This window comes from Melitaea cinxia, chromosome 12, assembly GCF_905220565.1.
Source record: "Melitaea cinxia chromosome 12, ilMelCinx1.1, whole genome shotgun sequence".
NCBI lineage: Eukaryota > Metazoa > Arthropoda > Insecta > Lepidoptera > Nymphalidae > Melitaea > Melitaea cinxia.
In genome coordinates, this window is record NC_059405.1 from 9518424 (window position 1) to 9590512 (window position 72089).

At 32.7% G+C, this 72089-nt stretch overlaps 2 protein-coding genes across 2 annotated transcripts; both read left to right on the forward strand.

Annotated features, from left to right (window-relative positions):
- The first annotated feature begins 24831 nt into the window (after positions 1–24831).
- Positions 24832–30651, forward strand: LOC123658575 (transmembrane protein 127-like). The gene is made up of 4 exons (XM_045593951.1): positions 24832–25089; positions 25648–25887; positions 28884–29183; positions 30245–30651. The coding sequence occupies exons 1-4, from the start codon at positions 25065–25067 to the stop codon at positions 30523–30525; spliced, it is 846 nt and encodes a 281-aa protein (XP_045449907.1). The 5' UTR covers positions 24832–25064; the 3' UTR covers positions 30526–30651.
- Positions 30652–34206: 3555 nt separating this feature from the next.
- On the forward strand, positions 34207–43817 carry LOC123658221 (protein HEADING DATE 3A-like). The gene is made up of 7 exons (XM_045593662.1): positions 34207–34276; positions 34444–34487; positions 35880–35903; positions 40424–40594; positions 42362–42454; positions 43300–43354; positions 43443–43817. Exons 1-7 carry the CDS (start codon positions 34207–34209, stop codon positions 43634–43636), a joined length of 651 nt encoding a protein of 216 aa, XP_045449618.1. The 3' UTR covers positions 43637–43817.
- Positions 43818–72089: the final 28272 nt, after the last annotated feature.

The window sequence follows — 72089 nt, forward strand, 5'->3', positions numbered from 1 at the left end:
TGAGTACATAAAAGATAAAGTATGAAATAACAAATAATAAAATAAATATAAATCAAAGAAAGCGTACATACGCTATTAAAAATGTCATATGTACTTTAAGTAACTTAATTTTCTTAAATTGTCGAAATTTATAATTTTAACATATATTATTAGATTGTAGCTCAATATTTACCGAGAAAATGACGTCCACTCTTTTCTCATAAATGATAAGCCTGTACTTTAGCAATTTTAATTGTTTCTTAAGTTAATACCTAACACCTGTGATAAGCGCTCTGGAGATTCAAACGTTCCATTTCTGACGATCGCGGGTTTCAGTCTGGTTCAGAGAAAAATATACTTTTATATAAATATTTATTTCTGATCAAGATATTAGACCTTATCATACTCGCCATCTCGCATTGCTTATTGTATTGGAGAACATATAAAAATGTCTAAGATTACTCTTGGTTGAGTAATTGTCCGTACATCGAAGTGGAGAAGCACGAAATATTAAGCTCCAACACTTCTCCTATATGGAGAGGTGGTTTTTATCCATACGTAGAGATGTAGTAGTCAGACTGCTTATTTTTAATAATGATCATGTTTAGTACTTGACTTTGATGCTTCATCCAGCTAAAAGAAAAAATGTGTGACCATAATCGTCATAGTGCATTTGAACTGATAAAAATCGCCAAGTTTTGTAGTAAAATATTAATTTGCAAGATATTTTGTAGAAAAATTCAAGAGATTGTTCCTTATAATAGAAAAACTTGGTTGAGTCGTTTTCTTTAAGCATAATAAGGTAGTTCATTCATTCGCTGCGACAGCCGTGAATACCACTGCTCTTGAAAAGTTAAATGGTTTTCTATTGATATAAAAGAGAAAAATGAATGATGCATTTCTTATTCGAATTTTATTATTATAAAATTTATATAGCTTTTTCGGATAAGTCCTTATAAATAAAGTGTTTTTATAAATATTAATTGTAAACCATCAACCAAAGAGTTTATAATGGGAGACAATATTTTAAAAGCATGTACTCGTTGATACAAAAAAGCTAAGCTAAAAAAGTGTATACACTGCCGAGGAAAGGCGGGAAGGGTCTTCGTTTTGGGAAAGAAGTTTGAGATTGATTTGCAATGCTACTCCACTATTAAACCCGACGACACTTTGTGCACATCTCCCATAAGTCCCCTTCCATGCTTTCGAGCCGATGTTAAGCTATTAGCTTCAATTGTTTTCATTGGCAACTAATAATACATAAGCTGTGTAGCTACGGCAGTAAAGAATATAGCCACCCCTTAACTAACAATAAACAATCTCTGAATCAAATTTAACGTTCGTACTGTGTGGCTACGGTGTACTGTGTGGCTACGGTACTAAAGAATATAGCCACCCCCTCTCTTCCCGTGGGTGTCGTAAGAGGCGACTAAGGGATAACCCAGTTCCACTACCACCTTGGAACTTAAAAAGCCGACCGATGGCGGGATTACCATCCAACTGCTGGCTTTGAAATAGCCGCATAGCACAGACCGAAGATGGGTAGCAGCGTCTTCGGGCGACAAAGCCAGCCTTGCGCCAGCGTGGTGACTATGGGAAACACACATGAGTTCACGCCATTTTGGCGCAAACTTGTGGAGGCCTAGGTCCAGCAGTGGACTGCAAGAAGCTGAAGTGATGATGATGATGATGACGATGATGTGATGAATAGTTACTTTTGGTAGTCAATAAATAATCGCTCAACTCATTATAAAGTAGACTTTAATTCACACCTCTATATTTCTTCTTTACATTTATACTAGTACTCAAAAGTATTAATTGATTAAAATAAAAATAATAACTTGATATGCTTTAAGGTTATCTGACTGAGGTAGGGCACAGCAGGCATTTCCTGCTCAAAATATGGAGCAGCCCGACTGGGGTGGTACCTCGACCTTACAGAAGATCACAGCAAAATAATACTGTTTTCAAGCAGTATTGTGTTCCTGTTGGTGAGTAAGGTGACCAGAGCTCCCTGGATTGGGGATTGGGTCGGCAACGCGCTTGCGATGCTTCTGGTGTTGCAGGTGTCTATAAGCTACGGTAATCGCTTACCGTATCGCGAGCCGTACGCTTGTTTGCCGACCTAGTGACATAAAAAAAAATCTTCATGTTCCCTCTGTCACAAATAAGTCATAGAATGTATATAAATGAAATAACTCAGCAATTTGCTTTATAGAGAAATAAAATAAGGTAATTTATAAGCGATTGCAGTTAACGTTCAATTAGATTTTTTTTTACATTGCGTCTTTTTTTAATATAAATATTATGTAAGCACCAGAAAAAAAATCAGCTGATCAGTAACCATTTCTCATGACCTCCTACATGATGTTGATACATGTAGATTGTTGACTGTTTTATAAAACCATAAATTTGGAGGAATAATTTATAAAAATAATCGGCTTCAGAGAAGAAGTTGGACGTCTCGTCAAAATAAAGCTACTCTCGGAAGGTTAACTTGATAGTAATAAATTGTAAAAATGGAGCAAGATCCTCGACTACACTCCTTAAAAACAAAAGTATGTATTATTTCCGAATCTGTATATGACTGCTTTAGTAAAGATTTCGTGGAGACATCAATCACAACTTTCTGACAGATGAACGCTAACGTCGATCTCTCTAGTCCTTATCAACATCATTTCTCTTACTTTAGCTTTATAAGAAGCAGTTGCTTGTGGTAATACTTATTTATAAATAAGAATTCACAATTACTTCGCAAACCCTGCTTAATTTTTAAATTTAGGTTGAATAACATTTTATTTTTATTATTACACAATTTATATAATATAAAAGCTTGTCGCGAGATTTAAGTACACGTACCTATTTACTTAGAGGTAATAAAGTAAGGATGTAATAAAGATTATTGCATGCATACATACAACGCACCCGCGACAAACATAACCCTTTTCGGTAGTCGAGTGAAAGGACATATTTATGCTAGCAATAATTTAATTTACGAAACATTATCACAAAAGGAGGGGGTTCTCAATTCAACAGTATTTTTATGTGTATTGTTTCATAACTTCTCACTTGAGTGTCCCGATTTCGATGATTCTTTATGACTTGCCATTTGGTTCCATTTAAATTTGAACGAGATTTGACGAGTACTTTTTGAGTTATACTAAATAATGCATAGTTAATTGATTATCCATTTTTACGACTACTCGCCTGCTAGTCATACATATAAATTCAAGTGGGTTTTTTTCGTTTGCAAGCATACACACTTTTATATACTGTAGTAATTTTTTTTATGTATTTAATAATCTAAGAAAATCATTTATTTAAAATATGTGCTATACGTGTGGATACGTGTATATGTGTTACCTATGAACGAGAGTTAGTTTTAGGTAGATGGATAACGTATGTAAACTATTTACCGTTAACAAACCCGTTGACGCAGATTTCAGAAAACCTGTTTTCTGCTCCAGGACTCGTTTTTTCGATTCGATTTCTGATTTTGTATGTGTATATGCATATATTTATAGTTATAAGTATTTTATATGTATACTTACTTATTGAATAATTATAAATATTTACAATACATCACTTAAAATAATTGTTAATTGCTTATGTTTTATAGTACGTCCATTATAAAATAAATAGAGTATACAATAAAGTATAAACAAATTACAATAATCTGGCATCATCATCATTTTCGCCGTTTTAAGCCTTTAATTGCGGCATGAGCAATTAAGATAAACTGGAAGAGTTCAGCTAAGTATAAGACGCCTAAAATAAAACCATTGTAGCAAATCAGATGTTCACTCTTTTTACAAACGTACATATACTATTTTCCGTGAACACAACATAGTTATTCTGAAATTAGATAAAAAGAAAGAAAAAGGTACTCTATTGCATTGATGATAAATGTTCTCTTTAAGTAATTAATGGTAATTAACAATTTTAAGCTGTGTGGCTACGGCAGTAAAGACTATAGCTCCCCTCTCTTCCTGTGGCTTTCGTAAGAGGTGACTAAGGGATAACACGGTTCCTATTGGCAGTGATCCTTGGAATTTAAAAAGCTGACCGAGTGTGGGATAGGTGTCGTAAGAAGCGACTTAGGGATAACACAGTTCCACTACGACCTTGGAACTTAACAAGCGGACCGATGGCGGGATAACCATCCAACTGCTGGCTTTGAAATACACAGGTCAAAGACGGGCAACAGCGTCTTCGGTGCGACAAAGGCAGCCCAGCGGTCACCAGCCCGCCTGCCCAGCGTGGTGACTATGGGCAACACACATGAGTTCACGCCATTTTTGGCGCGAACTTGTGGAGGCCTATGTCCAGTAGTGGACTGCGATAGGCTGAAGTGATGATGATGATGAGTGATGAGCAATTTGAAAGGTAAAATATTTACGTTTAATAAAAATACTTTAATGGAATAATAATTCTTCTATTATATAAAATTCTCGTGTCGCGGTGTTTGTAGTTAAACTCCTCCGAAACAGCTTGACCGATTCTCATGAAATTTTGTGTGCATATTGAGTAGGTTTGAGAATCGAACAACATCTATTTTTCATCCCCCTAAATGTTAAGAGTAGTCCACCCCTAATTATTTTTTTAATTTTTACATAAATTATTTATTTTTTATTTTATTATGATTTGGCGTTGAAAAATACATACAATCCTAAATTTTCACCCTTCAACCACCAACCCCTATTTTTAAATAAGGTCTAAGGCAAGACAACGTTTGCCGAGTCAGCTAGTATATTGTATAAATCTTTTATGTTATGCCTAAATTTTTGGGGTTATACTATGTTATTAATAGTAGTCGTCTAAATTTTTTTTTGGGAAACCTTTTTGTGTATTTTATATTCTACACTTCTCATATGTGTGTAAGTTTATTTAGGATTAAGTGAATGAGCTTATTTAAACAAATTTATTGCTTATATAATAAAGAGGACAAATTTCAACTTTCTTTTGATCTATTAAAAGTCTCTTGGATTGTATTTTTTAAGTTGTATTTTGTAAGTCCCAAATATACGGCACGTAGCAAATCAAAATACAAATACGTTCTCTTATTTGAAATACCATAAAAACTCTTTTTATTTTCTTTGATACCATTAGTCTTAATATGTAATATACTATTTTCTTTTAGAAAAGAATCTAGAAGTTCTGTAGCAAGCTTTAGCAGTCTAAGATAATCATTCAGTTTTGGTGCTTTAACGGTCGATTGTGATTGATGAGGTTAAAAATTTAACAAATGTAAGATTATGTTTTTATCCAGTATAACTATTCTCGTTGTTTGTCTTACTTGAAATATTTTATGTAATACTTTGAAAGATATGAATAATTATGTTCAAAGTTTCATAATCTTCGCTTTATCAGTTTATTAGGATGCTCACGTGTCTTAATTTGACAGACAATTCCATAACTTTAGAACCATATAGATAATAAGACATTATAAATAAATAGTACAAGAATTATACGCCTACGCCAAATAAATTTAAATACCTAGGTAGCTACATAAATGAACAATGGAGTAGCGAACAGGAAATTCGAGTCCGTATATAAAAAGCCCGTAGTGCCTTTATGAAGCTGAAAAAGATTTTGTGCTATAAACGCTTTAGCCTAAAACTCCACATGAGACTCGTGCGCTGTTGTGTATTCAGTGTTCTACTTTATGGGGTCGAAAGTTGGACCTTGACCTCGGCATTATGTTCAAAACTGGAGGCTTTTGAAATGTGGATATACAGACGTATGCTCCGAATATCCTGGACCATGAAAATAACAAATGTTGAGGTTCTGCGTCGAATGAATAAAAGGTTGGAGATAATGAGGATTGTGAAGGAAAGGAAGCTGCAGTATTTTGGTCACATAATGAGAGGACACAGATATCGGATTCTTCAGCTTGTGATTGAAGGAAAAATCGAGGGAAAACGCCGACCTGACAGAAGGAAAATATCCTGGCTGAAGAACCTCCGTGAATGGTTTAATCTAAGTACTCGCTCTCTCTTCCGTGCTGCAGCTTCGAAGATTAAGATAGCCATGATGGTCGCCAACCTTCGTAGAGAAGAGGCACCGTAAGAAGAAGAAGAAGAATTACTTACTATTACTATTTATAATATACGGGTAATACTGATTTTTTAATTTATTCATCTTAACCTATGGAGGCTGCACTTACTTGAGTTCGCATTCATTTTACGATTTCGACTTAATATCTATACAATTTATTTATATTTCTTCTCACTAGTTTTACATAAAGAAAATATACTATCTTATTACTATTCCTACTTAATTATAAATACAAGCCGCTTATGCTTTAGTAAATATATTAACACTATATTAAGATAACATAATTTTCTAATTCATATTTTTATTATTTACAACTATTATTATTGTTTTACAAAACTGCAGGAACAGTTCTCTGGTTTTATCACATTTAAGGATTTCACGCAATGTTTCTTTCGTCAATCCTATACCTATTTGACATTTTAGACGCAGTCTCTCATAGGCAAAGGTCGTGTACTCCAGGAGGACGTGGAGGACATATCAGAACACTCAGGATCGCAGACGAACGACGGGCTTTCCTTACACTTGAAGCGGTGCAAGTATTCAGAGAATCCGCCGTGCCCCGTCAACGCCTGGGTGACAAACCTGTCCACCTTTATTTTACTCGTGATCCTGTACGCGGCTATCGCGTCAGGGAAGAACAACCTGGTGACGTCAGCCGTTTCGCCGTCACGATACCGCTGGTTCCATTCATCAAGTGATTGCATACGAATGCTCCGCTTGATGAATGAAACCGGCCAACTGTCGTAGTCAAAGGCGGCCTCCTTAGCCAGATGGTCGGCACGCTCATTCCCCTCTAGTCCTAAGTGGGCTTTGATCCAGTGCAAGCTGACGCGTTTGCCTTGGGGCAATCCCTCTGCAGATGTTCACGCGCCTCAACGGCCAGGGGATGGAGGGCTTTAGGATTTTTTAATGTGAGCAGTGCCGACGAAGAGTCGGAGTAAATTCTAACTGATCCGGCCAAGTGGTCGGCGGCGGCGGGTTTCTTCCACGGCTGGGTCTCAGTACCCGGCCACCCCATCCAGTGAAACTGTCAAGGCTGATAGGGCCAACAGCACGGTCTTTTTTATTATTTATTAATGAGAGATTAGTACGATAATCCCATAACTTTTCATTCGCATCAACGCTGCTGTACCTGTACCGCTGACACTGCTATCGATGTAGGTATACGAATCATGAAGATACACGAATACGATAATCTGTATCTGTGTTGTAAATACATTTAAACGAAAATATTTTGTGCGAAATTATTAAATTCCTACAATTAATTAAATTTTCATTCTTGTATAGAAAATAAGCCTTACAATCTTTCATTAGAGTGATAAATGAAGGAGGGCAAAATTAATTATTGTTTCTTAGATAGAATTATTAGAATTAGAATTTAAGCTATATTCAAATTATATTTTTATTAATAATTAAATTAAATTACTTTATATAAGAATTTAACTTGTAAGTACATTTTTAGGCGTATATTTAACGAAAATCGGTCAAGTAGATTTGACCGATTTTCTTAAGTTGTCAATGACTAATGGTGCCGTGTCAGCGGCGCCTAAACACCGATGATTGCGTTTCGATTCCCGCTCGGAGTGGATATTAAAATATATGTTTGTACAAATATTTATTTCCGGTCGGATCGTAAGTTCTCGTGGTTATCCCCACCGTGTCTCGGAGAGCACGTAAGCTATTGGTCCCGGTTGTTATCATTTACACCTGATAGCGATCGTTACTTATAGTAGAGGAAATATATCCACTAACCCGCACTGGAGCAACATGGTGGATTAAGCTCAGATCCTTCTCCTACATGGGAAAAGAGGCATATGCCCAACAATGGGATACTACAGGCTGAAGCTTTTTAATAATGTAAAGCACAATTTTATTCAAATACTAAAACACCTGTATTCATAAAAATCACATGACGTGCATGATAATGAAATAGACGAAATTATTTGTAACAAAAAATTGTTTTTAAATAAAAACAAAAACATAAAGTAATATTTTAGGTACCGTGCATTTGCACGGCATTTGCATTATATTGCATTTGCATTACATTGTTGAATCTATTATTGTTGAATCAAAAAAAAAATAGCCGTATTAACTGTCCTCAGTATTACTGGGTAAATTGTACTTTAACTGTAAACATTAAAAATTAAATTTAAAATGTAAAACTTTTAAGAACCTTAAAAATTATATTTGACGTATTTATATTTCGCACTTCTGTTGTGCAAAATGAATAATTGTTACTGTGGTTTCTCATAAATTTGCAAAGTACAAATATTAATCAACTTTTATGTATATAGTTGCACTAAAATAATTCTGATCATTTTATTCATCAGTATCGATAATAAAAATATATCAACATCGTCAATCACTTTGATTCGCTCTCGTTAATCAATTCATCGTGTCTTTGACAGTGATGTATTATTTACTAACGATTGTCGTTAAATACTGACTATTATCTTTTAATACATATACATATGTAGATACATAGTCACTTTGATTCATGATATCGATTTGGTTAAAGACTCATTTGTTAAATAGACAAATGGAAGTAGAAAAAGAATTTAGCCTTTTAACAAACAGCATTAGCAAGTAAACGAGATACAAAATGACTGGACCTCGGCCAACGTAGTGTTAACAAATATCTTTGTTCCGAGACTGTTTGAAACTTCTTGAATACTTATAGCCTTTGCTTCCGCAATATATTGAAATCTTAAAGCTGTCAGTAATAATATTTTTAGATTGTTGTAGCATATAACATTTTATGAATCCAGTTTTTAAATAGTTTTATATTACGTTTTTTTTGCGGCACCTTGGTACAGGATCTCATCGCACTGAAGCCGATGAGTATGATATTATGTGCTTTCCTACGTGTGTGTTTACACAGCATTGTATGAAGAAGCAGTGTGTGAATTCCCTCTTTATATAAGAATAAAGTTTAACACTTACCAGATTTCAGAATACTTTTACCTTCATAAGCCTCCAGACGCGACAGTGCGATCATAATTTACCGCGCGCTTGACGGCGGTTATGTTTTTAATTTCATTGACAGCAGTGTAATTTCGAATCAGTAACAATCGTAAAATTCATAAGAATTTTGAATAATCACCCAGTATATTCAAAATTTGCAATATAGTGTTCGACAAAATATTAAAGTAAATACCGACTTTACCTAATTTAATATGGAAACAACAGAGGAAAATTATTATGATACGAACGAAACCGCGAATAACAGAATTTGAAACATGTCTGCTGCTTTGGAAGAAGAACAGAGACGAGAACATTTTGGTCACTCTGGTTCACTCTGATTCTTCATCCACGAAAAACAGCGAAGGTATCATAACACCATACCTTGCAACGAATACGGAGTAGGTACAAACAATTCCAATAATGTTCACGTGAATAGCGAGTTAAAATAAGTTAATAAAGAACCAAGTAAGTTAAAGATATTTCATAAATTAAATAATAATGTTCAATAAATATTAGTTCACAGAATTCGTAATAATAATATTTTTGTCAAATTACAAACAAGCCGCATTTATTAATCATAAGTTAAAAAAAGTTTTCGTAAGTTTATCAGAATAAAAATAAAGACTATACAATTATAGCCTTAATTATAGTAAAAGTTAGTCAAGTCTTACAATTAATACTTTTTCTTAGTTTAACAATTATTAACATAGCCTACTTGCTAATTCTATATTAAATTTACATTCATCATCTTTGAATATTAAATTATTAGGTACTTTGTATAATAACTTTTCCAAGGTCTATGAGGTAAATTTAAGCAAATTAATTTTGATTTTTGAATAATAAAATGAGCCATATAGGTGAAAACTCTGAACCTCATACGAGTATGTGCTGATGAAATTAACGTTATGCTTGTCGACACCCCTCGGGGAATAAAATAAAAAGTGCTATTACCACAGTTTTAATGTTTTTGCATTTTCGGCATCTGTAAGTCGTATATTTTCTGATTTTTTTAAGATTTTTTTTTCTAAAAAACCCGTAATCATATAATATGGAACGAACATCTGTCTCAGCTGGTAAGCCGTTATATCATTTTATGCACGTTAAAAAAATGGATAACTGATTTCCGAAACACACGTTACCGCAAAGCGTTCGTTATCTGTTAATCGGTAAACGTATAGTGTTTCGTTACGTTTTCAAATAATTAGTATCTATATATTAATACGTAAAGCAAAAACTTTGTACGCCTTTTTAGGAAAATTGCGCGGACGGAGGAGTATTTCATTTTATATACTTATAGTTTATATAGCTATGCCCGCAACTTTTTTGAATTTAACAAAAAAGTATTGTTTATTTCGCAGAGTTATAAAATAAATAAATTTCTAAAATAAAATTAGTCTTAAGTTACTCCTTATTATATAAACTATCTGCCCATGAAAGTCCTGTCAAAATCGGTGCAGCCGTTTCAGAGATTAGCCTGAACAAACAGACAGACAGACAGACAAAATTGTAAAAAATGTTATTTTGGTATATGTACCGTGTATACATCCATCATCATTGGCCTTAGTCCGTCTATTGCAGGCGATTTAGACAGCGTCAGACAGACACTGTGTCACCTAGGACATTCTTTAGGAACACGCAGAGTTACCTAAGCTCTGCACCACCCTCTCGACCTCGCTGGCTAAGCCCACAGGAACGACGAGTACGATACGTATGGAGCCAGCTCGACTGCAGGAGTCTTTCGCATTTTAGACTACATTTTATTTTATCATATTATATATATTTAAGACACACACACACATATTATACTATTTTTGTTGATTTGATGTAGTTAAATTGAAAAACTTTAAAAAAGGTTCTTTACGAACATTTTTTTGTTTTTTTTTTAATTTAAATTTTTAATCATGATCGATTTTCGTCCCCTGGGCGATCACTAGTACACTTAAATATAAAAATCAGTATTACACATTTTTGCCAATTTCTTTAAAACCATAGTTACGTGATATTTAATTTAATTTTATAGCTACATGTTACGTGAAAGATACTGAAAATAATGATGTATAATACAATATAATAGCCCGTTTTGGACACGCAATATAACAGAAAAACTGCTCATTGTTCGTCCTGTCAAATTTACTTTTCTCCATAACGATTTTCGTTATATATCTTTGCTACCTTTGATATCGAATCAGAAAAGTTCTTATAATATGATACAAAAAATGTAAAAACATCATGTATACAAACGAAAGCCATATTAAAAGATTAACAGCTTCAATGATGAAATGAATTTAGTATATTAATGCCATTATGATATTTCTATTAAGTACTATTATGATATAATAAAATTATGATAACATAAAATACCATCTGAATTAAGTATATAAAAGTAAATTTTTTGTTATTAAAACCTAAAAGGGTAAAATTAAACTACTAGTGAATTTAATCAAAACGAGAAATAAATATTATGTAATATATATACCTAAAACGGGTAATGTTTTAGTGCTGGCGAAACGTTTTCCTCCCCTTTAATTAAGTGCCGTTTCTACTAGATGACTTAATAATGATCGCTTCCGTAACTGATCAACATATCTGTGAACTGTTTCTCCGTTCTGATCTACAACTCTATAATTGCTTGGACCTAGATTTTTACTCGCCCAGGCACCCATTTTTTCACTTTTTAAATACCGATGGTACCATACATCATTTTCTAATAAGCCCTAAAAGCTCTAATATACCAACTCAGCTGGTGTTAAATTTGTTAATAATTTATACACCTCGTCTCCCATAATCGCTATTAAAGTACGTAATTTTAGTTCATCTTTGATATTATTGGAACGAAGTTCCTTACGGTAGGCTTGATATTTGGCTGGGCGACCGAACCGAAAAAAATGTGATACTAAAACCGTAAGAAAAATATATAACGGAAGTGACGTAATATCCGTCACACGACTGTATAATATGACGTTTGTACAACTGAAATGTTACTAGTAAACTTTTTTGAAATTATTTATGTAATTTTATACTGTCGACAAAAATAAATACAGACACATGTTTTTTTATTCCAATTAAGAGTTCGAATCATTATTATTATTATTATTATTATTTTGTTTGATTTATTTTATTTTACGATATTTGTTATTTTCTAAAATACTAAATTTCCTAAATACTTTTATGTACTTAATTAAAAAACCAATCAACAAAATTTAAAAAAATCAAGAACTAGAAAATATATATAAAAATCAACATTTTTTTTTAAATTGTGTTGCTTCTATACTATCCGAAGGAACTTCGTTCCTACCTGGTGTCCCATGACACCACATATCTTATACCTTAAAATACATTACCAGTCATTCCATGTGTAATGACCATGATCCCCTCTTCACATCATCATTTCCGACAGACATCTAACACGCGTAGATATAATAAATAGTCGTCGCCGCTGTAACGTTTCGAGGAAAATAATACAAATTATTTGATAATAATCGTAAATATTTTATTCAGCCTTAAACCAATTTTTCTCGATCTGTCAATGTCAATCAATATTACTAACCGTTCGAAGCCAACTTGCATAACATGGTAAAATGAGCTGAACCTAGAACATATCAAATTTATGTATTATCGCATTCATATAAACTTAATATTTAGGTTATCTCGATATTACTATAATAAATCCTGAGTTGTAATAAACTTATCTTACCAAACAAATTATCCTTGGAATTTGTTTCTAAGACGTAACAAAACAGACTTATTTTTAAAGGAAGCACAACAGGCGATGAAAAATGGATTGTCTACGATAACATTGTACGAAAACGATCATCGAACAAACAAGGTGAACATAATCAAATGCAAAGCTAATATTCAACAAAAGAGATCTTTCCAGTATATTTAATAGGGCTATCATGGCGTTGTTTATTTTTCGCAGCTCAAAGGAACCCAAAATACTTAGATAAAAGATAAATACATGTGTATTCTGTTATCAACTAAAACAATTGGGAGAGTAAATTAAAAGAAAGCAAAGTGTAGTTATTTTTTTCTAGTATCATTAACAACCACATTAAACTTTTCGTAGAAATAAAATTAGAACTTAAGAGAAAATTGATGCCTCATCCACCATATGCCAATTACTATTTATTCCTTTTTTATGTGCAACTTCGATTATGGCACTAAACGAAACTCTTAGGTAATTTCGAAGTAACATAAGGAATAATTTACAAAAGGTGAATGGAAGAAATAAATTTTCAGACAACCATAAGAAATGTAACTCACTACCTCTTCCATTTAGAATACAAATACTGGGTAATAAATAATACAGAATGTTATAAACAGTTTCATTTATAATGTATCTTCATAGATATATTTAAGAGCAAACCTTTAACAAAATGACGGCGCATACAAAATGTTCAATTGAAAAGTAAAAGCTGGTAAAAGCCGTAGCCGAAGAAATGGTCCAGCAATATTAGGCGTTTAATTTTGGATATAAACTATAAATAAAATTAATAATAATAAATATATAAATAAAGTAGTATAATAAATAATTTAGTTATGAAGTAGATAATTTATTTTATAAAAAATATGTATAATTTTGATGAAAATTTTTATTTATTTCTTTTATTTTCTTCGCACCAACTAAATAAAATGCTTTGGACCATATAAATCAAAATCTATTGTGTCTACTACGTTGACATAAAAACCGTACTTCATTGTTGGAAAAAAACGTTTATCGGAAACTGTGGACGATAAAATTTCTTTGAGGTAATACCCTAAAACGCCGTTTACGAGCACTTGTGAGAGATTAAAATGATTCTGAAGAACATTTCGGATGGGATAACATAAGTTAAAAGAATATACTTTAACGTTTTTTTAACAATCTCCTCCAATTTACCTCCTTTTCTGCTATTTATGTTTTGCGTCAGCCTTCCCACTCATTCCACTATATGTCAAAGTCTATATCTTCCACAAAGAGGAAAGGTTGAAGCTTAGTTATTTCAAGTTAGTTATTTCAAGATTTTTTTACGTATACTAGAAGTTATTACAATTTATTTAATTTAAAAAAAAACAATCCTGTAAAATACTATCATCTGTTTATTAGAAGAAGATTTTCTATACCGGTTTTAAAAAAATGTTACGAAACAAAAGAGCATAACAGTAGCCAATAATTTCAACCAGCTTAAAACTAAATGTGAAATCACAACCAGTAAAAAAGCTTTAAATGAAAACACCTGCGAGATATCAAAAGCTAATAAATAGGTTTAATAATTAATTAATTTACAAAAACAAAAGCAATAATAATTTTTTTAGATGTGGATAACGCTAGAGCAAGCAATTATCTATAAAATGTTGTATAATAATTTATGTGGAGTAATTGTGAGGTTTTTTCTAAAAAGGGACATCCTAACCTTAGCGTATTAATATAACTAACTGTGCCCGCGGCTTCGCCCGCGTTGAAATCAGTGTGTCACAAAGTTTTCCCGGCAAACTTGCCACGATGTCCTTAGATGACGAAGTGACTTCTTCCGGACCGGGAAAGATATATCATAAATAACGTTTCTTTATAATCAGGTTTGTTATTTTTGTTGGCGTCCTGTCGGGTTGGTGCATTGGTGCGTTAGCACGTTGGCGTGTTGGCGTGTTGGCGTATTGGCGTGTTGGCGTATTTGCGTGTTGGCGTGTTGGCGTATTGGCACATTGGCGTGTTGGCGTGTTGGCGAATTGGCGTGTTGGCGTGTTGGCGTGTTGGCGTGTTGGCGTGTTGGCGTGTTGGCGTGTTGGCGCATTGGCGTATTGGCATGTTGGCGTATTGGCGTGTTGGCATGTTGGCGTGTTGGCGTGTTGGCGTATTGGCGTGTTGGCGTATTGGTGTGTTGGCGTATTGGCGTGTTGGCGTGTTGGCGTCTTGGCGTATTGGCACATTGGTATGTTGGCGTGTTGGCGCATTGGCGTATTGGCGTGTTGGCGTGTTGGCGTGTTGGACTGTTGGCGTGTTGGCGTGTTGGCGCATTGACGTATTGGCGCATTGTGGTGTTGGAGTGTTGGCGTGTTAGGGTATTGGCGTATTGGCACATTGGCATGTTGGCGTGTTGGCGCATTGGCGTATTGGCGTGTTGGCGTGTTGGCGTGTTGGACTGTTGGCGTGTTGGCGTGTTGGCGCATTGACGTATTGGCGCATTGGGGTGTTGGAGTGTTGGCGTGTTGGCATGTTGGAGTTTTGGCATGTTGGCGTGTTGGCGTATTGGTGTGTTTAAGTTAAGCGGACAGTAAAAAAAATTTCGATGTTTCCGATTTTAGTAATTTTCCAATATGCAATGAATCAAAACTAATGAATGAAAACTATTGCTAACGGGCGTCAGATGTAGCCCGGACGACGACAACTGACTACTGCGCTCAGTCAGTCAGGCGTTATATACATTATATAATTTATATGTAGATAGCCGGTAGAGATAACTCTAGAAGAAGTCTCTTCCAGCTAATTTGCGGTAGTTGTTTTATTTATTTTTTATTTTTTATTTTGTTACTGGACTTTCATTTGGACAAAATATCTGTGTTGTTACGGCAATAAAATATATAGCCGCCCCCTATCTTCCCGTGGGTGTCGTAAGAGGCGACTAAGAGATAACATAGTTCCACTACCACCTTGGAACTTAAAAAGCCGACCGGTGGCGGGATAACCATCCAACTGCTGTCAAACGCCCTGAGCAGTAGAATATCAAAAAATCCGTTCTTAGCGGACGTTTACTAACTATAATCTACCCCCCTGCTAAATTTTTGTCCATCCTGGATGGATGGACCATCCAGCGGTTTTTGAGTTTTCGTGATGAGTAAGTCAGTGACATTTCTCTTTTATATATATAGATTACGATGCATTATTTGGACTCCTTTCACCATTTATAGAGCATACATTTTAAATTTCGTCTCTTACTTCAAAATCATGGGACTTTCATACAAACTTCCAACCCCGTTTTATCCCCTTAGGGGTTGAATTTCGTAAAATCCGTTCTTAGCGGGTGTCTACGCCCTATAAGAAACCAACCTGCCAAATTTCAAGTTTGTAGGTGTTATAGTTTCGGAGATTTCGTGATGAGTGAGTCAACCTACCATCCCCCGATTCAACCCCAAAAGGGAGTTGATTTCTAAAGATATATTATTTGAACACCTTCTCATCATCTATAGAGCATACATTTTAAATTTCAAGTCTCTTACTTCAAAATCATAGGACGTTCATACGAACTTGCAACCCCCATTTCACCCCCTTAGGGGTCGAGCTTCGTAAAATCCGTTCTTAGCGGATGTCTACTTCCTATAAGGAGCCTACCTGCTAAATTTCAAGTTCGTAGGTGTTATAGTTTCGGAGATTTCGTGATGAATGACCTTTCGCGTTTATATATATTATAGATATATGATATTAACTAGTGGTCGCCAAGTGGTTGAAATTCGACCATAAGTTAACCACAGATTAAAAATAAATAAAAGAGTAGTCAAAGTACTTTGTGTCAAATACATTGTTTTTTTTTATTGATTTGATGTATTCTTTGTGTATAATTTAAAACAAAATAATAATAGCAATCTGCTCTCCTTCTTTATATAAACTACTAGCAACCCACCCCGGCTTCGAGCGAATACAATGCTTATACTAAATATAAAATATAAAATAAATATAATACATATAATATATGCGCAAAAAAAATGTGTTTACTGAAAACATCACATTAGAAACCTCTAAACCTATCAGTGTACCTCTAATATATTGTGCAAGTATTACACATATAAAACTTCCTCTGGAATCACTCTATTTACTGAAGAAAACCGCATCAAAATCCTTTGCGTAGTTTTAAACATCTAAGCATACAGACTGCGGGAAGCGACTGTTTTTTGATATGCAGTGATAACAATATTAAAGAGACGTTATTACGTCCATTATTTAATGGTTCCAATGCGTAAACTCAAAAATAACGGAACTGACCGATTTTAAAAATTCTTTGACTAACTAACCATGTGGTCTCGTGGGACATCAGATAGATACGAAGTTCCTTATTATAAAACATTAATTTCAAGTTCTATTAAAGAAAATAATCATTCGGGTATACATTTTTCACTAAGATTTTTTTGTCGATAAAATAAAAAAAAAAAACTATTTTACATAATTATTTTAACACCTTTACTTTATTTACAATGATTTATAAAAATATATACCTACTAGCTGACCCGGTAAATGTTGTTTTGCCAATAAACTATCTAGGTACTATAAGTGTGCGGGGATTTACTTATAATCGAAAGCGTTGTAGACAATGAAAGTATCATTCTCATCCCTACTCCGTGACGTTTGTTGGATAAAAGGTGACAACGGTAGACATCTAGCGGGGATAACTGATCGATTGATAGTTGAATTGAGAAAAAAATCATAAAGGAAATTATTAAAAATGATAAAAAATAAAGATTGCGATGGAAAAATAGGGGTTAATCGTAGAGAGCTGGAAAATTAAGAGTAATATAATTTTTTTTATTCTAAGTCATGACAAAATAAAAATAAAGATCTTGCCAAATAAAATTAAATTTTATAATTAACAAAAAATATAGGGGTTGATCGTAGAGGGTTGAAAATTTAGGGTTGTATATATTTTTTAATGTTGTATCATAAAAAATAAAAAATAAATAATTTATCCAAAAATTAATGAAAAATTAGGGGTGGACTACCCTTAACATTTAGGGGGATGATAAATAGATGTTGTTCGATTCTCCGACCTACCCAATATGCATACAAAATTTCATGAGAATCGGTCTAGCCGTTTCGGAGGAGTTTAACTAAAAACACCGCGACACGAGAATTTTATATATTAGACTAGCAGACTCGGCAAACGTTGTCTTGCCGCTAAACCTTATTTAAAAATAGGGGTTGGTGGTAGAAGGGTGAAAATTTAGGGTTGTATGTATTTTTCAACGCCAAACATAATAAAATAAAAAATAAATAATTTATCAAAAAATTAAAAAAAAATTAGGGTTGGACTACCCTTAACATTTAGGGAGATGAAAAATAGATGTTGTTCGATTCTCAGACCTACGCAATATGCACACAAAATTTCACGAGAATCGATCGAGCCGTTTCGGAGGAGTTTAACTACAAACACCCGTGACACGAGAATTTTATGTATTAGATAATAATTATGGAATGATATAATAATAATAATAGCAACTGCAATAATAATAACAGTCACCACGTAGACTATACATTAGACACTGTATAACCACCATACATAGACTATACATAAAAGTCTTACGTTTTATTTATCGTTACGGACATTTTTTTCCGGCTAGGGTACCCCTTCTCAACGTCCTATAAGGAACTTTGTTCCAAAAAAAATCTAGAATTCATATACAAAATTACATTCTCCATTGCATCTTTAATTTAATTCTTAGTACATTCATTCATTCATATATGATATATATGGATACATTTATATACATTTCTATTATTAAATATGAATTTAAAATTTGTAGTTTATTAATTGGAGAGCAACAAGTCCTAATGGTCCACTCTTTTTCCTGCCGTTAAAGTCTGTTCGTAACTTATTTGTGAGATAAACTTAATTCACAACCAGTAAAACAGGCTCAGTTAAGCGACTTTTGGCCATATCAAACTGACACAGATTGATCTCAATGTCACATAGAATAGGTCATTTCATTCGTAAAGAATAACAAAATTTTGCTTTTGTAATATAAGATTTATAGATATAAAATATAATATAATAAATATAATCATTAAATATGTTTAAAGAATATTCAACCAATATTATTCATAAATACAAAATAGTTAACTAATATAAATATAAATAAAATTTAAAGTTAAATAAATATGGGATATCATAAAATTTGTTCATAAATTATTTTGACATCACTTACAGATAATTACACATACGAAATTGGGACTCTTTGGGAGCTATATATAGTTCGGAAATTTAAAATGTTCATTGTTAACTCCCACTCTCGCAATCCTTATTGGGGATGAGTTATCATAAAATCCGCTCATTGATCATTTCTGCATAGCATATAGGAGATTTCTACCAAATTTGGAGTCGATAGGAGTTATAGTTTAAAAACGGGAATTTTCCATTTTTAATGCCTCCGCAAACGCAACGCCCCTCTTGTGGGTCGAATTTTTTGAAATCCTTTCTTAGCTGACCTCTACTTGGCGATAAGAATATTTCCTACCAAATTTCAAGTCTCTACGCCTCACGGTTCCAGAGATATCGTGATGAGTCAATGTGTAGGTGGAAATCTCTTATAGATAAGATATTTTGTTATAGAATTAACCACTAATGCTATAGTTACGTCTGTTAAAATGTAATAAGCTAAAAAAAATTATTTCTATTTGTTTAGTTTTATAGTTATGAACATTATTTTATGATACTAAAAAATTTAAGTAAAACGTTTAACATATATGTATATGAATAGAAACACTACAAACTGGTAGAATCAGATTTAATGTTAAAAGATATTTTCCAAACACGAGAAGCTACGATCCATAAAAGTCGGGTGTGAATATAAAAAATGATTATACGTATGATTCCGACAACATTTGCCGCAATAGCACATCTTTACCGAAACGGTTATAGGTGCTGTATATACAGCAGCATGGAAAAAAGACGTGAATCTGTTTCAGAACGTCGCAATTTGCAACGAAAAGTTTTATAGTTGAATTCATCTTTAATATTTATCGTATAGCTCGCGGTGAAGAAAACAAAAGCATCGTTAGTAAATGTGCATGTTTTAAAAAAAATCAGCATACATATGACGTTGAAAGTATCGCTATGATACTTGAATGTATTATACCATGCCGGGTTCAGACAGGCCATTTGTCAGCCGTGCCCGGATAAGGCACGATTAAACTTCTTGAGTATATTTTTCTGTGACGTCATTCATATTAGATGTTACCGTATTTTTCTTATGCCAAATGAAATATCGCTATTTTTAATCGACTTCCGAAAAAGGAAGAGGTTCTCAATTGGACTGTATTTTTAATCGACTTCCAAAAAAGGAGGAGGTTCTCAATTCGACTGTATTTTTTTTTTTTTTTTTTTTATGTATGTTACATCAGAACTTTTGACCGGGTAGACCGATTTCGACAAATTTTGTTTTAATCGAAAGGTAGTGTGTGCCAATTGGTCCCATTTAAATTTATTTGAGATCTAACAACTACTTTTCGAGTTATATCTAATAATGCGTTTTTAATTGACGCTTTTTTCGTCGACCTACGTTGTATCATACCGCATAACTTTCTACTGGATATACCGATTTTGATAATTCTTTTTTTGTTGGAAAGGGGATATCCCTAGTTTGGTACCATGATAACGAAACTAGGATCTGATAATGGGATCCCAGAGAAATCGAGGGAAACTCTTGAAAATCCGCAATAACTTTTTACTGGCTGTACCGATTTTGATAATTCTTTTTTTATTGGAAAGAAGATATCCTTAGTTTAGTACCATGATAAAGAAACCAGGATCTGATAATGGGATCCCAGAGAAATTGAGGGCACTTCTTGAAAATCCGCAATAACTTTTTACTGGGTGTACCGATTTTAATAATTTTTAATTTAATCGAAAGCTGATGTTTGTCATGTGGTCACATATAAATTTCATTGAGATCTGATAACTTGATTACAACTAACGTTGTATTACTCGTCGATGTAATTGAAGTCGGTTTTTTTTCGTTTGCGAGCAAACACAATTATTTCTTGACATTACCCGTGTCTTTGGCCCCTTAAAGCATTAAGAAAACATTCTAATTATTATTAACCTATATTCTAATTAACCTATAGCTATATATATAACATCATTTAGTCATTGACTCATCATGAAATCTCAAAAACCGCCGGAAGCATAAAGATGAAACTTGGCAGAAAAGTAGATTAATAGATTAATAGTTAGTAGACGTCCGCAAAGTACGGATTTTGCGGATAGGACCGCATTAAAGAGGTCTAAGGGCTCCCGAAAATATTTATAAAAGTCCTTAATTTTTATGCTACAAATTTAAAATTTGATTCATTACAGCCTATACAGTCCACTGCTGAACATAGGCCTCCACAAGTTTTCGCCAAAAATAACGTGAACTCATGTTTTTTGCCCATAGTCACCACGCTGGGCAGGCGGTTTGGTGACCGCAGGGCTGGCTTTGTCGCACCGAAGACACTGCTGCCCGTCTTCGGCCTTGTGTATATCAAAGCCAGCAGCTCGGTGGTTATCCCGCCACCGGTCAGCTTTTTAAGTTCCAAGGTAGTAGCGGAACCGTGTTATCCCTTAGTCGCCTCTTACGACACCCACGGGAAGAGTGGGGGTGGCTATATTCTTTAGTACCGTAGCCACACAGTACACCGTAGCCACACAGTACGAACGCTAAATTTGATTCAGAGATAGTTTATTATTAGTAAAAGTCCGCAAAGAACGGATTTTGTGACAGGACTGGATTAAGGTGGTCTAAGGGCTTTAGCAAGTTTGTTTAAAAGTTCTTAATTTTTTGTACTACTAGCTTGAAATTTGGCAGAGAATAGTTATTGGTTTGTAGATGTATACAATAAACTTGTGTCAGAATATAATAGGTTTAAGGGATTTCGAGAGCTTTTATAAAATTCCTTAATTTTAGGGCTACAAACTTGAAACTTGACACAGACGTAGTTGGTAAAGTAAAACTGAATAAACACGTGTTTCAAGTTAATTATGTGACAATTCTAATCTTAAATGCATACAATAGCGGATGAAATTTAAATGGAAGTCCACTATTTTTGAAGTTAGGCACTTTTTTTCTTAAACTTTTGATTACAAATACATAAATATGTATTTCAGCATTTTTGGAATTGTAGAAAAATCTCTTACATGAAAATAATAAACATTTTCTATGAAAAAGCGTCTTCTTTTTCCATTTTTAACATTTATTTTTGGATTTTTTGAAATTATAAATATTATTTTGCCCTTTATTCTTAAGCCCGGTGAGGTATTAATTAACAATAAAATAATTAGTCGTTTTAATGTCATTTTTACGCCTAAATATTTTCCTGTTATATTTTCCTTTTCTCTTATCCAATTTAAAGTTTCCTTTATCGGTAGAAGAAAGTTTAGAGGCATGAAATTCTTTTTTTATGCTTTTGATTACATTTAATATAAATAATTATTTGAGCGTCTGCTGAAATTCTGTATAAAAGATTTAAAAAAAATTTACCTAAAATAACCTAAAAATAGCTTGAAAATCTTAAGAGAAGACCGTTTTTCGCATAACTGTACCATAAAGCGTGATCGAGATCGAGCTCTGCGAGCAGTCTGGTAGCTCTAGCGCACGACAGGTGAAACATAAATATAATATTTATCCTAATTTATTTTAATATAATGATTATACACTATTTTAGTCCCTTTTACTAAATATTATCAATTTCTACGCGAGGAAAAACGCGTGCAACGAAAAGTTTCGCTCTTATAAAACAGTATGTTCTATATGTAAAACAAATTATTTTTGCTATAAAATTTAACTCTTGCTAAAATATAACTCTTGCTAATAACTCTTGCTATAAAATAAAACTCTTGCTATAATATAACTCTTTTTATAAAACATAATACGTGCTAAAATATAACTCTTGCTAAAATATAACTCTTACTAATATATCTCTTGCTAAAATATAACTCTTGCTATAAAATATAACTCTTGCTATAAAATATAACTCTTGCTAAAATATAGCTCTTCCTAAAATATAACTCTTGATAAAATATCTCTTGCTATAAAATATAACTCTTGCTAAAAAATATAACTCTTGCTAATAACTTTTGCTATAAAATATAACTCTTGCTAAAATATCTCTTACAAAAAAATATATAATTCGTGCTATAAAACAACTCTTGCTAAAATATAACTCTTAGTACTTCTTCTTCTTTTTCTTCTTCTTCTTCGTGTTTTTCGGTTCTGCCGTAACCGGATTTTCTTGGTGAAATTATTTTTAATATCTGTCCAATTGTTATCTAGCTAAAATAGAATGAGGAATGAAATAGAATGGGGTCACATTGGTTAATAACAATGTAAGGTAACACGACATAGTTATTAGTTAACGGGGGGAGATTGACTTCTTAGCATTTGGTAGATTCACCGTGTGGGTGCCAGTTCCTAGAACTTCCAACCTAAGTGTAGGTTTAAGTAGGTTAAAGGATTTAAAGCTCTGCCGACTGAAATCAATCATTGGTTCAATAATTCTGTTTTGTAAATAAATTTTTGTTTGGTATTTGTGTTTTTTTTTTTGAGAGTACATTGTCATAAAAAAATGAGGATGTATAGAGAAAGAGATGAGTGAGTGATGGCAAATAAAAAGAGAAAATATGAATAGTAGATAGTGAATAAACTGAGAAATTGAATACAAGGAATACTATTTCGCAAGTTTTTGAGAGTAATAAGCCCTTTAACCGGCAACACCGTAATATTACGAGTACATTCAGCTAATTGTAAATAATTTTATGGTTTTTACCAAAACGGAAAAAATCGAATGTCGATTTTCAATGGTGAAATATCAATTCACTGAATCGATTCAATACAACATATCGATTTAAAAAATCGATTTACTTGGTCCGAGGAAACGATTCTTCAAGTGATCGATTTCAGATCGCCATGCGTAATGTTTACAATGTCTATTTTTTTTTTTTTTTTTTTTTTTTTTTTTTTTTTTTTTTTTTTTTTTTTTTTTATAAATTTTGATCCACGGGCTCAAAATGCCCGTGCCTTTGTTTATCATGCATGCATTATAATACTACAGGCGATTTTTCTACTTATTATACTACAGATCGACAGTCCTGTGACTGCCTAATAAAACTAGGACGTGGCCCGACGCCGACGGTTTTTTTTTTTTTTTTTTTTTTTTTTTTTTTCCTTACTAAATACTGTTTATGCAGAAGTATACACATAATTGCTTTCTAATTTCTAACATTATTATTTTTCTTATCTATGTCTATATTTACACTTATTTGCCTAGTTATCATATATGTACACTTATTTCCTAGTTACCATATATGTACACTTATGTTCTACTTACAATGTACACTTAACCTATGTTACTGTTAGTAAGGATTTTTTTTTTTTTTCTTATATATATATATTTTTTTTTTATATAGTTATTATTTGTTTATCTATGTATAAGTTATCTATTTCTGTTATTTACTTAAATTTCACTACATAACTATTTATTTATCTATTTTTTTATTTTATTTTATAGGTACATCCACAAAATACATATGGAACATTATATATAATTCACTATTACATTATTATCTAATATGTATCCCATCACGGGGTACACAACATTCCACATTATATTAATGCCGTGTAGCAAGTATAATTAAAATTACTTCGCATAAAAAATTAACAGTAAAGATGCTACATGTTAATAATAAAATTCATTTAAAAAGGTCATCAATCAAATTTATATAAAGTGTAAAGTTGAGATAATATTAATAATCAAACTTAGCTTAACTAAAATTTAAATAAATATATCAACATGCAAAATAACTGCTATTTGTAACTATTTGATAAACCAAAAGGATATAAGAATTTATATATTTATATATCTACTTTCTTATTACTATATCATGAGCCACGCCTGATCCCAGCATCTTGAGCAGAGCCAACAATGTCTATTTAAAAGGAACTCTTTTGTGAATTTTTTACATTATTTTATTTTAATGTTTTGGAAAAAAAAGTATAGTCTACTTTTCTCTAATATTATATGTGCGTGCAAAGGCACGCTCATTTTGAAACATGAAACAAAAGATATTAAATTTTAGTAACAAGTGCCGTCATTCTTCTATGCCAGAAAGAGACTGTCGATCATTTAGTCTTATTTATATCAACCAATCATGTGATATTAATATTTTTTCCTATGTTGCTGTCAAATATAAAATACGACAATGACAATTGACAAAAGTGGGCAGTTTTAATTAATTCGCAAAATAAAAATTGTGTTTCTGCCATTTATTTATCTTCTTGCATTCTAATCATTCAAGTGATTTTTTTTAGTTCAGCTTACGTTTATTTCCGATGGTGTTTATATCACGATGAGCTGCCTAAATTGGATCCGAGGTAAACATAAAAGCTTAAAATTACTATGTTATTGTAATTATATACGTGTTTCATTAAATATAATTTTATTGAAATGTTAACAAATATTAAAAATACTCAGAACTGTTTTCGTATTTATTTATTTATTTATTTATTTAAATGTTTGTTTACTTTATATAATTACACATGTGTCACTTTAATTTAATTTTAATGCTACTAAAGTATTCTGATAACGACGTTAAATAAACTGTATGAGGATATATGACTTAAAACTTAACTTATCACTGCAGTTGTAGTATGGTTTACAGATAGTCTATATAAAGTTTTTTTGCCCCCCCTCGAAGTTCCTTTTAAGAGATTTAAACTATTTTTAAACTTACATCACCACAGACGATAATTAACGTACTAATTAGCAAGTCATTTGTTCTTTACAAACACTTCATTAAATATTGTTCCTTCTATAAAACATTTAATATTTTGTCATATATTGAGTTTGAAGAATACAAATGAAATCAAATTTAACTATCATGTTTCTATGAGTTTAATTGATATTTAAATCATCTTACTTACCATTTTCAGGTCTTAAAATTACTATGCCATTCAAGGATAAAGAGTTGAATAAAATTGCTGCATGTTTCAATGTTTTGACATTCTTGCTGACTTGTGCAGCACTCGTTCAACCTAGTTGGTTTAGAATTAAAGGACTGCATTGTACCCAGAGCCTCTCACTGACTCAATTCTTTACATTTGATGATGATGATGATAGTCCAATAACCATACCATCTGAATATGAGCCTATTAATAGATCTGATTTTACTGGTATGTATAAATTATTTTTATAATTAAATCCTTATATATAAATTATTTTTATAATTTATCCTTAGTGCAGCAGTCACATGACAGTCCCATGACTGTTGCGCTCTCAACTGTGGTTTTAATCCCTACTCATGTTGACTTTATGTATTACTATGGTCTGGGTTTTAGACTGCATATTATATAGATAGATAGATAGATAGATACTCTCTATTGTACACAACAACAATCAACACAATAACATATTACAATTAAAAAAACAGTGTACAAAGGTGGTCTAATCACTAGAGTAGCGATCTCTTCCAAACAACCTTTGGGCATATAGGACACAGCGTAGTGAAAACGGTAGGGAAGTGTACACACCGATTTTAATAATTTTTAATTTAATCAAAAGCTGATGTTTATCATGTGGTCACATATAAATTTTATCGAGATCTGATAACAACTTTTTGAGTAATCTTTGATAACGTGTAGTTACTTGACTATTTTTTCATCAATCTACGCTGTATTACTCGTCGATGTAATTGAAGTCGTTTTTTTTTTTTTTTCGTTTGCAAGCAAACACAATTATTTGGATATCGGTTAAATAGAAATTTGTTGTACAAGTAAAAATATCTAGGCTCTAATATACTTCCACTTTATTTCAAATTATCTTGTATAAATGACAGTCACAAAATATATTAACAAGTTAAAATATATATACCACATAAATTACAATTGAGATAGTAGGTAAAATCTATTAAGTGGTTTTGAAGGAAAATTTCATAACAAGTGAAAATACGTAAATACAAATAAATGAAAAATTAAATACATGAAAACCACCCTAAATTCATATTCCTAAGGTTAAGAATGTCGCAACTGCTGGATATTCTTAAAATAGCTTTTTTGGTTGTTTAGTAAGCACAAAATGTAGATCTGACCGAAATCACTCAATATCTAAGCGACAACAAAACTCATCGTAGAGCTATGAGATATAGACCAAAAGACGCAGAAAAATCTGGCGATTCGAATGGTATATATAACTCATTTTACGGATTTATGTCGGTTAGTAAGGATTGCCTTTCAAGCGTCGATATGTATTTCAGATTACTAATGCAGAAGTAAATCCTACTGGGAGACATTGACTGTGAAACATAAATCTATTTTTATTTTTAATAAGTGTTTAAAAACAAAAATATAATAGGTCTTCACCTATGAAATTGCCATTTTTGATGAAATAAGTTAATGCACTTTTTTTCTATATTTTTCATTTTTATTATTCAAAGTAATTACCCATGAAATCAATGCATTTTTGCCAATTTAGTGGTAACTTATTGATGCCTTTCTTGAAAAACTCTGCTGGACGGGAGGCAACAAACTCATCAAAGGTATTTTGTACTGACTCTCGGGTATTGAATTTTTTCCTGCCAAAAAGTTATCAAAGTTTTGGAAAAGTGGAAGTCTGTAGGGGCAAGACCTGGTGAGTACGGTGGATGACAGAGAACTTCCAACCCCAGCTCTTGTAACTTGGAGACCGTCTGCTGTGCAGTATGAGGTCGTGCAGGAGCAGCTTAGCTGAGCTATTGACCAAAACTGTTTGGAGACGTGCGAGCTTTCCCATTATTGTGTTTAATTCTTGACAGAACACATTTGCAGTATTACTCATGCTGTTTGGTAAGAAGCTATGATAAATTACACCAGCGCTAGACCACCAAACAGTAACCATCACTGTCTTAGGGGTCCTTTTTCGTTTAAAGCATTGTTTAGGTACTTAACCAGGATCTAACCAACTAGCTGAGCACTTGCAATTGTTGAATAGAATCAATTTTTCGTCACAAGTAACAATGCGATTCAACATGCCTTCGTTTGTGTCTCTGTTGAGCAGTCCAAGGCAAATCTCGACGCGTACTTCGCGCTGGCGTTCATGCAATTCGTGAGGCACCCATTTGTCTTCAACTTCGAAAGCTGCTGCTAATTCAGCTGTAGTTTGAGAATCATCAGCCTCCACAATCGCCTTTAATTCGTCATTGTCGACCAACATTTTCGGCCGACCACGTGGTTCATTTCTTAGGTCAAAATTTCCGGAACGAAAGCGAGCAAAACAACAACGGGTGATACGATAGTGTGGGGTGAGTAGTGTTCGCACCGTAAACGTCGTTGATGTTGCGTGCCGTTTCTGCCGCTTTGCTACCAAAACGGACATACTCCATAATCACTCGAATTTTTAACATATCCATGATGACGAAAAACGTACAAACGGGATGTAAACAGAATGCTAACCATTATAGAAATGAGTAAATGACTAATTATAAAAGAAGAATTCTATATTTTTAAAATAAAAATAATTTGAAATTCGAATTCTTAGCGATATTTTTTTTTTTTTTGTTTTGAAATAGCCAGTACGACGAAACGGTAATTTCATAGGAAAAGACCTAATAAATATGTAACATATCCAGTCAACTTTTAGGGAGCCATCCATAAATTATGTCACACAAATTTCACAGTTTTTAACCCCTCTTTTCCTTGTCACTTGTCCATATTTTGCAATTTTACACCTAAAAGTTAATTAATTAAAACATCAGTTTCGACATTATTTTCATTACCATTTAAATTATTTTTCAATAAAATAAACATCAATCTGATAGGTTTAAAAATTTATGAAGTAGTATGGTGAGTGTCAATTTGCAAACAAAGCAATCCTTAATAGGTGTGTAGATCAAATACTAACAATTATATATATTTTGAAATGTGATGTCACAAAATTCTGTACCTCTCCCCCCAGCCCTTGTCACAAATTGCTACACTTCAATGACCCCTACCCCCCTTAATGTGTGACTCAATTTGTCGATGGCCCATGATATTTAAAACGCAGGCTCTAAGTTTCCTAGGAACAATCATCCATTTCAATCATTTTATACTATATTTAAGTTCTATCAAAATTTTAATGATTATCTAAAACCACAATTTTAAACCTTAATTATATAACTTAACTTGTTTATTAAAGTACTCTTCCAATTTTTCAGGTCTTCCGCCATGTACAACATCAGAAATAATATCTCTCATGAGAATTCTAATACTACTATGTTTCATGGTGCTTTTGTGTTCGTGTATTGGAGTCCTCATAAATCTAACCAGTCTTAACAGCAAAGCCATCAAAATGCTACGAAGGAATGCTGTGCCCAGTATCATGTGTGTTTTTTGGGTCATTGCTATAGTTGGAGTATGTTATTATACAACAGTTGTGTTAGGCAATGCGAACAATAGTGATCCTAACACAATACAGGTTGATTATGAATATGGATTCTATACAATTACAGGAGCAGGTTTGTAGTCATTAATTTCTTGTTATTTTATACAATTAATATCAACAAATGGTTTTTCTACCGTAAAGTTTAGCCTGTCACTTGGTGATAATGTTGCATTATCCTGGTGAAAGAACATTTAAAAGCGGTTGATTGGTTTTTGGGCATATAAAAATAAAATAAAAATGAAATCTTTCCTCTTAAGTATTAATTGCTAACTATAAACTATATATGAAAACTAAAAATGGTACAATTATGATTTGTATTTAATTTATGCTTTATCATAATTTTCTATGTTTATGGTATCTGTTATATGCAATGTGTGATGCAGTAACTGGCTAACTCTCAAACAGGTGTCTATCTTGATGTAAGCATTTTTTTCTTATTTTATTTTTATTTTATTTTTTTTTATTTTTTTTTTTTATTTTTTTTTTTTTATTTTTTTTTTAGTGTGTGTTTCTGAACATCCCACAAAATTCTTTTTATTTTTTTCAATAATATTGTGTCTAAAAATCTGATAAATTCTTAGTTCTCTAAAAAGAAGTGTTAAGTTAGTTAGATGATGACAGCATTTAATATTCAAATAAATGTTGTCAAAAATGTGTATTTTGAAAAAGAAAGTTACAACAAATTATATATAATAAATATCAAAATAATTCTTTAAATTTACATACAATATTATTCTTCTATTTCTATACATCTATAGGTTCCTAAAAACAAGATTATATTTTCTAAGATTTTATTGTCTACTTTTTGGTTTACCTTTGCAATATATAATTAATTTATTTCTAAATAAATTATGAATCTCAATAAGATATAAACTAATATTAAAAAATCAAGTAATTTTATATTATATATATTTTTTTTTTTTAATGTTAATCTCAAAATGTAAACTCTTTAAAAATTCGTTTTTCTATGGAAAGTACTGTTTTATTTATAAACAATTCAATATGTTTTAAAATATTGGTCTAAAATTACATTTTGATTGATAACAGCAGCTAAAATTACCAAAAATTGGAAACCAAAGCATTAAAACACACCTGATAAAAATAAAATGAAACCTTAATATTAATATTTCACAGGTGCATTGGCCCTACTAGCTTCAGCTGCTAATTTATGGGGTGCGCCATTATCAAATGATGAAGACTTGCAAAGACGTAACCTCATGGAAGATTGGGACGGATATGAAGCCCACAGTGTCGGTCCCACGCCAGCAGTGCCTACCCTACCGCCTTACACACCAAGTCCAAATTATATCCCGACTGCACATCCAACATTTGCACCTCCTGTACTTGGGTCTCAACAGTATTTTCCCTTCGATGATCTCTCAATTCTCCCCCCACCACCTCCATATACCCCATAGAACTACCATGTATGTATATATACCAAATATCTCGAAACCGACTCGAATATTTTTACTATTTACGTTTCGATTCATCAATCGAGTTTCTTATAACTATGATGCCTTTAAATAACATTATAAAATTTGTGTGAGATGTTTTTATTACATATTTGAGGTATAGGTAATTAAGCTTACTGAATATTTTAAGAGTCCTTTTATAAAGTATCTGTAATGCTATTAAGTTGATCTTGATAATAAAACTATTTCGTTAAATTAGGGTTACTTAAAAGGAGTACTGTTTGGTTACAAAAACCTTATTTTGCATGATATAAATTGATAAATTTAACTATAAAAATAAAACAAAAAGCAATATCATTATTAGACAAAATATATGTGTATATGGAAAATAATTTAATAAGAAGGAAAATAATATCTTAGTAGTTAAATATAGTTTAGTAAATAGCTAAAAATAATGTGATAAATTCTTTAAGAGAATCTCAACCAAATGCATTAATTTACAATTACATGATTATTTTAAAACCATTCCAATGAAAAAAATTCTTTCTTCGCCTATATAACAATTTTATATATTTTTTTTTTATGTATGTTCAAAATAATCTAATATTCCGAACAGCCTTAATGTGATAAAATCATATTAAAGCTTAACTGGCCAGTCCACGAAACTCGAGTTTTGAATGTTTCCACTATTTTTTTCCAAAAATGCGTATATTTAATCCGTTTTTAAAATATAAATGTTAAATTTTTCTATATGTGGTTGTGAGTTATCATAATATTGTCTACATTTGAATGTGATTTGCCATTTTAGTGCCTATTTTCATTGTTCTGAAATATTTAAAAGGACTAAAAATTACACATTGAAGTGTTCATAAAAGCCTAAAATATAGTATTATTACATGCTATTATTAGACGTATGAAATTAATCGTTTAAATAGAAGGCATCAGGATGCCTTAAATTGTTTTAGTAAACTTTGCTTATACTTAGTATAAACTTTTCAAGTGCTGGATACCAAAATCCGAAACTATCGGGAATAGTATAGGATATCACGAAAAATACTCAAAATATTCGAGACCAATCCTACAATGTTATTAATTTATAATAAATGAATCGCACTTATTCAAATGTTTAGTTATAAATGCCTTCACAAAGCTTCAGTCGGTTAAGAAATGAAATGAAATGAAACGAAACGAAAACATTTATTTCGCCACACACTAACACACACTTAACGAACAACAAAGATAATATCATTTACAAAAAAAAAAACAACAATAATAAAAGATAAAGGTTAAGATAGTAAAAATGTCAATCAATAAAATAAAAATTTATATCTTAACATGAGATAAATTACAAACATGCGTAATGTAACTAGTGTTATCGGTAACCTTAACTTATTCACAATATTTAAGTCGCTCAAAATCCTCATATCTCGGTAGACATTATCCTTTTATTATATCCTCGACCTTATAGGGGTAAACAGAAAAAAAGTGAGGAATTTTAAATGAAGCAATTGATTTATATAGGGCAATAATCGATGTTATGTAGACAACATTATAACTTAAAATATTGTAACATTGCTGTGTTTGTATACTATTTGACGATACATATGTTTACATAATGTTTTAGTAACATATTACTATTGTCTGCAATATAATACAAAATAAGTGAAAAAATTTGGTGGTTCTACTGTTCTTGATAGCATAAACGCGCGAGTGCCAAATATTCACCTACAGAATGACCTGCCTGCCCTCCTTTTTATAAGATGCACCTCAGATTTGAACGACTTTGTTACATGGAAGTGTAAGGGGACGGTATACAGTGTATGGTATCTAATGATCCTACTTATTTTGTCGAGACCCTTTTCTCTGTCATCAGTAACATTGTGAAGGAAGATCTTAATTTAGAATATCAAATATAGTAGTGAAATCAGTAATTCAGACTAAGTTGTAACTGAAAAAATAAAACTACATGATTAAGCTTTATAGGTGTTGTGCCATAGCCAAGCAGTAAAATATTTCCTCTGATATATAAGTAAAAAATGAAATTTAAAAAAAAGACAAATCTCTAGTTAAGTTTAAAAAGAATTTAGTTATCAGATTGGACTAGAATCCTTTGAGCTATTTCAATAATTTTGGATTAGACCGTTTTGGCACTTGAAATTTATCCTACGTACTACTATCGTATGTATATATAAAAGCTTTCCTGTAAATAACACAACTATTACACATACGATTTTTTTTTTGTTTCAGTAATATTATTTGTATTGCTTGCAGATGTCACTTGCTAATATTTGTACTAAAAAAGTTTAGAATGTTTGAATATTTAAGATTTTAGCACTAAAAATTTTTATATTGTAACTTGCAAATATTCATCAGTAGTTATTAGTTAATTACAAGTAATGAAGACCAAAAGTTAAGCAACGTTAGTAGTATATTCAATTTGATAAAATTATTATAAGTTTGTAATGTTATATGTCTAGCAAGCTTTGTAAAATGTTGGCATATACTTTTATTGTTTACGTTTTGATCAAACATCGAAGATATAAACGAAATTTAATTATTATACTGGATTAGAGTTTAAAAAAAAGGACATTTTGTAATAGACACATATTTCTTTTTTCAATATTTTGTACCAATAACACTATTTATCATGTTACCAAAAACTGTAAACTGTTAATAGGTATTGTTTGTTAAAATATAAATTTAGACATAAGAATAGTTATTCCTAGCAGATTAACTGGGAAATTTATTTTTACATTTTAAAATAAGAGGAACATTTTATTTTTATGTAAGTACTAATATGCAATACATATCTAATAAAATATATTGTATTTTATTTCCACATTGTTTTTATTAACAGCTAACATACAATACAGATGCATAAACAATAATTATGATAAATTACTAACAAAGTTCTACATACAAATATTAATATCTGAGTTGAGAGTTTAGCATTGTATATCTCCCTCCTGCAGTTCAAGGAGAGTTTAAGCCTGTTAATAAACAAATACCTCAAGTTGAGCTCCAACCCTTCAATGCTAGGTACAAAACCCCCTTTCAATGAGTTAATTACATATTTAATACACAACATAACTTTAATTTTAGTTAAAAATTAATCATTTTATGAGTAATTTTCCTGTTTTATTTACATAATCACTATGTGAAGGTTCAGTCTTGAAAAAAAAAAACATAACTTACATGGTGACAGCATGAGGTCCAATACTGACTTAGGGATAACTTACTTGCTATAAATGTAGTATTCATTTACAATTTTACTTTCATGTAGAATAAGTAATGGTATAAAAAGCAGTATTCCCTCGAGTGGTGATCATACCTAGTTCCCTCTCTTAGTATATTATTATCACATACCATAAGTTGCTAAGTTATTGAAGTTAACTCCTTAAGAAATAAAAAAATGAATATGAAAAATTTATTGAGAGTGAAATTATGACTGAAACAACAAATGACCAATAACAGAGTTACGCTGAGGGTGACACTTCAGAACTTTTAATTGTAGCAAGATGTAGGTATACAGATATAGGTGTTTTTTTAACTTACATTTTCTGTATCAATATGAACAGCAAGCATTAATTTATGATTTGATTTATGAAAGTAGTAATTCTTAAGGAGTGAACTAGTCACATGGTGGAGCTGACACACAATTTTTTTCAATATCAGATTATAATTATGTTCTTAGAAGATCTTCCTCAATTCTTAGCAGTAGGTAGCGTTTCTGTTGCACTGCCATGTATCTGCGGTATTTCCTTATGCTTCCTTGTTCTTAGAAAGACATTTTTTTGAGCGCATGTGCAATAAAATTAGTAAAATTGGATCCATTAACATATCTGCATTTATATATAACTTAGAAATGTCAGTACAAATCAAATTTCATTTAGTCTTTGCTTAAAGACTTTGTATTTTCAGCGGAATTTTTCACCATCTCGTATTTACTTTTCTTAATATTAATTATATCTTGTTGTTTTATATGATAATCGCGCTGTATGTTCAACGATCGTAATACAATCGATTGACTAGGTGATTTATTAAGTTTTTCCATTATTTTTACTACTTCCAACAGATGTTCAGCCGCGTTTTTGTGGCACTCTATCGCTTCATCAAATCTGTTATATTTTAAATGCGCTTCAGCTCGTCTGCGCTGTTGATGAGCCTAAAAATAGTAACAAATAATGTCTATAAATACATTTACAGATAATTTTATTAAATGTTGATTGTTTATTAAATGTTATTAAGATATTAATATACAAGAACAGCTGACTTACCAAGTTTAATGGATGAGATTCCATTGTTATCAAATTGTATACAGAACTGAGCAAATAGATTGGGTGATGTTGTTAAGCAATTAAAATTACAAAGCATTTAATCAAACAGTGTCTAAAAGTGCGTTTACTCTTTGATGGCAATCATTTTTTTTTTTGTTCCGCTACTTTTTTTAGTTATTTTTATTGACAGCTGGATTCGTAGTCTTTCGCTCTTGGTTTCGCTAATTACACCCAGTATTCCCAACTCTTGAAAAAACTTTTCCCTAAATCTTTTACAAAATCCCTAAGTTAGGAAAAAAAATCCCTAAACTTAAAATTGAAATTATTTAAAAATCAGTCAGATTATTTTCTTCATTAGTTTTTTTTTCAAAGGGTTTTCAGCCGTTCAGCCTATTGCAGTCCACTGGTGGACATAGGCCTCCCCAAGTTCACGCCAGACATCCCGGTTTTCCGCAATCCTCATCCAGCCTATACCGGCAATCTTACGTAGATCTTCGGTTCAACGGGCCGGAGAACGTCCCACACTGCGTTTGCCAAGACGCGGTCTCCACTCCAGGACCCGTCTGCTCCAACGGCCATCGGTCCTGTGATAAAGATGACCAGCCCACTGCCACTTAAACTTGCTAATTCTCTGGGCTATGTCGGTTACTTTCGGTCTCTCGTGGAAAGTCTCATTTTTTAATTTATCTTTGAGAGAAAACCCCAAGCATAGCCCGTTCCATTGCACGTTGAGCGACTTTAAACTTGTGGACCAGTCCCTTCGTCAGTGTCCACGTCTCCGCTCCGTATTAACACAGGCAGGACGCATTGCTCGAAGACTTTTGTCCTCCAGCAGAATCTTCGAAGTGAAGAGTCGATGAAGCCTACCAAACGCCGCCCAGCCCAACCGAACCTTCCTATCGGCCTACTTCTCGAAGTTGTTGTGGCCTAGTTGAATAGTATAGCCTAGGTAAATATAATCCTTAACAACTTCGAGAAGGTACCATCGACCGATACCGGTCTGGGTATGACTCGGTAAACCTGCAGGGAGCCCAGTGCAACCCAGCCAGCATGCACTTGCGCGCCTAAGAGCGAGCGAACGAACCCGCCCACTCCATCCTCTACGTGGGGAAAACAAAACCCGACCCCCACGTCTCTGCGCCGTCTTAGCGCCACACGTACCTCCATACCTACGTGCCAATACGCCTGCGCTTACAGGTCCACTCTGAGAATCTGAACAGTACCCGAAGCGCACCCTTACTTGCTGGTTTTGGTCCACAGTGGTCCGAAAAACCCTACCACCCGTAAGCGGGTGGCGTTCCCCTATCCGCCACCTGGGGACGCGCCCAGTAGGAAATCCAGCAACTCCCTTAGATCCATGCACTCAGCCTCAGGGTAACCAACCGTAGTACTTTTTGAAGTAAAACTTTTTTACGCACGCTTGACTTGGGGACGCTTGAATGCATGACGAGACCGTTAAGAAAAGTGTGATCGGGTGAGGTGAAAGGAAGTTGAGAGGGGATAAATTAGTGAACGTAGTAAAAAATAAAACGTAGTAAGATAGAAAGAGAGAGAATTACATTTCGTAAGTTTTACTTCAGTCGTGTGGTCTAAAGCACACTCGCTATTTTTCACATGTCCCGCGTATACAAGGATCCCTCAACGCCTATAACAAAAATAGATGACATTTTTGGTGCAGGTAAAAAGCTTTATCGGGTCATAAGGCTTAAGTGCTAAAAATATCATAAGTTACGCTAGTGGTCTAAGATCAGAACCTAAGTCGATCTTCACCGTACTGATAATAGAATGAAACATACTTAACTCGAATTGAAAAATAATTAAAAATGGTCTAGGCAACCTATTTTTAATATATTATGTAACTAGCGACCCGCCCCGGCTTCGCACGGTTGCAAAAACTATCTATGTTCCTCTATTATATTACGCATGTAATACACATAAACCTTCCTCTTCAATCATCTCTATCTATTAAAAAAACTGAATCAAAATCCGTTGCGTAGTTTTAAAGATTTAAGCATACATAGGGAAAGAAAAAGCGACTTGTTTTATACTATGTAGTGATTGTTATTTTCCTCGCTAGAGAGCTCCGATAATAAACGCGTGCGATCGCTGCTAAATTCAAAGTGATATAGGGAGAACCGCGGCCTCCGACGCGCTATTTATAGGCACGTTCCCGCCGCCCCGGCCGGCCAGAACCGCCGCAAACGCAACGTCCCGCAATTTTTAAATCTGTAATATCTTCGAAAATATTCATTTAAATCATATGCTCTGGAAGTGTCAAGGAGGGTATTTAATTAGATAAGGATTAATGCTGTATTGGTTAAAATCGCTTCGAAAATTAGCCATTATTTTGTCATAAAAAGTAAATGACAAAAAAATGTTATTGTGGGATATCCATAAGGGATAGACATATACCATTGTGGAATTTTCTGTAGACCTTTTCAATGCGTACAATACTTAGTACATTATTTTGATAAATCTCCCAGGGTTCAGCCTGCGTTTGAAATGTAAGCGGAAAAAATTTAATTATTTACGACATCACATTAGCAACCTCAAAAATAACAGTATTTCTCCACTATTTAATGGATGTTAATTCACAACAATACATATAAATCTTTCTCTAGAATCACTCTATTTACTAAAAAAAAACCGCATCAAAATCCGTTGGGTAGTTTTAAAGATTTAAGCATACATAGGGATATAGGGACAGAGAAAGCGACTTTGTTTTGTACTATGTAGTGATATAACTACTAAATTTAACATAAAGTATGTTTCAAATAAAAAAATATTATACTAAGAACATAAAACGGTTATTAAGGCCTAGCACGTTCGATCACAGGTCTTATTACGGCCTTTTAACTGACTTAAAAAAAAGGAGTAGGTTACTCAATCTCTAGTTTGGTACCATGATAAGGAAACCAGGATCTGATGATGGGATCTCAGAGAAATCGAGGGAAACTCTCGAAAATCCGCATAACTTTTTACTGGTTGTACAGATTTTAATGATTTTTAATTTAATCGAAAGCCGATGTTTATCATGTGGTCACATTTAAATTTCATCGAGATCTGATTACAACTTTTGGAGTAATCTTTGATAATGCGTATTTACTTGATTATTTTTTCGTCTACCTACGTTGTATTACTTGTCGATATAATTGAAGTCGGTTTATCTTCGTTTTTGTATTGAATGAAGTCTGTCTTACAATTTATTTAATTTCTTTTTTAAAAAGTTAATAATTTAAATACATAAGTACCGCTTCTAACAGTGACACGAGAATATGGATATAAAAATAATTTTGTGTTAGTCATCCAAATCATACAAAATAAAAGGTTTTTGATTCCCTGCTGTACAAAGGGATTTCTGATCTCCGGATCTTCTGATGTTTGATCCATTAATTAGAGCTGAATAACACTAATAATAAACTTTTAAATCGTTCATGAAAAAATTAATAACAGGGGAACTCCAGTCACCAAGGGCTAGTTGATAAGAACTAGGAAAAGAACAAGATAGAGTCCTTAACCCCCCTTAAAGGAATAATACTAAACGAAGCATCACTAGTTTATTCTGTGATGATTATATAAGGAGGACAGGACATACGACTATATCAAAATGTTTGTGAGTACGTCGGATTGTCAGTGGATGCTACTACAGTGTTGTCAACTTTGGGAATTTTCCCCTAAATTTAGGGATATTTTGTTAATAACGGGAAAGTTTTAGGGGATAATTTTTTTAGGGTATTTTTGAGGAATTTTCGATTCACCAGATCGTAATATATTTTAATATAAAAAAAACTATTAAAAAATAATAATTCCTCAATTACCAATTTTTAAAAGAACATGTTCAATAAACTAAAGCAAAGTATACAAAATACTTTATTTTCTATTTAAAGACCCTTTGAAAAATAAAAACTAATAAAAAAATCTGACATCTTTAAATAATTTCAATTTTCGATTTAGGTTGTTTTGTTTTTAATTTAGGGACTTTTGTTAAAATATTTAGGGAAAAGTTTTTTAAAGAGTTAGCAGCACTTTGCTACTGATTTTTTTTTGATTGCTCTAATCCAGAGGTCATCATTACAGCCTATACAGTCCACTGCTGGACATAGGCCTCCACAAGTTCACGCCAAAAATAACGTGAACTCATGTGTTTTGCCCATAATCACCACGCTGGGCAGGCGGGTTGGTGACCGCAGTACGGGCTTTGTCGCACCGAAGACGCTGCTGCCCGTCTTCGGCCTGTGTATTTCAAAGCCAGCAGTTGGATGGTTATCCCGCCATCGGTCGGCTTCTTAAGTTCCAAGGTGGTTGTGGAACCTTGTTATCCCTTAGTCCCCTAATCCAGAGGTGCACAAACTTATTTTGTCTACTGCCCATTAAGAGAATAAATTATTTTATAGTGCCCCCTTTGAGCAATCTTTTAATGAATATTAGTTGATGTTCAACAAGTTGTAGTCGAGAGTCCTTATAGATTAAATGAAAAATCCCCCAAGCCTCTACAAAACGTCACCATTTTTTTTTCTAGGTCTCTTAGTACTCTAGTCTCCTTTAGTACTGCAGCGCCCAAAAGGGGGCGTTATCGCCCACTTTGGGTAACATTGCTCTTATCGGTGTTAAGTACAATTTTTTTCAAGGCTGTAGCATGGTTAATACATAACCATTCGCTATCGATCTCAATTCCCAAATATTAGAAGTCTAAACGATTATTTATGTATGTTAAAGCCTTAGGCCTTACTATCCTAATGGTATAATAATGCATAATAACAACCTATTCAAATATGTTTATTCTTGTTGTCGTTTAAGGGATAATTTGCCATTTTTTTGTTTAATTTTGATAGTTCTTTACTTTAAATATAAATTAACATTAAAATTGTGAAGTTCCATTATATATTTATTTATTTATTAATTCTTTATTGCACAATACATTAAAGAATTGTACAAAAGGCGGGCTTAATGCTAAAAGCATTCTCTTCCAGCCAAACTTAGGACGTACAAGAGCAGAGGTTTGTAGGTGTGCAGAATCGTATATTAAGTCCTTATATATAAAATTGGTGTTTTGTATGGTCGGAACATAAGTAAATTTTTTATATAAAAATTATCCAATTAATTATAAGTAGCACTGCATTCGATACAATGTAAATTAAAGTCAATTTGTTAGTTTGCAAGCAAACGCAATAACTGAAATTAGAGAATGTATATCTCATCATATATTCTTGCAAATCTAAAATTAAATAACTATTATTTAAAATAAATACCTAAGTATAACGTATCGAATTTTCTGTATTTCACTGGTTCAAAAGTTTTTTCATCATTCATTTTTCAGTCATTTTTTTTTTTTCATGTAATCCATAACGATAGCTGTTTCATAATTGGCAATCATAGGTCCACAAACTGAGTTCGCTGTAAAAAATCAATATAATTTATTGTTCGTACTAATGAACGCATATTGTTGCGCAACATAAAAATGTAACCATGTTGTTATTTATATACGACCAGGACTACGGAAATTATTGATTACAATTTAATTTTAATTTTGTTAGTTTAATATGGCTAACCACTATATCTCTTGTACAACGATTTGGAAATTAATATCTTCTTTTATTTTAACAAAAGTATGTACTGCAACGCAGCAATGTTCGATGGTTGACGTAAAAAGTCTGTTAGAAGGGTGTGATCGTTTAGTTGGCTTAAATATCACGAGTGTAGGTGGTACTATGGTTAACGATCATAACTGCGATGTTCTTTTACCGAAGCAAGTGTTTATAGAAGAGCCCCTTTATCAATATGGTTTTGCGGATTCGGTCTGTATTACTGAATAAATTTTTATTGTTTATTTCATGTATATTATCATGTATACCTATTATGTTAAATTCTTTGATACATAGAGCCCTTCTAAAATCTCGCCAAACATCGCCAAGCAGGGTTAAACACCTTCCTCCCTCCCTAATAATGGGTCGGGGTCATAAGGTTGATGAAAACCATATTGTGATTAATGGAAGACTTTTATTTAGCAAAGTCACCGAAAGTCCACAGAAAGAAAAAACTAAAGCGTTAGTTTAAGGTGCTTTACACATTTCCCTACATTTTTAAATTCTAGAATAGTATTTCTTCTTCTTATAAATTACGCGTCACGTTATTTTTCCACGATGGACTCCTAAACTACCTAACCGATTTTAATCAGCACGTGTGCAATTTGAACTAATTTTAAAGATAGGCTATATTTTATTTCGATATATATAATTATTATATTGAAGAAAAAAATAAGGCGTTACGAAGTGCGCCAGGTCGGCTAGTCTTAATCTTATGATATATAAAAAAAAATCTCGTGTCACAATGTTAGTTAAACTAGGTACTCCTCCGAAACGGCTGGAGTATTTTTTATGAAATTTTGTGTGTGTATCGGATAGGTCTGAGAATCGGCCAACATCTATTTTTCATACCCCTAAGTTATAGGGAGGGGGGATGAAGGGGGTTAATAACATATATGGCAAAACAACGTTTGCGAGGTCAGCTAGTATAGATCTATAAATTACGCGTAACGTTGTTTGTCCGCGATGGACTCCTAAACTACTTAACTAATTTCAATTAAATTAATAAATTTAAATTTGCACACCGTGTGCAGTTTGATCCAACTTAAAAGATAGGCTATATTTTATTTTTATATATTATGTAATTATACGCTTCAGCCTGTAATATCCCACTACTGGGCATAGGCCTCTTTCCCCATGTAGGAGAAGGATCAGAGCTTAATCCACCACGCTGCTCCAATGCGGGTTGGCGGATATATTCTCTACTATGAGTAACGATCGCTATCAGCAGGGCTATTCTGTAAATAACAATTTCGATATCGAGCTTCACCTGAGTGACAGCGCTCACTTCGAAAGCGAACCCACTTCACCTTGGTTTGGAATTCTGTAAACATTCCGTACGCACAAGCGATGTGAAGTGAGTGTCGAATCGAAGAGCGGCAATTTAGAGCTGTGTTTATTTTATCGATATTCTTTTCTTATGACTTTATTTTAGAATATGTGCATGAAGTCAAGTGTCGAATCAAGTCTCGAATTGTGATGTGTGAAGCGGTAAATCCCCTTACAGAATACCGAATTCATACTATTAAATGTCAACGTTCTCACGCAACAGGGTTCGACTCGTCGCCGTACTCACAAGTGTGGCGCTACAGGACTGTCGAGTTTTAATGAATACGAATTTGATATCTCACCGCGGATTCCGCTTTCGAGACACGAAAACGTTCTTACAGAATAGCACTACAGGTGTACATGATAACAACCGATGGCTTAACGTGCTCTCCGAGGCACGGTGGGGAGACCCACAAGGACTGCACAAACACCCAGACCACGGCAAACACCTGTATGGCCAATACAAATGTTTGTCATGTGCGGGGATCGAACCCGCAACCGCCAGCGCAACAGGCACAATCCATAGCTGTGACCGTTGCGCCAACGCGGCGTCATATTATGTAATTATTATATTTAAAAAAAGTCGGTACGAACTTCGCCAGGTCGACTAGTAGTTATTTATTTTCATATAAGTAATTTATATTTTTTTAGAAAAAGTTTTACTCTATTCTCATGGTTGATCCAGATGCCCCTCCTCAGATAGAAGGAGAATTTTATTTGCATATGATTAAATCAAATATTCCAGTAAGTACCTTAAAATATGGCCACAACAACTACTAGTTCTGCATTCGCCGAATTTTTTTTTTCAGTGAAACTGTTAAGAAGCTGAAATTTATTTTTATTTAGATAATTTTGACACTCCACCGATCTAACGTCTGTTATAGCTGAGCACTATAATAGCTACTTGTATATAAAATTTTCAAACAGGAAAAAGTTTTAGCATCTTGTCAATCCAAATCTACTCACAAAGACTCAGCTATCAGTCAGTAAAATCAGCTTACTTAATTACTGAAAAAAAAAACATTCGGCGGCTGCTGGACTGTACCTACCTGTCATAACTGTAAGTACTCAAACATAACTAACTTTCCTGTAACGCTAAAAAATAAATTCAATGTACTTAAATTATACACTTCACTACTAGCTGCGCCACGCGGTTTCACCTGCGTAATTTCTGATAGCGTAGGAATGTCGGAATAAAAAGTAGTTTGTGCTATTCTGGATATCCAGCTACTCAGTAGACTCACTAGGCGACTCAGTAGATTTTGCGTGAAAAAGTAACAAATATACATCCATCCTCACAAACTTTCGTAGGTATTTATAATATTAGTAAGATTTGGTTTAATAAAATAATATTATTTACAACTTTTATTAAATTCATTTTAGTCAGTTGTGTCATCGGGCTCCAGTAGTAAATTTTATTACAAGAAATCGTATGAACAACATTTTACAATAATTAATATAATATGATGTCAGTTACAAAAACCCAATAGATGTTATAACTTTCTACAAAAGACAAAAATATTCTAGACAGTTTCTTTAAAAAATTAAGAAATAGTAATATATTTAGTTATAATCTTATTTTTTTAAAGGGTGTGGGCTTAAAAGCCAAAGAAACCAGTAAAACCGTTGGAATTGATTATAGAGGTAAAAAATATTTCATTATAATCGTAATTTAGTTTTAATTTAATACATATTACTTACAATAATATAGACTTGGCAAATACATTTTTAGGGTATAAGCCACCAACGCCATCTCGCGGATCAGGCATGCACCGCTATCTAAACTTGTTGTATGAACAGGCGGACGGAAATAATTTCTTGCCGAGCGTGCCTTCATCTCGTAGCCGCTTCCATCTTACAAACTGGCTTCGTGGAAAAAACCTTTGCGGACCGATCGCAGCTACACAGTTCCGTGTGCAATACTAGATGGCGCTAAGTGTTTCAAATTTTAATAAATGTTCCTTATGTTTACAATCAATTTTAGGTATCGTCATACCTAAAATTGATTCAGTTCAGTTCTTTGCTTAATGGCTTTTAGTTGTGTCAGTTTGACAAGGTATGACGTTAATCTGTACTAATTAAGAGAATAAAAAAATCACTGATTTAATTTGTATACTTATTCTTAGTAAGACGTCTTACTTATATAGTAAGAAGGCTATTAAAAATTTAATTAAGCCCATCATTATTACAAATAAATGAGAAAAAAGATGTACATATGTTAGTAATTATGTAAAGTATGTAGTTTATTATCAATTTAACGCAAACCGCGAAACGATAAATCGTCTTTTGTTGATAAAAAACATGTTATTTGATTAGGTTATCACTTATTGTTCGACATTTTAAGAAGCGCGTGCCGAAAGAGCTAGGCGAGCATGGCACCAAACTAGCTCTTGCGCTTATTTTATGTATATCATAAATTGCAAACCAATAATTCACGCGATAAGACAACCATATGAAATTTTGTAATTACATCCAGCCCCGGATTTATGATTTTTTCGAACCGGGGCAAACACTTGATAGTTGCTCCCTTCAGCGTTTGAGAAAAACTAACGAAACTAAGAAATGAGTAGCATTTTTTGTGACCATTTGTGAAAATAATAATCCTTTACTAAATTTTAACTTTTTATTGTCCATTAGCTTGTAACTTTCATTTCGGACATAAAACAGAAACACAGAAAAAATATTTAACCAGGAAATGAGAAGGAATCTATTAGCTCCTCAAAGTCCGTCGTATAGGCAGTTTTGTTTTCAATGACGAGGATCGCGAGGCCAGATAGACGCTCCTGACTCATTGTTGAACGAAGATTTGTTTTAATTATTTTTAGTTTGCTGGATTTTCGCTCATAGCTTACAAAAAAAATGTTATTAATGTGTAATCAATCCTTAAAGCTATACTAACATTTGGAAACGCTTCTTACAAGTCATGCTTTTACAAATGTTGTAACAGGTCGAAGGCACTTGATTTTTCTTGATCTTTGAAAATTTACTACGTAGATCTCATAAGATGCATTCACAAATCACTTAATTAGTACCTATATATTCAACAACTAACTGGGAGTATGGATATACAAAAGTTTGCTTTTCAAACATATTAAGATTCAACTACTTATTAAATATATGAAAAGAGGCTTCATTTCAAATTCTCGTCACAAGGATTTGACGCCCCATGAAACTGCCGCCCGGGGCAAGTGCTCCGGTTGGCACTTAGATCGGGGGCCGATTACAGCATAGCTTGAACATTTTCAATGTTGATAATCATATACCTAGCATTAATTACTTTCTTGTAGAGAAAATGAATACGATAAATACAAGAATAATTTGGTCTCCGGTTGTTGAATATCCATTTGTAAATTCTTAATATGTACATAGCTATTATTTTCCGCTGAGTATCGAACTAATACTGCTTCCGCAACATAATACGTATTAGCATATTTTTAATATCTACAAAATCCAATAAACTAATAATATTAAGGATCGGTTTCACCAGCTATTGATAAAGTTTGTGTTGGACACAAATTAAAAAGGCTTTAACAACAGGGGGTAAAAAAGAACATTCGGGGTTGTTTCACTTTAATGAAGAATAAACTATATTTTTTAAAATCACAGGTACCCAATGGAAATATGCCATAAACAAACTAGAATTCGGTAGTGAATAAGATAAATAAAACCATAAGCCTTTATCTGTTTTATACCGTCATACGTCAGATAGCTTTAACGGCAACCAATGAAACCGGCACTAAATGGATATTTGTAAAGTGTTATATAAAAGGACGCAGATAAATATAAAATTAAATATATAGCTAACCAAAACAATTAATTAATAGATAAGGCCTAGACCGGCGCCAATGTTTAATTTCGACAAGGCAGTCAAACTAAGTTGAAAAATAAAGGCTGCACGATTGCGTAGGCTGCGCACGCGACACTTCCCTCTCACCTTCACCCACGCACAACTCAGTCTAATTTATAAGTACACAAATTATTTTCCCATCTTGTAACTACTGGTTTATAACCTCTTACCTGAAAAAACCACTCCCGTTTGACCCGAACGCTGTATATACTTATTATGAGTCTTACATATTGATAATTAATTACTGCGATAATAAATAACGGTTAAAAACAACATTAAAAAGGAATAAATAATTTAATAATTTTACGTAACATCATTTTCGGGCATTTATACGTTTTAAATCTTTACGAATTACACGGTAAAGCCAAGTATGCAGAATCTGCAATCCTATAATTTTGACAAAGGAATACAAAAATAAATTGAACGTCACCGTCACACTTTTGAATGTTGTGCCTTATCTTGGGTGGTCTTGGTTGTTTTGTTGTGGCAGTGAATAATTTTTTACATTAAATAATGATCAAATGTGCAATTGATTGGTTAGATTTTTTAACCGCCTTAAAATTAAGGAAAAGCTTCTCTGAGATCGAACGAGATCCTATACTTTTTCAGTTATTTCTAATAATACATACCGGTAGGTACTTATTGACTATTTTTTCAACTACCTACGTTTTATTACTTGTCGACGTCAATCAAAGTTTGTTTTTTTTTCGTTTACGAGGAAACACAATTAGGTATTAGGAATACATTTTCGTGCAATTTTAAGAATTTGGTATCAGTATCTTTAAATAGATCGTAACTATAATTAGCATAATGTAGGTGTATTTTTAACGACATCTTCGTCGTCAGTAAAATCTTCATTTATATATACTTATTTTTCGTTTTGGAATTGATTGGACTGTTTTATTATTATCTATCAAGATAAATAAGATGAAACTGCGATTTAAATAAAATGTGGAATAAATTAACAATGAAGTTTATCTCAAAGATAGGATTAGAAATGAGACTATCCGCGAGAGAGCGAAAGTAACCGAGATAGCCCCACAGAATTAGCAAGTTGAAGTGGCAGTGGGCTAGTCATCTGTGTCGCAGGACCGATGGCCGTTGCAGCAGACGTATCCTGGAGACCGTGTCTTGGCAAATGCAGTGTGGGACGTCCTCGGGCATGTTGGACCGACTATCTACGTAAGATTGTCGGTGATGAGGATTGCGGAAAACCGGGATGTGAACTTGGAGTGACCTGTGTCCAGCAGTGGACTGCAATAACCGAACTGAACTGAGCTGGAATTAAAAATAAAATAATTAATATTGAATACATTATGTTTTTAATAACAATGGTTTAAAATTGATTTACAACACTACACTTATACGAGTAAGTGCATTGTGTGCTATTAAAACTACTGAATAGATTGAATTCATTTTCAATTTAATATAAGTATTAATATTTAGCATTTACTAAGGGGTTTTAGCTAAATGTAGATTTATGTTTTGATTTCTATTTGTCGGTGACGAGAATCATCGTTGCGAACCGAGTTTTCTTCTATCTACACGACATTATTGAAATCTTGTACGTGCGAAATCGTATAACAAAGTTATATATAAAATTCTTGCGACACAATGTTACTTACAATACTCCTCCGAAACGGCTGGACCGATTTTTATGAAATTTTTTGTGCATATCGGGTAGATCTGAGAATCGGCCAACATCTATTTTTCATACCCCTAAGTTATAAGGGGAGGAAGGGTTAAGGGGATTAATAACATATATGGCAAAAAATATTTTATTAAACATTATACATATTTACAATTCACAATTTAAGAACTAAATATTTACAGATTGTTTTGGTACAAATCATGTCCGCGTGGAATTGTGCCAAGAATGCTGGCGGCATTTCCCCGTTGAATCGCTACGCCGATTCTCTGGGCAAAAAAGGCAAAAAGCTAGTAATAATATACATATAATAATACTGTGTAGACACTTTGGCGAATTTACAGTCAGCACAAATTTTTTTAAACATTTTTTGAGGAATAGATAAAAAGTATAGGTAATATATATTTTGGCGCTTAATGGCAGACATCAATCCATATGAACAAATGAATGAAAGACCCCAGTAGAAATTCTGAGCTGTCTACACGGATAGACTGTTACTTTTTCAACAAATAGTAACTATTTTTTTTAATGTACTATAATTTTGGTCTGGTTATTTACAGTTTATTGGTCATTTTAGTTAATTAAACTCTTTGGACTAAATAATGATTAACTTCTATTAATGAACAACGTAACGTTCTTGGAATAAAGAGTCTCATTCAAAGGTGATTAATTCCGGTTAACCACAGACTGATACTGATATAAACATTATTTTAAAGCTTATTTTAATTTATTTACTCATCGTCATCATGTAATAATCATTATTCTTGATTCATATTAAAAGTTACAGAACTAACAGTAATTTAAATGTAAAAGAAACTAGTAAAGTACTGGTAGAAGTTATTGTGATATTCTTTATAAATAAATAAATAAATAAGCGCTTCACACTCAACGGCCCCATTAAGATTTTCTCCTGTGTCGCGGGTCCGGAAACATACACAATAAACAAGCACAAACGCCCAGACCACGAAAAACATCTATATGGCCAATACGAATGTCTGTCGTGAGCAGGGATCGAACCCACGACCACCAGCACAACAGTCAGTGCTGTGACCGCTGCGCCAACACGTCCTCTAAAACTCTCTGAAAGTCTTGTTATATTTGTTGGCTGTTACGATATACCTACTTCAGAGCAAAGTGAAATACATCAAAAATATTATAATCTCTGCGAATCTCTTTATAAAACAAACAGCAAATTAGGAAATTACCATAAAACAAATATGAAATTTCAGCGCCGAAAGTCAAAAGTCAAATATGAAAATTACTGTAGCACTGAGTGCGAAGACTGTCATGTAATTTCATGAATAGGTACCTATGTCGTTTTCCTTTTTCGGTATTTGTTTTATAATTTTATAATATAAATATTTCTCGATATAACTTTACTCTTTCTAACATTATATTGTGATGTTTCAAATATGACCTCCTGATTAGAAGAAATTAAAATGTTAGTGGCTCATTATATTAATGCTATATTACACATTCATAATTTTAATCACTACAGTATAATGCATGAGAACCCTTTATATTTCCTTATTATATCTGTAATAATAAAGAATTATATCGTTATTGTATAACAAGATCTATAACAATATATATTAATAAGATCTTTGTTTATAAATCACGCATAAGCTTGAATCGTGCTATTAGCGAACATTATCTATAATATAATAATAATAATAATATATATAAAAGCGAAAGGTCACTCACTCATCACGAAATCTCCGAAACTATAACACCTACAAACTTGAAATTTAGCAAGTAGGTTCCTTATAAGACGTAGGCATCCGCTAAGAACGGATTTTACGAAACTCGACCCCTAAGGGGGTAAAACGGGGGTTGGAAGTTTGTATGAAAGTCCTATGTTTTTGAAGTAAGAGACTTGAAATTTAAAATGTAAGCTCTATAGATGGTGAAAAGGTGTCTAAATAATGTATCTTTAGAAATTAACTCCCTTTTGGGGTTAAAACGGGGAATGGTAGGCTGACTCACTCACCGCGAAATCTCCGAAACTATAATAGCTACAAACTTGAAATTTGGCAGGAAGACTCCTTATAGAGCGTAGACATCCGTTAAGAACGGATTTTACAAAATTCGACCCTTAAAGGGGTTAAACGGGGGTTGGAAGTTTGTGTGAAAGTCCCATGTTTTTGAAGTAAGAGACTTGAAATTTAAATTGTATGCCTTATAGATGATGCGAAGGTGTCCAAATAATGTATCTTTAAAAATCAACTCCCTTTTGGGGTTAAAACGGGGGATGGTAGGTTTACTCAGTCATTACGAAATCTTCGAAACTATAACACCTACAAACTTGAAATTTGGCGGATAGGCTCCTTATAGGGCGTAGACATTCGCTAAGAACGGGTTTTACGAAATTCGACCCCTAAGGGGGTAAAACGGGGGTTGGAAGTTTGTATGAAAGTCTTATGTTTTTGAAGTAAGATACTTGAAATTTAAAATGTATGCTCTATAGATGGTAGAAAGGTGACCAAATAATGTATCTTTAGAAAACAACTCATTTTTGGGGTTAAAACGGGGGATGGTAGATTGACTCACTCATCACGAAATCTCCGGAACTATAACAGCTATAAACTTGAAATTTAGCAGGTAGGTGTTCCTTATAGAGCGTAAACATCCGCTAAGAACTGATTTTACGAAACTCGACTTCTAAGGGGATAAAACGGGGGTTGGGAGTTTGTATGAAAGTTCTATGTTTTTGAAGTAAGAGACTTGAAATTTAAAATGTACGCTCTTTAGATGGTGAGAAGGTGTCCAAATAATGTATCTTTAGAAATCAACTCCTTTTTGGGGTTAAAACGGGGGATGGTAGGTTTACTCAGTCATTACGAAATCTTCGAAACTATAACACCTACAAACTTGAAATTTGGCAGATAGATGTTCCTTATAGAGCGTAGACATCCGCTAAGAACTAATTTTACGAAACTCGACCCCTAAGGGGATAAAACGGGGGTTGGGAGTTTGTATGAAAGTCCTATGTTTTTGAAGTAAGAGACTTGAAATTTAAAATGTACGCTCTTTAGATGGTGAGAAGGTGTCCAAATAATGTATCTTTAGAAATCAACTCCTTTTTGGGGTTAAAACGGGGGATGGTAGGTTTACTCAGTCATTACGAAATCTTCGAAACTATAACACCTACAAACTTGAAATTTGGCAGATAGGCTCCTTATAGGGCGAAGACATTCGTTAAGAACCGGTTTTACGAAATTCGACTTCTAAAGGGGTAAAACGGGGGTTGGAAGTTTGTATGAAAGTCCTATGTTTTTGAAGTAAGAGACTTGAAATTTAAAATATATGCTCTATAGATGGTGAGGAGGTGTCCAAATAATGCATCGTAATCTATATATAAAACAGAAAGGTCACTAACTCACTCATCACGAGAACTCAAAAACCGCTGGATGGTCTATCCATCCAGGTTGGACAAAGACAAAATTTGGCAGGGAGGATTATAGTTAGCAGACGTTCGCTAAGAACGGATTTTATGATATTCCACTGCTAAGGGGCTTTAATTGGGGTTGATAGTTTGTATGAAACATATACAGCCTGATAATAAATTTAAAAATGTGATGTATAGAGAGGTTTTATAAAAAATAACTATTAAATTATAAAAATAGTGCCTTTTAAAAAGTTACTCAGTCAAACAAAGTCTCCAAAAGTGTATGTGATCGATTCGATCAAAATCTGCTGAACGGATTTTCATGCGGTTTCACCATTGGAGAGAGGGCTCCACCATTGGCCAGACGAAGATTTAGGGAACGGCTAAGCCGATTTTAATAAGAGTTTCACTGGAAGTTTGCCAGGAAAACTTTGTGACACACTGATTTCAACGCGGGCGAAGCCGCGGGCACAGCTAGTATTTTTATAATGACATAATTATACATAATATGCAATGTAAATAAAATATCGATGTTAATGTGTGCTATCGTAGTCGTTAAATGTCAAATTTCATTAATACAAAATATACAAATAAAGCAAGTCTAAATCCCGTTGGTCGGGTCGTTTCACTAATTTGAATATTTTTATCACAGGAAGTTCGTCTGTCGTAAATTAATCAAGCATTCTTAGGAAATAAGCAGGTATGATCTTTATGTATTTTGTCCACTATAATTTTCCATAGATCTAACCTTGGTCAAATAGTCAGTACAAATTTAGCCGTCATACGAGTACATAAAAATCGGTTGAGGCTTTTATTTGTTCTAGTGAAAAAGTTAAATATAAAACAAACGTTTTTGCAATAGTGATGAATAAGTAAATACATATTTATAGTTATATATTCACCTTAATTATTAAAACAGTTCTATACCTTACTTCGCACTCAGTCATATTATACCTACTGTAGTTATGACATCCTTGGTAATGTTTGTTTTATATCGACTTATGTGTGCGAAGCACTAGTCGCGACCGGTTTGGCGTGTGCTGTGCTAGCCGCCACCGGAAATGCTCTGACCGCGACTGTTAGCACTCGAAAACATCTTAAATATTTAATCAAAACTAGAAGATGCTGTACTTTACCGAATTATTTATAAGTTGTTTTGATAAGACCATTGGTAAATCAAGTAAAATACATTCAGACTTTAAACTTTCTTCTAAGTAAAGTGTGAGTGTGTGTGAGTGAGATTGGGATTAGATAATTATAATCCCTGTTAATTTAACAAATTTGAAATGTCAGTAACTACAAATTATAAATTAAAACGTATTTCGTTCTTTCACAAAACGTTGTTTTGATAATCCTACACAAAGACGATAAAAGGTCACAACGAGGAGTGAAAACCGAACATGTGTAACATTTATGTAAGATACCTTTCGTTTGTAGGCTTAAGTTCGCTTCTAGTTAAGGTCGGCCAAAAGTTGAGCTTAACTTCCAGCTACCCACGCCCGCCTTCGCGTGCCCTCCCGCCCCCGCGAGATCATAATATCAATCACTAAATGAGATAGATACCATTTTCACGATAGTACCTTTGATAAAGAAGTTAATAATTGCACTGCATTTAGCCGTATATTGGATTCGATAGCAAGTTCTATTTTACCTAATAACATCCTCATTTTCTCCAATTGCTATAACAGATAGAAATTTAAACTTCTGGTATAAGTGACTCTAATACATTGGCACTATTGCAAGTCATTGGGGTCATTTTAGTTTCGATTTGATTACAGCAAAGCTTTAGTGAATGGGAATATATAGAACATTATTATCTACTTAACTGCTATAAGATGTTTTGTTTCTTTTCTTAACTATAAAATATTATATATTATGTTTACAAAGTAACAGAATATTTATGTTCAATTTCATTATGACAATAATACTGTTATGTTATGTACTGTTACTCTGTTCTTGCAATACATTATTGTAGCAACACATAATTTTTACAATTTATTTTAGATTGGTATATAGGTTGGTAAGTTTTTGGTAGGTTAACCTATTAGTACAATTCAAAAAATTCGTACGATTTATTTTTGTGTTACCCACACATTATGAAATTCTAAACAATTTTTTAATATCATATCAATCATCGACCGTTCCAGCGGGGATCGAACCTGCATCTCCGACTTACCGTGTCGGTGCTTTAGCCAATTAAGCTATGGAACGATGCACTCGCTAGATCGAAATTTTTGATATGATGATTTATATACGGTTTAAGATTTTTGATATGATATTAAAAAATTGTTTAGAATTTCCTAATCTGTGGGTAACACAAAAATAAATCGTACGAATTAAAAATAGCATGGTGTCGTCTCCTGTCAAAGAATTCATTGTAATGTGAAACTTTGAATAGTTATGAGTGCTGTAAAGGACTCACTATAGAAGGCGCCACGGTCGCTTAGACCGAAAAAATAAATTTAAATATAATATATAAATATATTAGACCGAAAAAAATAATTTAGAAAATTATTTTCATTTCTATAGAAACTTTATTTTCCTTTAAATTCAATAAATTTATTGTTTACTTAATACAAAAATAGTGGCGTCTAATGTATTGGCCGCCAAAAGGACTGCAACTATATAGTTTCTCAATGGACAAAAGTCAACACCACGACGTCATACTTTAATATGAACGAAGGCTACGTGGAGGCGTTAACAGTGCCAAAGCAATTAAATAAATTGATTATTTCCTTTCAAATTCACTTGAATATTAACTATGGATATTTATCGTCTGTCACATTAGCTATCTAAATCTAAATGCGTATCAATTTATGAACAATAGATATCATTTTATATTATTACGTTGTTATTTCTATTGGATACTGATAACAGACATTTGTAATAACATGCACAATGGACAATCTCAGCAATAAATTCCTAATCTTCACTCAGAGTATCTAACTAAGATAAAGTAAACAAAGTGAATTAAATGAATAATTTTACACAATGTTCTGAGATATTTACGAGTATATGTGACTCGTTTCTATTTGTACCTATGTAGATTGTTATACGAAAATGAATGAAGAAGAGAATCGTTTTTCTATTTTAATTTATCTCGTCTTTTCAATAGTATAGATTAAGTTACCATAGCTGAATATTTTTGTAATAACACGCTAAAGTAATATTTATTTCATCTTCAACCTTAATTCGGTTTACAGAAATATTTTAAACGTCGGTTTCGACACATTCGTTTTTAAAAAATGGCTCTGTTGGCTCGTGTTGACATTTTCATTAGCAAGGTTCGACAGCGCCGGCAGCTGGCCGTGACACGAAGCATCGTGCGTAAGCCACAAATTCGCCTTCCATTGATAAAAACGGTCGCCCACTCGATGCTCCATTCACTGGGGCCGATGGTTGCGCAAAGCGCATGCGTACTCCCCGTCCCCCGACCCGCTCAGACCTTCATTCTTAGCCTTCCGCGACTGTTGTCACTTTGCTTCTAGGTTACATGTCTAATAGTTTTCCCATATATAGCGGCGTTAAGAGTTTTCATTCATAAAACCGTTAAGTAACATCTCATCAATGTCTTAAGTTGTTGTCATCGAAGCGAAACGCGTTGTTACAACATACTTTACTTCATACGAAGTCTGCCGTTTCATACAGATATTACGATCGTTTATGTAATTTTAGTTTTATTCTCCGAACAAAAAATATAATTTATGATAATAAATGATGAAAAAGCACGTATTACGCAATTTTAAGTCTATCTTAACGACTGTTTTATATCGGCAATATTAAGTGTGTCATAAAAGGGCGAATGGAATCCCAATTGAGATTATCGGTTTACATCGTGTAATATTATACCCCTTAGATTTACAGGCAGAAGTCAATTCACTATTACATTAATGTCCTTAAGAGAGCTGCATGGAATCGTATTAATTGATGTGCAATTTATAACAATTTACAGCACTTTGAAGCTGTTTACGTATACGCGTATCCCCAATATGCGGGACTTTCGTATCTGGGAATAAATCATTGGAAATTTTATCGATTAAAATTATTACAACATAAATTTACTTGAGGTAAAATGAATGAGTAGGTTCTACTAGAATAAAGTTTCTCTCTTTTATCTTTAGGTAACTGTTATGCAATTATACGAGTACAACTGTTTTAGATTTTAGAATTTCTTTTTTGTCTAAATAGGGAATTTAAATATTGATTCTTCTTAAGACTTATTCCTCATGTACCTTGTACGTGAAATCTTTTTGAAATAAACAATGGTTAGTAAAAAACCCTCATTTATCGCAATAGTCATACCTATTGGAACTAGGGGTGCTAACTTTTTGCTTATTATTTTTAAATGGAATTGTGTTATAATATACGTTTCTTTGAATTGCGCATGAATATAATATGTAGGTAAAAGAATATTTCCGTAAGCCATTTTTTTATCTTGTTTTTATTGCCTACTAACGTCTGTCACGGTTTTAAATTATTTTCTCGTAGTTTGATGGCTTCGACGAGTGATAGTTGATATAATATAATCAATGAGACTGGATATTTCTCGAATAATAAGATTATGTAGATGTTATTATTATACTTACAGAGGTAGAGAAAAACCAAATGACGTAGCCGCAGCAATTTTTTTCCATAATTGTTAATATAATACCCAACAAAATTATAATGAAATGTAAATAGAAGCACTATAAAAAATTCAAATATGGAAGAAACAATAAAAAAACTTTTTTTAAGTCGTTATAAAAAACAATTCCAATAATTATTTTTATTATACATGAATTATCTGGCGCCCGTTTTGGAACCATTTTCTAGCGACGGAAGTGAATATTAGTCAATAAATTCCTCCTACTGTTTTATTGTGCGGGTCAAATCGCTGTTATCTTAATGTCTGTGTTCGTATATTTCAAACATATTAGAGTGCGTAACTGGGCACGGGAGCGGTGCAGGTGAACGTACCTGAACCAGTTTATAATTAAGAACACATTTAAATTCATTAAAAATCGTTAAAACTTTCCACCGAGCCGACACTTAGTAAAAGCGACACGTCTAAGTGGAGACACCAGTTCTGAGCGCATGCTGCGCTTTGTTACAATTTATTTAAATGAATCAAGTATCTTTGTGACTCGGCTGTAGACTAATTAAAAATCTTAAGTTTTAAATAGATAATACTAAGAAAACTAATTACTAAACAATGTTAATAAAAAATACTTCAAAGTTAATTACTATCAATCTACATACAAAGATCGGCTTTGCAACCGAGAAGGTTTCATATTTTATACAAATTTTATTATATAGTAACCTGACTTTTTCTTATACAAAAATAGCGTAATTTATCTCACTACAATAGTAAATACACTAAAACGAGTAATATTGGTTTACAAGCATGTCTATAATTAAGTATTATCGATTGAGATAAAAAACTTTTAAACACAATAAACTAGTTACAATGTATTTTACATTATATACTATTAAAATGTATATTTATATTCTACACAAACACAAATTCAATTAACTATATTAACTACTCAACCGTCTCCAGTAAGGTGGAATTCTGCGTCGAGGGTCAGGTAAAAACATACTCTAAGAAACGCCCAAACCACAACAAACATCTGTATGTGTTAAACATAACAGATTTTATGATTATCTTTTTACTTAATTATTTTTATTATACAAGTGGCCGACCCACTTGTATAAAGCAAACAAGCGTACGGCTCACCTGATGGAAAGCAAAAACCGTATACCATAAACGCCTGGAATACCAGTAGCATCGCAAGCGTGTAACTGACCGTACCTCCGATCCCCCCAGAAGCTCTGGTCACCTTACTCAGCACAGGGACACAAGACTGTTTGAAAACAGTATTATTTAGCTGTGATCTTCTGTAACGTCGATATACGTGTAGGCAGTATATTTCCTGCTGAGCTCTACTTCAGCTAAAATTATCAATACTCGAACAATATAAATGAACGGTGAGTATCTAAAGACACGTTGGTGCAGATCCCAGGTCCAGTCTCCGCACAATATAACTATTTACATAGAGCATACATATATTTGCATTGGCAAATATATTTTTTACGTGACTGTGTTGTTTCTAGACACAGACATAGCAACTGGGACCGATAGCTTAACGTTATCTCTGAGTCACGGTTGGGAAACCCACAAGGACTAACAACCAGACTGGAAACAAATATTTGTATTAAAACAAGATAATATATCGAACCCGCGACCGTCGGTATTTAGGCGCCGCCGATACGGCACACGCACCATTACACCAGAGCGGTCGTTATTTACCTATTTCATGGATTACATTCAATAGCGGTGTTAGGGTAGAGGTTTTAACTGAGGTACGGAGCAGCTACGATTTTCCAGCTCAAAATATGGAGCAGTTCGACTGGATCAGTACCTCGATCTTACAGAAGATCACAGCTAAATAATACTGTTTTGAAGTAGTGTTGTGTTTCTGTAGGTGAGTAAGGTGACCGGAGAGGAAGGAAGAGAGGAATTCGGAATAGAGTCGGCAACGCGCTTCCAATGCTTGTGGTGTTGCAGACAGTCGTACGTTTGTTTGCCAAACAAGATATATAGAAAAAGGATACAGGTTGATAATTTACGTTTATGTATTTCATATTTAACAAGATTTAGAAAATTTATTAATAGTGAATACTAGTCGTGATTTATTTTGGGTGAAGGCTGCCGAAACTACTTATAAAAGAAATACAAAAACCTTGTCCAACCATTTCATCGAAATATAGCTTCGCAAGCTTTATAGCTTGCTTTCTTTGTATATTATATTTATTTATTTATTTTATTTTGGAAACAATCGGTTTTACATCAATATACAGAAATACAGTATCACAAAAATAGTTTCCGATATTGAAATAGAACATATAACAAAGTTTAGACGAGATGCTTCACATTAATAGTTCCATATCAAAAACTTAATAATAATACTAAAAACATTACTATAAATTGATTTACAGCGATTGATAGAAAAAAAAAGTAATTAATAAAGAAATTCCAAAATCAATATGTACGGCCATTATGAAACAAATAAAAAAAAAACTAAGTTTAAAAAAATCTCAATTAAAAAAAATTAAGGGTCAAAATTACAATTAAAATCAAAATTAAATTAAATTAAATTACAAATATATAACCTCTCATTATTTATACCTGTTTGTATGTATCTAATAGACTATAGAATAAACAAATTTTCTTCCATTCTCTTACAAAATATTTTTTTTTTTTTTGAATTATTAAATTTTCCATTTCAAATAATTTTTATATCGTTAGTCTTTCTGAATAGCTAAAAAGTTTTTTGGTATTAATGACTATGATAGTTTAAAATCGTCGAACTCCGTTTATATGTTAGTTAAGAAAAAGGATACTGTAAAACCAAATTTTGGGATTTTTATGTATCCGGTTTAATGAACTTGATAACTTTCAAATCAATTTAACATAAAAGTTAGTGTCTTAAATATCACTAAATTTTATGCCATGCTATTAAATTTAATACTATAACACTAAATTTTATTCCGATTTATTGAAGCCAAATAATTTATTGTAAGATAATTTTACAGTACATTTCTTTTATGTATTTATCAAATAACACTAAGTTTTGGCTGCGCAAAAGAAATAAATAGTTAAACCAAAAATATGCCACGATGATCTTTCAACTTATAAAAATATGAAGAGATCACTATCTAGTAATAAGACCCACGGACTAAAACCTCTGGGGTGTTCCTTCGACACGCCTGGACGGAATCACAGGGACACAGTTGCACTTCCGCGATACCGCTAGCGGTTATCTAGTAATAAGACCCAATGCATGCGATGTAATTTTTTTTTCTCTTTAAGCTTTATTCTTATGTAATTGTTATATGTTACTGTGTGCAATAAAGTTATGTATTATTATTATGAGTCAAATAAACAAGAAAATAAAAACTTACATTCTTCTTATAGGCTTCAAAAGTACGTGTCATCGTGTCGCCATTTAGTAAAATAATATTTGTAAATAAATATGAATCGCAATAATTGTGTTTGCTCGCAAACGAAAAAAAAACCGACTTCAATTACATCGAAAAGTAATGTAACGTAGATCGACGAAAAAATAGTCAAGCAAGTACGCGTTATCAAAGATTACTCAAAAAGTAGTTATCAAATCTCAATAAAATTTATATGTGACCACATGATAAACATCAGCTTTCGATTAAATTAAAAATTATCAAAATCGGTACACCCAGTAAAAAGTTATTACGGATTTTCGAGAGTTTCCCTCGATTTCTCTGAGATCCCATCATCAGATCCTGGTTTTCTTATCATAGTACCAAGCTAGGGATATCCCCTTTCCAACAAAAAAAAGAATTATCAAAATCGGTACGTCCAATAGAAAGTTATGCGTTATAATACAACGTAGGTCAACGAAAAAAGCGTCAAGTAAAAACGCATTATTAGATATAACTCGAAAAGTGGTTGTTAGATCTCAAATAAATTTAAATGGGACCAATTGGCACACACCACCTTTCGATTAAAACTAAATTTGTCGAAATCGGTCTACCCGGTCAAAAGTTCTGATGTAACATACATTAAAAAAAAATACAGTCGAATTGAGAACCTCCTCCTTTTTTGGAAGTCGGTTAAAAATGTACGTCCCCGCATAACTTTCAAGCAACTGCACCTAATAATAGAATATTATATATTCTTCCATATATTTTATATTTAGAACTATAAATAAATTTAAGTTAAACTTCAAATATGTGTTTAACAGTAAAAGACAGAGAAAAAACTCATTTATTTATTTGTATAGATTTACTGATATTCTATTGACATATACTTGGGGTTTCTCTCGGAGATAGGATTAGAAGGATATAGGATAATTAATAATGTATAAGGATAGGATTATCCGCGATAGAACGAAAGTAACCGTCATAGCACACAATCTCAATATTTTTAATTTTTTAATTTTTTGACTTATCTCCTTTTTCCTTGACGCCAGAGATTTCTTTAATTTAACGCTCTTACTCAGCTCTAAATTTCATAATGATTCGCCTGTAAATAGTAACCTTCTTCCCCGCCTGGTCTCTTTGCTTCCAAAAATATTGTACTTGTGGAAAAAGGCTGATTGAGGTAAAAAATTTATGAGTTATTTTGTTAGTAAATATTTATTGAAGTAAGGCACATCAAGAAACATCTTGCTAAAAATTTGGAGCAGCCCAACGGAGGAAGCACGACAATCTTGACCACAACATGCCAGAACACAACAGTTCTCAAATAGTGTTGCGCCTCTCTGGTGAGTAAGATAACGAGAGATTCTGGGGATGCGCTATAGCGCAAAAAATATTTTAATAGCGGATGTAGAAACGGTAACGCACTTACGATGCTCCTTACTTTGCAAGCGCTCATAGGCTACGGAAATCGCTTACCACGCACAGCTCTACTACGAACTTTTATCATGATAAGGAAAATTATTCTCTTTTAAATAACGGTTAACTGCTGATTATGTGACTGAAAATTCCGCTCTAATTATTTTTAAATTCAGTTATACCTTTTGTAGAAAAAATCTCAATAACATGAAAGTGAATTATTTTTTAAGTCCTAAAATAAAATTCTTCAAACATTTATTTATATATTACTTGCTGTGCCCGCGACTTCGTCCGTGTGGAATTTAACAAAACAGTTATTATTTCAGTTCGCAAACTTATAAAATAAAAATAAAAAATCTAAAATAAAAGCAGCCTAAGTTACTCTTTATTACATCAGCTATCTGCGAGTGAAAGTTCCGTCAAAATCGGTCCAGCCGTTTCAGAGAATAGCCGAAACAAACAGACAGACAGGCAGGCAAACAGCAGATAAAAATCATAAAATGTTATTTTGGTATATTATGTACCGTGTATGAATTTATATATTGAATTTAGTACAAAACGGTTATTTTAATATTACAAACAGACACTCCAATTTTATTTTGTATAGATAACATATAAGTACATACGTATATTTTATTAACGCTAAATGCTGATACTCGAGTTTTTTTTTAAATTTTATTACTCTTTAAATTGTCACAAAAGAGAATACAAAAAAATTATGTGGTGTCATGGGACACCAGGTAGGAACGAAGTTCCTTCGGATAGTATAGAAGCAACACCATTTGAAAAAAAAATGTATAGTCTATAATATATATAAAAGCGAAAGGTCACTCATCACGAAATCTTCGAAACTATAACACCTAAAAACTTGAAATTTGGCAAATAGGCTCCTTATAGGTTGTAGACATCCGCTAAGAACGAATTTTACGAAATTCGACCCCTAAGGGGGTAAAACGCGAGTTGGAAGTTTGTATGAAAATCCTGTTTTTTGAAGTAAAAGACTTGAAATTTAAAATGTACTCTATAGATGGTGAGAAGGTGTCCAAATAGTGTGTCTTTAGAAATCAACTCCCTTTTCGGGCTAAACAGGGGAGGGTAGGTTGACTCACTCATCACAAAATCTCCGAAACTATAAGAGCTACAAATTTGAAATTTGGTTGGTAGGTTCCTTATAGAGCGTAGACATCCGCTAAGAACGGATTTTACGATACTAGATCTCTAAGGGGATAAAACGGGGTTTGGAAGTTTGTATGAAAGTCCTATGTTTTTGAAGTAAGAGGCTAGAAATTTAAAATGTATGCTCTATAGATGGTGAGGAGGTGTTCAAATAATGTATCGTAATCTATATATATAAAAGAGAAAGGTCACTGACTCACTCATCACGAGAACTCAAAAACTGCTGGATGGTCCATCCATCCAGGATGGACAAAGATAAAATTTTGCAGGGAGGTAGATTATAGTTAGTAAATTTCCGCTAAGAACGGATTTTGCACTATTTCAACGCTAAGGGGGTTTAATTGGGGTTGATAGTTTATATAAAACATATACAGAAGCTATAAGTTCGCCTGATAGGTTATTTATACTGCAGCCTGAAAATAAAACTAAAGGTGTGGTGTATAGAGAGGTTTGATAAAAATAACTATTAAATTATACTAAATTGTGCCTTTTAAAAAGTTACTCAGTGTGATAAACATTTCAAGTGACTGAAATAAAAAATAATTTGCGTTAAACATCTTAATAGTAGGTAATGCATATCTTCATAACCATGCGGACGTAGTCGTGGGCGACATTTAATGTATTATAAAAACAAAGTGCCCCAAAAGTGTTTGTGATCGATTCCCTCAAAATCTACTGAACGGATTTTCATGCGGTTTCGCCAATTGAGAGAGGGCTTCAAAAGGAAGCCTTACGGAACGGCTAAGCCGATTATGATGAGAGTTTCACTGGAAGTTTGCCGGGAAAACTTTGTGTCACACTGATTTCAACGCGGGCGAAGCCGCGGGCACAGCTACTTTTATATATATTTTCTAGTTCTTGATTTTTTTTTTTTTTTTTGTTGATTGGTTTTTAAGTAAGTACATAAAAGTATTCAGGAAATTTAGTGTTTTAGAAAATAACAAATACCGTAAAATAAAATAAATCAAACAAAATAATAATAATAATAATAATTCTAACTATCAAGTGAAATAAAAAAAGTGTCTACATTTATTTTTGTCGATAGTATAGCTACAATTACATAAATAATTTTAAAAAAGTTTACTAGTAATATTTTAGTTTTACAAACGTCATATTATACAGTCATGTGACTGGTATTACGTCACTTCCGTTATATATTTTTCTTACGATTTTAGTATCACATTTTTTTCAGTTCGGTCGCCCAGCCAAATGTTACGCCTGCGTTAAGAACTTCGTTCCAAAAAAGTATCATTAGATTTCTAATTCATTGATAAGTAATATTTGCTATAATTTATCTTTTCAAGTCACACGAGAGATTAAATAGACAAATAAATGCAAATAGAAATCCAAGTTGCTCTGTTAGGATTCCTTTCTAAAGTAGCTTTCTATGAGATGCATAAATACATGCTGTAACTCTAATTATTTTCACTTCGTGTAAGCTATTTATTCACCTAATATGAGAAAATATGCATAATGTAATACAAGCTTTTGGAAAAAATTAACTATACTAAAGTACATCTAAAATATCAATCAATCATGCGTAAAATCTAATTACTTTGAAATAGATTATTATCTATTATGTTATAATTTAAACTTGAAAAGATTTATCCTCGTTGTTGTTTAGTAACCATCAAGCAACATACGATGATTACATTTTACAAGAAATATTAAATTAAGACAGGCACTTTGGCTGACAACGCGTTTATCTATCACAGTTCACTTCACAATTCACGTCCTCGCGACTGAAGATGTCAAGGTAATTATTTTTTATTGCCGTCCCGTTAATCAATGTGGTAATAACACAGACCTCAAATTATAGAGTGACTCAATCAACCCGCAATCTAAGCGGGTCACTCATAATTACCCTTCTAGAGTGAACGTTAGAATCACTTTGGCCTCTTATTTCGAATTTCACGACTCATTTACATATCTCTGCGAATATCTACTTAATCCTTCACAATATTAACTACTAATGTGTTACGTAGTAAAAGTGAAATATTTTAGTTCATCAAACATCGGATACAAAGTATGTTTACCTACACACAGACCGGATCGTCGCGAGACGAGAACATACAACTCTAGGAAGGATTTCTTGGAACCTCCACACATTGAACGAATTAATATCCTAAGCATGACATCCATTTCTTAAAATTATGAACAGTCAAATTATATAAAACTAAACGATGATTTTCTTTCAGATTCGCTACGCTTTATTTAATTATTTCAAAGAAATGAACCAGCAAAAAATAATTAAAACAGAAATACTATAAGATGATGCATCTTTATTATTTTAGTTGTCTTGATTGAAAATAAATAATGTGTATTATTATAGGCAGGAAGTGAGAGGCAGCGATGATGCCAATGAAACAATACGGCCGTATTGGCAAATAATGCGTTTGTTAGGCGCGTGCGCGCGGGGGCGTCGCATGAATGGACGACCGTGATTCACTGCGCCTCATTCATAGCCGACAACGCGCGCATCCAACTATTGACTTGAATACTCGATACTTAGGAACAGTCGGTTAATGAACATGTTCTTAAATATACTCGTCATAATCGTACTTCGGATACCATTGTTTGTGCAATGTTTGTTTAAGCTGTACATAATTAAACTCTTATTGTAATATTCATGTTATTATTTATTCTTATTATTTTGTATATTAATATTATACATTAAAGTTACTAGAAAAGTTTTGAATCGTCGTACATAAAGAGGCTTTTAACGTGATCAGTTTAATACGATAGAATCATTCAGAGCAGAGTCTTGGGGGCAAAAGGTTATGAGATTTTATGCCACAGAATTATTTTTACAATTTAACCGGACCGGTAATTGTTTGTTGGAAGAGCTACACATTATTTATTTTACATAATAGCCTCAGTTTATATAAGGCACTTACTAAAATTATTGTTACGAGCCGGGACGTGCCGTTGAAATAAAACATACAACACATTTATTACAATAAAACTACCCTCATTTATCTTGTAATAATTTATCAAATTGAAAACGGCACTGCACAATAAATAACTCGAAACAAATTATTAAATAACATTAAAATTGGTACCTACATATTGGTACCTACATAATGTTATTACGATAAATGGAAACTGTGAGATAGCTAATCGGACAGCCGCGATATATTTACAACTTGCAATTTGCATGTAAAAACAATCACAACTATCACAAATGGAAAATATTCACGAATCAAGCTAACAAGATCTGTCGTAGGTAAATCGCGGACTAGATAAGTGATTAGTTAATAATAAATATCGTAACAAGACGTTCTAATACGTTACTTCTCATAGATATAGATAAATATCAACAATCTCAAACGATTCTTGAAAATACTCATAGTGTAAACAAGATCCGATTAGATCCCATCGAAGGTGATCTAGTCTTATTTATTAACAGTCATCGTAAAATTACTCTTGACTTTATGTGTAATGTCACGAAAATATGTAGAAGGGACATTACGATGAATAGAATGGATATTTCAGATAACATAATCTCCTACCGTGAGGCCATAATGTTCGTTACTTTGTAAACATATTACTTTGCGTTGAATCTTATGTCATTCAAAACTAGGAATGTCCTTATATTTGCTGTATTTATATTGAAATAATAAAGCTAAAGCTATTATTAATTTGTTTAGAAGAGAGAATAACCAAATATTTTTGCTTTGGAAATGATGTTGACTAAAAACATAATATTACTATTCATATGAGTTGAAATTGAAAAATTTGACAAATTTTAAGGCCACAAGTGACGCCTAGTCTACAATAAAACTAATTAAACACAGTTTAATTGCTTAGCTGTAAAAATGGACTGCTCGTCCATTAGAATCTTTTTAATATTAATAGGAATATGATATCAACAGTGATAACAACACAACAAACTATAACAAATCAGAAATCAAACTATATGTATAACCTGTCACATGTGATCGTAGCGACGCTAAAATATCGGGAGCTCCAAAATAAAAATCGCGGTAAGTCCAGTAGAATAAAAAGTGAACAATAAAAAATAATTAAGCTTTAGGATTACGTTTTAAATACGTATCTACGAATAATTATAAGAATAGCTTACGATGATATTTTCTGATGTGTGTAGAAAACTATGGATTTATTTTTTTACTAAAGTTTTTGTGAACTTGAAGTAAAAATTCACTGATATTTTCTATTTAATAAAATGACTACAAACGTCAATCAAAATATTTTGTTGGTAACAATATATTTTATTACAACGCAATTTAATACAGTAAGAGATATTTTATTCGTGCCGCACAAACATTGTTATATAGTACGAATTAGTAACTATAAAGTACAATTACATAAGTTACATATAATGTGAACTAAACTTTACATTACACTTACGTAAAAGTCACAAGCTACCACAGCGCGTGTGGTCGCAACCAAAAGACATTAAATGTTTATTTTAGCTCCAATTAACAATAGAAAAGTTATGTGTAAATATAGTTATGTGTAATATAGTATTATGTATATATGTCTAAAGTAGTTTACATTATAGTGTATTTACATCTTATTATGTAATACGTTCTGTAATTTGTTGTGTAGTTAATATTGCTTATAACATGTATATGTTTGTATGCATCTATGTGTGTATATTTGGTTTTCTTCCTGTTTTTTTTTCATTTTAATTCTGTACACCCTTTCCGCTTTTTTCACATTCTCTCCTCTAAGCTGGTTGTCTGGAAGAGATCACTGTTTAACGATAAGACAGCCTGTTGTACATTTATTTTTGTGAATTGTTTTATAAATTGTACACTTCTTTTTATGTGTACAATAAAGAGTAAATGAAATTAAATTACATACATATTTATTATATATATATATATATATATATATATATATATATATATATATATATATATATATATATATATACATATATATACATATTTATAATATATATAATTTTAGCTCCAATTAACACTAGAAAAGCTGTGTAAATATACACGTACAGTTGATATTTTATGTAAACCTTTTAATAAAATATATACTTATTATACATTGTTACACACGTATTACACACGCAATTGTTACTTACCGTCGACTTATTTGGCGATTTTATAGAGAGAGTTTCATTGCTTAACTCAGATTATATTGTTAAAAGCCTCGATTGCCAAGTTCGCATCTGTTTTTGGTCGCGATCGTGACGGCGAAGGTAAGCGACGCTATAAAGTTTCATAATTCATCGTCTTATTACCGCCGCTTCGACTCCATTCTATTCCTTGTGCAGCCTGAAATGACTGGCTTTACTAAATTGGCTTATATTATGCCCGTCCATCTGTTTGGAAATATGAACGTGAGCAGCTCTATAAAGAAGCCCTGGTTATCGTAAGATGGTTATCGTGTAACTAGCTGTCGAGAGTTAGCAACACGCTCAGCGCCATCCAATACAATCTCTATTGCGGGTTGCTTTTTCTACTTAAAATGTATGTAGGCTAGAACCCAACTAACTTCGTTGTTAGTTTCTCGTTATTCGTAATTAGACTCAATATTTAATTGCTTCCTTTAAATATATTTACATACATACGTGATAAGAAAAAATAGATAACGAGAATAATGAGAATTAATTAGATACGATACAAAATGCTCGGTTACAGAGATTATCCTAGATTAGTCTCGACATTCTTGAAAGAGTTTTCTTAAAACCTAGCAACTATTTCTTATTAATAGCAAGTTTATAATTGACAGGTTACTAGTGTTCACACATAACGATTACAATCTGATCTTAACAGCCCATCGAGGGTCTAAATTTGATTAATCAACAACCTTAGATGTCGGCGATTAGATGACCATGATGATAATAATTGGAACAGAGATTCATCGTTCTCTCTATAAACAAAATGAAGCTAAGGTTCGGGCTTTACGTCATTGAAACGGTGTTTTAGATGTAGAACATGAACTATGAGAAGGAAATATAATTCGAAGCAAACTAAATATCTTTAATATTTTATGCATTTGAAACAAACATTTTTCACTGCTCTGATGTTCGTAATGCTAATAATTTGAACATGTTTACTTTATTAATATGAATCGGACACTAAGTACACCTACACACTCACACAGTCAGTTCTGTGAATGGATCGCATCCACAGAACTGAGGCAGTGTGCTTGCTTGCAACAGCCACCTACGTACGGAGTGGAGGTCGCCAACTTTCATTCATACTTTGTTTTGCATTGCATATCCGAAATTTTAGACATTTGCTCTTTTATTTTATCTGTTTTTGCTACATTGCTATTATGACTAACTTTATTTTATTGAATCTTTGAAACTATAACAACACATTTTAAGATATAAGTAAAGATGTATTGAGGATAAGATGATAATTGGTGCTTATAGCTTTACATTCGGGTCGATGTATTTAGTATTAGTAATTAAAATTCTGCATCTTATTTCTGCTTTATAAATTCATCAATACTATTTTGTAAAGTTTTTTTATAGGATGTTATGTTTAATCTAATCTAATAATTATTTATATCTGAATTTTCGATTTATTTCACAAAAATCACAAAAATGTTTTATTTTTCACATATTCAATTATTATAAGTATTTTGGATTCTAACTAGCTGGTAGCATCTATATAGCCTATACGTATTTTCATAATCACGAGTCTTTTCTTGAACAAAAGTCTAAATATGTTTTTTTTTTAATATTATACACAAACAATACATAAATTTGTTTACCTACCATATTTTTATCATCCAACCATGAAACGGATTAGGTATACCCTGTATGCAAATGACGTTCTAAATTATTCTTATACGTTTAAAAGCTAACTGTACATTTAACTTTTAGTTAGATATCGATCTTAATGTCTCAAACTTTTTAATAATACGTGGAAAATTTTAATTTATTGGCTGGTACAAATTTAATCTTTGATATGTACATATGTATGCAGGAAACATAAGTTCGAGAAAATTGTTTAGTGAAGAAAATTACATAGAAAGTATATATTTTTACACGCTTACATGTAAACGACAAAGAATAGCAATTTGCACATTTAAAAACATTGTTAATATTAACGCTATTCCTATGTAATCATGTGTTTTTGTAGAGTGGCTTGTAATTATTCGTTTTTATTAGTATTGTTTGTCTGTCTTAAGAAACATCTCAGTCAACTTAAATAACTTTTATTTTAGATTTATGACTCTGTATAAGCCATGTCGCAGATAACTGTGTATAAACAACAATGCAATAAGACGGTTAGCTCTTTTATAGACTTTTTCATTTTTAATTGATCATTTAAGCAAACTATTAAAGGTCAACGATGATTATCTATGAGTGAAAACGAGTGACTGCAACTGTAATAATTATATTAAATATTCCAACCGTGTAAGTAACACGACGTTGAAGGGTTTAATGTTCCTCAATATTTTCACTTTAAATCATTAATTTTTGAATTAATATATCAACAAACCTCTTTTGACGAAGAAAAGTCATATATCGGATAAGGATTTTTTGATAGCAGTTCTTATAGTATTAAGTGTTCAAGCATTTTTTTTTTGTAAAGTATTGTGAGGCCAAGAAACATCTTCATTCAAAGTGACACATGTAAGTCGACCATGACGTTAAATGTTTTAAAGAGCATAATGATTAAATTACAAAACTACGCGTGCAGATAAGTGGCGTTGTTCGATGAAGTGAATGGACTTGACTGCGACATATGCTGTACGGCTAAATCTTACATACAAAAACGACTACGTAAGTGGTTAAGTAAACAGAAAAGAATTTTAAATATTGACCATCTTAATCTTTATTTCCGCAAATTTTCTTTACGTGAGAGCCAAAGCTAAGACGATAAAATCACTTAGAGTTGATTAACATGTCTACAGAACCTACATTTCAAAGCATTCGGCTTAGTTTAATCCACTTTCTCGGTTTACGGGCTTCATTAATGTTGTCTGGTCTAATAAGTTGATTACACATGTACAAAGAGCAATCGTTTCTTCATTTTTGCAAAATGCACGAGTACACGTAATATAGTTACGTTAAACATGTTTTTGTGGATATTATTATTAATACTTACATGGAGGTTACACGTATATATTACTTATGTAGTTTGAGTTTAAGCTTTTAGGTAGATTTTCTGGAAGCAGAAACTTTTTATTTAACGTTGATTGATGTCGGGATATTAGGTGATTGCAACCTACCGTGAATACTACTTGCGGCTTCAAAGAAGAAAGTTATAGGTGTCGGTAAAGTTACCGAGAAGGAAAAATCTTGAATTTTTCACAATTACAACTCCTTCCTTAAATTTGGTAAAGAAAGTAAATTTGGCAATGGGTTTGAATGTGTTAGTGAAAATACTACGTTGCTAATGTTAATGTAACTCCTAACTTTGTTAAATAATCAGAGAGGTTTCATAACAATATTACTATAGCTGGATCTTAAATATGTCATAGAATAATCTACTATATTAACAACATAGCTTTATAGAAATTTAATTTTTAAAACAATATGGCCATTACTTTAATTACAATATCATCATATTTTGTCATCAGAAACCATTAATTACGCTAGAGTAAGATTGTCTATAAAATCTTTTCAATCATCCAACCCGACAATCTGAGTCCGTTGGCGTCCAAAATATTCCCGTCGTTCATTGACACGTGCCAAACCTGTTTTCGGGCGAGTTTTTTACTGAATGGCCGCTTCCTTTGTAAGAATAAACATATTCAAATGTTGCGATTAATTCATAGCTAGATAGTGCCTTGCTTTTATGAATGGAAAATGAACGTTGATTGTGTGCGTGAGCGATATATGTATTTGATGCAGGTTCACACATGCATATAGAAATTTGCATACTTGCTTGGGCGTGCCACGTGCTGCGTCGCCCTCGTATTGAGCACAGTTACCTCTTCAATATTCGAGAAGTTAATTTTAAATGTAAATTATATTTGAAAGTCAATTTTTCACATTAATCAAAACTGTATAATTAGAATATATTGATATTTTCACAGTCGTTAAGGTAATGTTATACGTACTGATAAAATTAAGCTTCAGCCTCTAATATCCCACTGCTGGGCCTCTTTCCCCGTGTAGGAAAAGGATCAGAGCGTAATCCACCGCGCTGCTCCAATGTGGGTCGGCGGATATATTCCCTACTATGAGTAACGTAACGATCGCTATCAGGTGTACATGATAACAACCGGGACCGACGGCTTAACGTGCTCTTCGAGGCACGGCGGAGATACCCTCAAGGCCTGCACAAATACCCAGACCATGGCAAACACCTGTATGGTCAATACAAATGTTTGTCATTTGCAGGGATCGAACCTGCCACCGCCAGCACAACTGGCACAAACTAACATTAACTACATATTGATTTAAAATGTTGTCTTTTTCATCAAAACATAGCAATAAGATAGCAAGAACGAAGAATTATATAGGTATCTATTGAGTAATCTAGATTTTCGAAAAATTTCGAAAATCGGTCCCATAACGCGTTTAAATAAATATAAACTTTGCATAAAGTTAATTTGATTAATATAAATGTAATACAATCTACTAAAAATTAAATATTATCAAAAAAGTTAAAAAATTTAACTGAATTATTTCATAGATAAATAACAATTATTATTAATATTTTATAGATAAATAATATTTTTTTTCAATATCATTCCAATAACGTATAAACAATATTAACATCATCCATAATAAATTTTAAAGTTACAATAATTGTGTTTGATCGCAAACGAAAAAAACCGACTTCAATTACAGTGACAAGTAATAAAACGTAAATAGACAAAAAAAAAATTAACAAACGCACTGGTCGTCACTGCGATTGTCGAGGGTTTCCTTCGTTTTCTCTGGGATTCCATCATCAGATCCCGGTTTCCTTATCATGGTACTATACTTGGGATATCTCCTTTTCAAAAAAATAAAGAATTATCAAAATCGGTTTATAAACGCCGAAGTTATTCCCGAACATATATTAAAAAAACATATAGGTATACGGTCAAATTGAATAACCTCCTCCTTTTTTGAAGTTGGTTAAAGAATGTTCTTAAGTTTCAACATAATAAGATAATTAGTTTCTTTTTTATTTGGAGATACAAACTGAATGAACATATTAATAACTGATAATTTATAATTATTACGCTCATCAATCTTATAAAATGTTTTGGACTAAAAACAAAATTATAATCCAACATAACTTGGACAGGCGCCAGACATTTGTAAACCAGTAACGGTCACATATTTAAGACACGAAACTCTATGCGTGGCGCCAAAACCGAAATTCGATGGGACGTTGCGACATCAAAATATTTGTCAGAGAATATAACATTGGATGTGGTAAGCAAAATCTAATACAAGACAATCAAACACAACCACTCTATTAGAGTACTGATGGTAAAATTTAATAAGCTTTAAAATAACATATAGCCAGGTACTTGTACTAAAGCGTTTATTGTTAACAGGAAGAAGAAACTCGATAGATGAGATCGCGTGCCCACAAGAGCCCTCAAATGAGCAAGGCCCGAGTCATTTCCGTTACGAGTTGCTCGCTTCGTGTCGCAACCAAGAAGAATCACTGCTAATTTATAATCGTCACTTTCAAAAATACTGACTCACTAATAAACAAAACAAGGCTGCGCATGCGCGTGTTGGCGGGATTAATGTACGTAATACGTACTTTTACGTAACACCTTCTGTACACAAATTTATAGCTGATAATTAGGTGGCGCCTCTTGATTTTGGTAGTTTACATGACCATAACTTTTGTGTTTTATCGGGGTTACAATTTTTCAATTGCCGCTGAGTTATATAATTTACGTTTATTTTATTCCACTCCGTAACGTTAAAACTATAGTTATTAATTTAAATTTTTAAGACAGAACAGATGTCATGTCGCATGGAAATTAGTAACAGTAAATAAATTTTCTCTATTACCTTAAACTCGCAGCAATACTTACATATTCACAGTTTTATACACAT

What these genes read in the sequence shown, in the direction of transcription:
- LOC123658575 (XM_045593951.1), top strand. Translation starts at nt 25,065, where the DNA reads ATGAGCTGCCTAAATTGGATCCGAG. An exon ending in CTGCCTAAATTGGATCCGAG is followed by an intron (nt 25,090 to 25,647) that starts GTAAACATAAAA and finishes TACCATTTTCAG; the next exon opens with GTCTTAAAATTACTATGCCA. An exon ending in TAATAGATCTGATTTTACTG is followed by an intron (nt 25,888 to 28,883) that starts GTATGTATAAAT and finishes CCAATTTTTCAG; the next exon opens with GTCTTCCGCCATGTACAACA.
- LOC123658221 (XM_045593662.1), top strand. Translation starts at nt 34,207, where the DNA reads ATGTTCTTAGAAGATCTTCCTCAATTCTTAGCAGTAGGTAGCGTTTCT. An exon ending in AATATGGTTTTGCGGATTCG is followed by an intron (nt 40,595 to 42,361) that starts GTCTGTATTACT and finishes ATATTTTTTTAG; the next exon opens with AAAAAGTTTTACTCTATTCT. An exon ending in TGATTAAATCAAATATTCCA is followed by an intron (nt 42,455 to 43,299) that starts GTAAGTACCTTA and finishes ATTTTTTTAAAG; the next exon opens with GGTGTGGGCTTAAAAGCCAA.